The sequence below is a fragment of the Amphibalanus amphitrite genome, unplaced genomic scaffold, assembly GCF_019059575.1.
Source record: "Amphibalanus amphitrite isolate SeventyFive unplaced genomic scaffold, NRLGWU_Aamphi_draft 000888F_arrow, whole genome shotgun sequence".
NCBI classification, from domain to species: Eukaryota; Metazoa; Arthropoda; class Thecostraca; order Balanomorpha; family Balanidae; genus Amphibalanus; species Amphibalanus amphitrite.
In genome coordinates, this window is record NW_024882382.1 from 248915 (window position 1) to 307453 (window position 58539).

General features: G+C 47.6%; 1 protein-coding gene and 1 long non-coding RNA gene across 2 annotated transcripts; both read right to left on the reverse strand.

The window, feature by feature from the left end:
* Positions 1-21320: 21320 nt before the first annotated feature.
* On the reverse strand, positions 21321-22866 carry LOC122367679. The gene is made up of 2 exons (XR_006254105.1): positions 22720-22866; positions 21321-22589 (listed from the first exon to the last, which is right to left on the reverse strand). It is a non-coding gene; the product is annotated as an uncharacterized LOC122367679 (long non-coding RNA).
* Positions 22867-45104: 22238 nt separating this feature from the next.
* Positions 45105-50752, reverse strand: LOC122367686 (galactose-3-O-sulfotransferase 2-like; the record flags this gene model as incomplete). Its single annotated transcript, XM_043341022.1, has 4 exons — positions 45105-45819; positions 46711-46979; positions 49830-50085; positions 50624-50752. Coding segments are annotated over 4 exons (1297 nt in total), but the record flags the coding sequence as incomplete, so codon positions are not given.
* Positions 50753-58539: the final 7787 nt, after the last annotated feature.

Below are 58539 nucleotides of genomic sequence, written 5' to 3' on the forward strand. Positions count from 1 at the left end.
ATACCGGAACAGAGCACCGCCGGCCAGGAGGAGACGCCAAATTTATTCTGGCCATAACTTGGCCGCTACTGGGCCGATTTTATTGAAACTTGATTTATTACGCTGCGCGTAATGCTGGACACCTAGTTTACATATATAAAAATCAAAATGTCCGTATGTATGTATGTAACGCGTCAGTCACGCTTGGCGGGCTATTGCTCCGGAACGGTGCGGGCTACGGGGGTGAAATTTTCGACGCAAGTCGGACGCGTGCATCTGTTTGTCGTATTAAATTTTGGTGGGGGTGGGTTCGGTGGCTTGCACGTGGCGGGCGCATCTTTGCGGGATTTTGGGCCGCGGCCGGCGCCGATCAGAGAGCACGTGCCCTAGGCTCAGATTGTTCGCTGCAAAACTGAGGGAAATCAGAGCCGGCAGGTCACTGACCTTTGGCAATGAATACCGGAACAGAGCACCGCCGGCCAGGAGGAGACGCCAAATTTATTCTGGCCATAACTCGGCCGCTACTGGGTCGATTTTAATGAAAATTGATTTATTACGCTGCGCGTAATGCTGTCCCTCTTTACGCTGCGCGTAATGCTGTTCCTCTAGTTTAACTAAAAATTTCATTCGAACAGAAAATAATATCATTCATCTTATTTCGTGGAGCATGATTGAGTTTACCAAAATACTTGTGTGCCTAAGTGACCTCCATGAAGTAAGCTGTTGGCTGCTTATGCGGTGGCTCTAAGAGAGATCAAGGTAGATACCAGCTACGAGTATTGTTCTCATTGTCGAGAAAAGAATATGAAACATAGCACCGGCCCATACCTCCCGGTGTATTTTGATGGATCGAAAAAGCGCATTATTTATTGAAAGTTATCTCGAGACAAAATCGTTGGTCCCAGATGCCTAATATCAGGCACACTTTGCAGGCGAAAAGCAATTTCACGTACACAGAGTGAAAAACCGGGTCTAGCTACTGCCCACTGGAAGAAAATTGCCTTTACACAAAACCGGCCCATACCTCCCGGGTCTCCCCTATTCCAGAACCGCGCCGCTGACGAGCTCCTACCTCCACATGACCGATCAGTCTGTGACGCAGCCTGCACTTTGATCATTGGCTGTTACCGAATGGCCGGCATCGCTAGGTCACCTGGCTAGGCAAGTCGCGGTAGGAGTCGGACGTTGAGACAGATTCTTGATCGCATGCTTACCCCGGACCACGGGCCATGGGACAATACAGTTCAGTTCGTTCAGTTCTGTTCTGTGCGGCGGCGGTGGTGACTGGTGTTAGTGTGTGACACAAAAAAAAAAATCAAAATCGCAAAATGCCCCCCGGAACTGCCCCTCCTCTGGATCCGCTGGTAATCGTCACATTGAATGTTTCATCCATGAATGTGACCACCCGTCCTACTCTTATGTTTAGTGTCACCCGTTAGAAATACACAGCTTTGTTTTAACAACCGTTGTTAAAATTTACGTAAAAGTTGAATATAACCGACAAATAGAGCCACTGCCTCGTCGATTTCGCATTACAACTAGTTCCGTTGCAACACACCTAGTTCCGTTGCAAAGTAACTAGGTAGTTTGCATCCTAACTAGTTAGTTTGCAAACTAACTGGACGGTCAGTTAGTTTGCAACGGAACTAGTTTCGTTGCAAACTACCTGGCCGGTCAGGTAGTTTGCAACGAAACTAGTTGCGTTGCAAACCAACGGATTTCGCATACTAACTGTAACATACCGATGACGATGCCGTTTTCTGGTGCCAAGCCAGCTAGAACCTCTTTGTCAAACTACCCGACCAGGTGTTTGCTGCTGAGGTCATTTCAGGTCAAGTAAGGTCAGGTCAATTATATGTGTTTGTATGTCTGTGTGTGTCTGTGTGTATACTGATGTGTGCACCGATTGTTTATGTGTCCATATTACATGAAATCATGATCTGAGAAGCTTTTACCAAAAATGCAGTCAAAAAAATTCACGAAAAGTAAAGTCCGCTTGCCTCAGGGCGTATTTTAACATGTTAACTGGGTCGGCAATTGCCGACCCAGTCACGGAGAATGCCGACCCAGTGACAGCCGTTTGCCGACCCAGTTGCCGCCCCCTCTAGGATGCAGCACGCACATGCAGGCTAGGTGCCGTCATTCATAGTGAGGCTGCTGCCCTCCGAAATGATAATGCCGCCTCTTAAAGTGAAGCAGCCGTCTATAGAAAGTGATGATCCCGCAACTCAATGTGACAGTGCCGCCCCTGAATCTGTTAGTAGCCCCACTCAATGTACCAAATGGTGCCGCCCTTCTAAGCATCTGTGGAGCCCCGCAATGTGATGATACCGCCCCTCAAGAAGATGATGCGCCCCTTTCAGTATCGGTGGCGCCCCTCAATGTGATGGTGCCGCCCTCAAAGTGCCGGTGGCGCCCCTGAATTGATGGTGCTGCCCGCCAACGAGTCGGTGGCGCCCCTCAAAATGATGCTGCCGCCCCTTACAGTGTCAGTGACGCCTTTCGAAGTGTCGGAGGAACCCACCAATATAATGGTGCCGCCCCTCTAGGTATCCACATAGCCCCTCATTGTGATGGAGCCGCCCCTCAAGCAGACGATGCCGCCCATCAAGAAGATGATGCCGCCCCTGAATGTGATGGTGCTGCCCGCCAACGAGTCGGTGGCGCCCCTCAAAATGATGCTGCCGCCCCTTAAAGTGTTAGTGCCGCCCCTCATAGTGTCAGTGACGCTCTTCGGAGTGTCAGAGGAACCCACCAATATAATGGTGCCGCCCCTCTAGGTATCCACATAGCCCCTCATTGTGATGGAGCCGCCCCTCAAGCAGATGATGCCGCCCCTCAAGAAGATGATGCCGCCCCTTTCAGCATCGGTGGCGCCCCTCAATGTGATGGTGCCTCCCTCAAAGTGCCAGTGACGCCCCTAAATGTGATGGTGTCTCCTGTCAACGAGTCGGTGGCGGCCTTCAAAATGATGCTGCCGCCCCTAAAAGTGCTGGTGCCGCCCCTTACAGTGTCAGTGGCGCCCTTCAAAGTTTTGGAGGAACTCATCAATACAATGTTGCCGCCCTCTAACTTTCTGTAGCGTCCCTCCATATACATAATGGTGCCGCTTCTCAAACCATCCGTGGCGCCCCTCAAAGTGATGGTGATGATTACAGTGTCGGTGGTGTCTCCTCAAAAGTCAAGGTGCCGCCTCTCAAAGAAATGCTGGTGTCCCTCGAAGTGTCGGAGGCGCTCCTCAATGTCATGTTGCCGCCCCTCAAACCTTCCGTAACGCCCCTCAACGTCATGCTGCCCCCCCCCCAATGTGCTCACGGCGCCCTTAAATGTCATAGAAGCGCCGGTCAAAGTGATGACTGTGCTCCTGGCAGTGTCGGTGGCGCCCCGAACAGTATCGGTGGTGCCCCTCAAAGTGATGATGTCACCCTCAAACAAACGGTGGCGCCCTTCGAAGTATCGGAGTCCCTAAATATCATACCTATTGCCGCCCATTAACGATCTGTAGCGCCCCTCCATATGATGGAGCCGCCCCTTAACCCGCGCCCTGCTGGGGGTCCTGGATTTCCACGCCCTGCTGGGGGGGTGTTTGAACACCCCCCCTTGTAACTCGGCTCCTGGGCCACGTAGCGATACGCAGAAGGCGGCGTTCGAAAGAACGTAAAAAATAATGACGAAATCACTTCGGTCAATTTTTTGGTCAGGTCAAAGGTCAGGTCACCAGAGGTCATTGAAGGCAAAATTTCGCCGATTTCCAGGTCGAATGTCGAAAATTTCCAAGAAGCCAACGCATAACTCGGGAACCAATAGAGCTACAGCGCCGCAGAAAAGCGCATTCGATAGCCCTATTAACGCCCTTTCTGAATAATTCTCTCAGATTTGACCTAACGTCAACGGTTTTGCCTGCAGGGGGCAAAAACTGCAAAAATAACCGATTTTTTCGAAAACAGTTTTTCTGCGATAACTTTTGACCCAAGCCTTGTACGAGCTTACTTTTACCGGCATCGTGTTCCTCTCGTCAAGACGCATCGAATGAACTATAACTTGACCTTGAAAGGTCAACTTGAAAATTTGACCTCAGGTCAAGGTCATGACCTGACCGGAAAGGGTCATGTTGCATATCAGTCGATCCGTATCGTCGAGCTGAACACATCTAAGGCATTTTCATCGCTCTAGCATGCCTCTATCAAAAGTTATTTGCGAAAAACTGTTAGATACCATTCGTGACCTAAGATGACCTCAGGGCATAAACAAGGGTCACGGACACCATTTTCAAGTTCAGTGTGTCTAACCCACTTGTAATTCGGTGTTTGGGAGTGTTTATAATGTCTTTCATCCAAAAGAGGCGCATTTCAATTTTCTCCCATTGACTTATAATGGGGAGGTCGCAAAATTGACCTGACCTTAGGTCATCGATATCAAAATTCTGAGATATACATTTTGTACATGCTATTGCTCTTAGCAATCGCTGAAAGTTTCAAAGCGATCGGTCACTCGGTGTAGCTATGATAGACATTGAAAGTTTTTATGAGGTGAGGTCACTTCAAGTGACCTGGTGACCTGACCTTGAATGACCTTGGTCTGAAATTTTTACAACATGTGTAGAATTGATGTATGATAAGGTGTACCAAAAACGGCGGCGCTCCGCGCCGCCGTTTTCGAGATATTCGCGAAAAACCACAAGGGGGGGGGGTGTTCAAACACCCCCCCCCCCCAGCAGGGCGCGGGTTAAAGTATCCGCGGCGGTCCTTAAAGTTACAGTGCCGCCCCTTACAATGGGGTGGCGTCCTCAAAATAAAGGTGATGTTGCCCCCCCCCCCCCCCGAGTAATGTTGGCGTCTCTTCTAAGTATCGGAGGCGCTCCTCATTGTCAGTTTGCCCCACATCACTGCGCACATGGCGCCCTCCAATATAATGGTGCCACCCCCAACGCTCAAAGAGATAATTGCGCTTCTCACAGTGTCGGTGGTGCCCCTCAAAGTGGTTTAAGTGCCCTAAAAAAGTTGGTGGCGCGCCTCAAAATGATGCTGTCGTCCCTTAGCATATCTGCAGCGCCTCCAAAATGATAGTGCCTTCCCTTAACCCTCGCCCTGGCAGGGGGGGGGGGGTCGATGCGACCCCCCCCTAAGGTTTTTCGAAGATAGCGTAAAAACGGCGGCGCGCAGCGCCGCCAAATTTGGCACAGCTTATGGGGCAACCTTTTTACATATGACCTGAAAATTTCAGGTCCCTGTGACCTTGGGTCAGGTCACCAGGTCAGAAAAACCGGTACAAGGTCATGGTCAAATTTCAATTTTCTTTTTGCACCTGTCCAACTCACAGTTTTCGACTGATTTCCTTCAAACTTTCAGGATGTGCTAAGTTCACCGAGTTGTATAACATGTAGTTCGGGTTTTTTGAGGTCACTGACCTGAGGTCAGTTAGAGGTCATTACGTCGTAATGTTAAGCCTATGGGAAAATACTAAATTCGGAAAATACTGGAGATATCCGCTTCGTTCTATCACTTTTGTGCTTTGAAACCACAGTTCTTAACAGCAGGTCACTTGGTGCTTCTTTGTTTGGCGTACTTATCCATGGGTCAGGTCAAATGAGGTCAACTGAGGTCAAATGACGTTTTTGCCAATAACTTGGCACATAATGACGCTAGAGCTTAAAAATGGTGTCATTGTGTTCCTGGTGATCAGCCGAATCGAATGATATGCGATATGATGCAATTTGGTTAACTTGAACTTAATTCATTATTTTAAGTTTACTTAAAATTTAAGAAAAACTTTAAGTATATTTAAGCAAGCTAAAAAGTATATCATTCGACGCGCCTTGACGTGCTGAGTTCACTGGTGCTTTTCTTTTTGCTCTATCTTAATTAGATCAAAAGTTATAAGCGAAAAACTTTTCACCTGTTTTTAGCGAAATTTTTACATTTATACCCCCCAAAACCCCCCTAAATATTGACATAGAGCAACCAAATTTGCACAGGGGCGAGAACTCCGGGGGGCCCACCTACCTACCAAATTTGGTGTTTCCAGGTGCCATAGGAGCCAATCGCGAGGGGGGGGTCGCATCGACCCCCCCCCCCCCTGCCAGGCCGTGTTATGAAAAAGGCCCTGCCAGGGCGAGGGTTAACCCGGCGGCCGCTGGGCCTCCGCGCCACCCGCCGGCCGCTGGGGGGGGGGGGGCATAAAGTTGCCCCCCCTTTACTTCTGCGACGATATCGTCGCAACGCGAAGAGATAGAGAAGCGAAACTTTGCACACATCTTCCTGAATACCTAGCCGAGGTTGTGTCCAAATTTGGTGTCGATCCCATTTGAAATGACGTCACAGTGACGTCATAAGTGAAATTATAGATTTGCGACTCTCATATTCCTCACGATACATCACATATATGGGACCGAATATAAAGGGCCGATTATTGGTCAGAAACTAGATGGAAGTGTAGTAAGATGTTTTAGGATGACAGCAGGTGCTGTCTAGTTCATTTACAGTCGAGTTTCATGCTCAGCGTCATCAGAAACGGTCCATATCGGAAAACGACAAAACTTTATGACGTCACTGTGACGTCATCTTAGGTGCTACAACCACCAAACTTTCCTCAAACATTGCCTAGGTATTCATTTGAAGCTATGCCAAGTTTCACGTTCGTAGCTCATCATGTTTCGGAGATATTTCACAAAACGTAAAGGGGGGCAACTTTATGCCCCCCCCCCCCCAGCGGCTCGTGGGTTAAAGGGAGGTAATGACCTTTTTCCACAAAATCTGAGTTAGGACCATTTTCTGGCAAAACACAACAAGTTATAATGTAAATTAAAACCATTTTGCTCAATTCGGTACCTTGCCGCAAATATCTCAACTTGAAGTCACGTTAGCGGGGAGCGCTGAAAATGACCGTTGAATAAGTACTTACATCACTTTTTGGTACTTGCATGTAATTTTGTAAAATGAGCGTATTCCTTACATTTGATCTTCATCACATCTAGTTAGTTAATGGTCGTCTATAGTACCTTCAAAAGATATTCATGTTTTGGGGGTGGTTTATGTCTAAATTTACGCAACTATTTTTCCTGTTCATCATCTGACGCCATATGCTGCTATTTTAGTAGCAACGACTCAATTTTGAATCGGTCCCGCCGACTGCACAATAAAAGAAGATAGATACAACACTTTTGCGGCATCACTGAAAAACTTATGCAGTACTGTTATCAAAATTCTCATAACACCGTTCGACAAACCTGAAGTCTTTTTGAAATAAATATGCTTGTATTTTTCGCTTCAGGCTCTGACGCCAAAATAATGAATTTCGTAGTCGCAATCGCAAGATTTGGCTGCGTTTCTGGCGCATGCCGTTCATTTGTGGCGCTTGGAAACAAAGAAGAGTAGGCACTATGTACCCCCGAATTAGAATCTAATTAATTCTAAACCGAATTAACTCTAATTCAAATTAGAATCCTTACAACCAAGCAACGACAAGGCGATAACATAAACAAAAACCCAAGCGTCGCTGTTTGAAACAAAAGCGCCATATACTGCGACTTTTTTATAGAGAAGGACAACGCATTTCGGTGGGTGTTACAAGTACTGCAAGTACTGCTTCTTTTTTGCAAAAATAAAAACCTTTTTCACATACGAAAATGTGCTAGGAAATTTTCATATTTTATAGAAACTACAGTAGAAATAGTATAGATGTCGAGTAATTTTTATTTAAGAAAAAGGAAAGCTCATTATCTCCCTTTAACCGGCGCCGGGCTGAGGTTTGAACCCCCCTCCCGACCCCTATAACTTGGCTACTGGGCCACGTAGCGACACGCGGTAAGCGGCATTCGAAAGAGTGTCAAAAACTACTTGGGTTAGTTGGTTAACCGTACTTTGGTTAGGTCAAGTCAAATGTCAAATATCAGGTGACCAGAGGTCATCAAAGGTGAAATGTTGTCTGTTTCAACATTTATTGACAAACTGGCGATAACTCGGGGAAGAATAGAACTACAGCACCGCGAAAAAAGCGCATTCGATTGCTCTTCAACGTTCCTATATGTAAAGTCCTCAGACTTGACCTAACATCAACGGCTTAACCTCCAGAGCACAACTAGTTTAACCCGTGCCGGGCCGGGGAGGGTTGGAGTGGACAGTGGACCCCCCTCCGCCCCTCTACTGAGCTGTTTTAATGAAGAACCTTTTTACTGTAATAATTATTGACTCACGAAAGTTATGACATTGTTTTTTCAGTACTGTGCTCCTCTCGTCGAGATGCGTCGAATGAACTATAATTTGACATTCAAATGTCATTTGGGAAATTTGAGCTCATGTCCAGGTCATGACCTGACTGGTAAAGGTCACGTTGCATATCAGTCGATTTGTATCGTCAAACTGATATCATCTAAGGTGTTTTCATCGCTCAGGCATGTCGCATGTCTCTATCAGAAGTTATTGAAAAAACTGATGGAGGCCTTCCATGACCTGACATGACCTCAAGGACATAACGAGGGGTCGTGGGTTGCAATTTTCCGATTAAGTGTTTCATTTTTAATTGTTTTAAGATGTTTAAATTCGTTAACTTTGACATTTGTCTACCTAAAAAAAGAGGCATGCATGCCCTGATTTTCTCCCACTTCCTTATACCTAATGGAAGGGTCGCAAAATTGTCCTTACCTTTGGTCAAAGACATAGCAATTTCGAGACTTACATTTTATATATACAATTACACACTGTTTGTCTTATCAATCGCTGAAGTTATAAAGGGATCGTTCAGTCGGTGTATCTATGGTGAGCATTCGCCTGTTCCGTAGCTCAGTTGGTAGAGCACCGGACTCCCCGCATTGTCTTCGCTTGCGTTTTGTCCGCCGGCCGATCCGGAGAGAAAGTTACCGAGTGAAGGTCATTCAAATTTCAAAAACTCAATGAAAATGTCACTGGGGTCACGAAAATATTTGAGTAGGTAGGTATACCATTCATTAACTTGGGGGGGGGGATGAACGTATCGTTACAAATCAATACGCTGTTCATTACGCGAGTAACTAATGAATAAAAAATGTATGACTTCATCCTTACTCCACCCGCTCTCCCTCTCCATAAGAAGAGAGTTAATTGTGTTGCATTTTATTTAGATGCAGAAAAATAGAGGCGTCAAAGGATATGGCCGAATATCAGCGACCCTTGCTGTGTAAGCAATGGGGCTTGCAATGGGGTATGACAAGTGGGGGTAATGGCCCCGTCCAGCGCCCATAAAGTGGGCACCACTCGTGCGACCTGCCGACCACTGTTCTAGAGCCATAAAACTTCGTGAATGTTTTAAGCTTGACGATACGGATCGACTGGTATGCAACATGTTTTATTTATGGTGAGTTCATGAACTTGACCTCAGGTAAAATTTTTAAATTAATTTTTGTAAAGTCAAATTATAGTTCATTTGTCGCATTATGACACGAGAAATACTAAATATATCCCGGAAAAATAGACGTAATACCGCTGAGGTTAGGTAGGTTGAATCTATAATCATTACTTAGAAAGAGTTATAAAAGAGCCGTCGAACGTGTCTTTTTTTGTCATTAAATATCAGTAGGTATGGCGCCCCCCTCAGATGCCAAGTGCCGCCCCTATGAGTGCAAAATGCCGCCCCTAAATGTGATTGCCGACCCAGTGAAAATCCCTTAAAATACGCCCTGGCTTGCCTAAAACGCAATTATCTTAGATGACCTAGGTTGACCTTGAACTTGACATCTGTACATCGTCGAACAACATGTTCCATGATAGGTGGGAGGTGAGACTGGCAAAAAAGTCCGAAATCAAGGTGTCAAAAGCTCACAAGGCCCATAGCCAACGCAAGATGCTGAGAATTGGCCATTTGGGTCATCACATGACCTGAAAAACAAGGTCATATCTCCGAAACCAAAAACCACAGAAACTTGAAATTGTCAGTGGACATCAAGAAAGGATAGAGAAGCAGCTATATAAAAATCAGCCATCTAGCTATAAAAATGTTGAGTGCAGAGCAGAAAGACTACCGGGGGAGGGGGGGTGGCAACCACCCCACCCCCATGTGCGGGCAAGGGTTTTATCATGCGTCGGTCGTTTTATGGTCCATTTAGGCCATATATTTCAAATTTGATGTCATTTGTGCAATTTGAGGTCATTTTGAGTTGAATTTAGCTTAGGTCAGTTCACTTCCAGGTCAAAAAAGGTCAAATTTTGCAGTTAAAATTTTTCAACAAACAAGATGTCTATCGGATGCAGTTTGACCTTAGGAACACGATGGTGCCATTTATATTGGTGTACGATGTAAATTACGTACTGAAAAATTGATTTGATAAATTTACAATTGTGATTTTTACAACAATGCGTATAACTTTGCCATTTTTCAAGATATTTAGCTAAAACTTGCTAGAGTAAGTCATAAGTGTAGGGCCGGGGTGCCGAGCTCTGCGTCACGACTGCTGCCTCCCATCGACAACACGGTGCTTATGCTTTCGTAAGTTATATTGTGATGCGGAGTTCAAATATCAAATCCCAAATATCAGAGGCATCAGCTTGAGCTCCGCTATCAACTCGCTATGAGCTCCACAGACTAGCTCCACAATTAGCTCCACAAACTAGCTCGCCATTAGCTCGCCATTAGCTCGCGTCCTGCAACAGATTAAAATTAACTTAACAACGCACAAATGCAGACAACGATGAAAATAACCACTAAGCAAAGTAAAGTTAACAACAAATAAGGGTTTCCAACAATTCGTAGTAACAAAAAAGCAAATCTTACCGTTCACGCAGACGCACACGTCACGAACCACACAGAACCAGTGCACGAATGGCGGGGTCACCGCCGCGCGGCCCGGACGGCCGACCCGCCGGCCAATCGTGGCGCGCAGCGATTGGCGGCTCTCGACCCGCGGGAGTCACATGACCTGAGTCACATGACCTGATTTTCCCGCAACCGGCGTAGAGCCGCCGGATCGCTGCGCGGCACACCGCCTATACTCTTCCCCCTTAACGAGCATACAGTCCTCTCAACGTCAGCTTAAAGGGACCATCCCACCTTAACATTAGTTTTGAGTTGAGATAGCCAAGTTTGCGGCCAGGCTCAGAAATCACCATTTATCCTGGTCGCAACCCCCGCAGCTTTATGGTGTTCAAGAAATTTCTTCCCTTTACTTGCAGGGTGGGACCAGCTTAGTCCCTATCTCTTAACCATTAGCGGTTTTTTGATGACGTCAGCAGTCATTTCAACGCCCGCCATTCCTTGAACCCGAGTTTTGCTGACCTTGAGCTCCCTTTTTATCAACGTGAAATCCGTCGTCGGCGCTGAGAAAGCCTATTGGTTTTCATTTTAATTTGAATATTAGAAGATACCCACCACTGGAACTTGGACTGATATCATACCAAGGCCGAAGATGATTCATCAAGCTGCCTGCTATATCTGGAGCTTGGTGTTCAACTTCAACATGGATTAAAAAACAAAATATCAAAGCAAACTGGATATGGTACTGCAAGTTGAAGTCCAAAGAAATTTGAAGAGCTGACAATTGACATTAATTCTTTTCCTGCAAGGTTTCCATATGGAGATCACACCATGAAGAAATATTTTTTTATGTTAACAGTTGAAAGGGGATTGATCTTCCAGTTTTGACGAAAGACGCTGCTGACTGTCTTTGGAAAAGGATGTCGGCATGAGGTGCAATTGTGCTTGTGAAGTGGTTATAACTGGTCTTTTCACAGTATTAAATTAAATGTGCCATTGCAGCCAAGTGTGTTATCATGTAAGGTAAAATCAAAACTGCAATGATGGTTTTACGAGCATTGAGAAGGCTGGTAGGTAACACCTGGGCGGTGTTTCACGGGACGCTGCTACCACGCTGCTATCAAATTGCGCGAGCTGACGTCACACTTGCGGTAGTGTTGGAGCAATGGGCCTGTAGATGTTTCCATGGAAACCCAATTTGACACGTGTAAAAGCAGCGTGCTGCTATCACCGGTGAAACAGGGCCCCGCCTGTGCTCGTAAATCATGCTGCCAAAGTATTCTAAATTAATTTTATCATACACTTTTGTTGTCCAGGATGGTTGCACTATTGTTTGGTATCATATTATTCCATGTAAATATGGTAGTGTAAAGTCCGACCAACATGTGTTACCAGATTTGAAGCTGTTACATTACCTAAGTACCTGTTTTTTACTGGCATGGTGAATGTCACCTGGATTTTGTTTTGAGGTGCAGACCTAGTAACTCTGACTACATGGGTTTGAAGCTATTATCTATACTGTTTTACTGGCCTGGTGAATGGCGACTGATGTTGTCCGTGGATGGCACTGAAACAAATTTTGAGTGTCATGTACAGTGTTTTAACCCTCGCCCCGTTGGGGGGGGGCCATTTTGGCCCCCCCCCCCTGTGGTTTTTCCTGAATAGCAAGAAAACGGCGGCGCGCAGCGCCGCCAAATTTTCAGTACCTTCCCGGGCATCAATTTGACACCTTAACACCAAATTTCAAGTCTTAGGTCACCTTAGGTCAGGAGTTATTGAGGTCAAACTGAGGTCATGTTCGAGCAAAAATGAGCAAAAAACATGCAATCTTGAAACGCTCACCAAATCTACAGTTATCAAGCAATTTCAAAGTTCTTTATATGGTCTAGTAGACAAAAAGCGGCGCTACAAAACTGCTATCTCGGATTTTCAAAATTTTTGGTTTTTGACCCAAAAAAATTCAAAAAATTAATTTTTTTAGAAAAACTTTGAAAAAATCCAAAATATTTCCGAATTTCGAAAAAACCGGAATATATGTGATAGTCCCAGCGCTCTTCTATATACATACCAAATTTCAGATCGATATCTCGTTTTTTGGCCAAGTTATAGCGAAAAAACTGTTCAAAAATGATGACGTCAAATTTTTGAACTCAATTTTTAGCAATTCCAGACCTCGTACGGCAAAACAAAGACCACCATTGAACTCCCCGTGACGAGCTGCATCGATTCGATACCCATTTTATGCAAAAATATCAACTTTGAAATTTGACCTAATTTGACCTGACCTTGACCTGACCTTGACCTGACCTTGACCAAAACGTGATCTAAGCTGGCCCCAAAGGCTGCCTGACCCATATAATCGCATTTGTCATGTAAAATGGACCATAAAACATGTATCACACGACACTTTCATATTGTGACCCCCCCGTGACCTGACCTCTATGACCTGACCTGGTATCAGTGACCTTAAATAGCAAAATATGTGTTTGAAGAACATTTCCCCATCGATGATTTTCAATGAAATGCATTTTACTCGATTTTACAACGCATTTCTTGAAGTGTCTGTAAACGGTGAAAATTGGACCTTTGACCTGACCTGTGACGTCATCGGTTTGACCTAGGTCAATAAAATTGGGTCACAAGGTAGTTCCCCGTTGGGGCTATCCAACGCCGTTTACCGCTTGTCGCTATGTTGCGTGGTTCTCGAGATCTTAGGGGGGGGCCAAAATGGCCCCCCCCCCCAACCGGGCGCGTTGCTCGGCAGAGCCCAACGGGGCGCGGGTTAATACAATGCTGAGGGCTGAAAGTTGTCTTGTTTAGAGTGGTGAATGTTCAGGATATGCCAGCCACCATGGTGGGTCAGAGTTAATGTGTTGCAGTCAGTTCGGCTTCGGCAAGCACACGGATGGGCATACGCATCAAGACCTGCTCTGCCATACTTTCAGCCAATTTTACCTAGGTAAGTCTTCTTTTTTTTCTGCCAAAAGCTATGACATTGTGAATTTCAGTGCTGTGGCCTGTGTGTAGCTTTCAGGAAAGCAATTCTAAATAAAGCTCTGATAAAGTGCAAAATCAGAAATGCAGCCCTCTATTACATTTTCTACAACATCTTACTTGTTCCTTGCATGGAGAGAAAAATGCAATGCTATGAATTCGTTTATTCACAAAATTTGACAAGCATGCAGTTACCTGCTACTATCACTGCACAAAACAGAGCAGAAAACATCAGTTGATCAAACACAAGACACAACAGAAGTTTACAACATAGGGCTGCCAAACCTGCTTCTCCCCACCACAGTTGATGCCATTTCCTAGCCTGGCTTGATGTGAGCACTGAATAGCTGCTTTGTCTAATTACAGCTCACTACCATTCAACTTAAGCTTCTCTCTTTAAAGTAAGAGTGAGAGCATTCAGTGTTCATAGCAGCTCGACAGACGACAGACAACAAACATCTTGACAAACCAACCAGTATTTGATTTGGCTAATGATTTATGTGCTTGTTGTATCATGGCCAAACTACTTTAACAGCAATAATCCCTGTTTCATCTTGATCTTGCTTTTATTTCCATTTGAACTCAGATCTTGAAACAATCATCTGAAGTGATATCAGATACTGGCTTCTGTTTCTCTTGAAAGCAAGTTAAAACAACAATGATAAACAATGATAAAAACAACAATAGATAAAGGCAGGAGATGTGAGTTGTGGCAGTAGATTTTTGATTCAACATATGTCAACCTTATATTGCTTGAGACCTCTGTGACAGACAAACAAATATTTATAGTTTTTTGATAGTTTGGATTCTTGGCTTGATTTAGCAGATCAGCTGTGAACCTTGACTTTGAAATCACATAAATGTCATGGTACCCGAACGAATCCTCGCATGACATTTCTTCGTAGCACAATTTTTCGTCCGCATTTCTTCGTCTACAAATCTTCGTCGGTGCATTTATTTGTCCCTCAATGCTTACTCTTGCATATATTTGCGTTGAAGAAGAAATGCGAGCCGATTTTCATATACCCTGATGCGAGACAAAGTAATGCGATACGAAAAAATGCCCTGACGAAGATTTGCAGACGAAGAATTGCGATACGAAGAAATGCCATAAGAAGAATTGTCCTGGAATCCTTTATTGGCCATCATATATTGACCTTGATAAGACAAACGCATCATTCGCGCAATATTTGTCGCACTTTGATACCAAACTATTGCTTCCAAATGCCGACGTAAAGAAAACCTTTATGTGACGTCATAGAAACAGCGGAGTTCCCAAAAAGTAAACAAAAATAAAAGTCTTATATCTCGAAAACGGGTGAATATTTTCCGGTAAAATTTGGTAGATGTTCATTTTCGCTCTTTGTGATTCACGCTACATCACTTTTATGCCAATTTATTAACTTTTTTGAAGGTGGGAGGGTCCCCTTAACACCGGCCGGAACAGCGGCAGCACAATTCAGGAATCAATCACACACGCGCCGGACAATTGACACCATCGATGAGCACATTATAACACTGCACAAATTCCAGCTAAATCCCTCTGAATCTGCAGCAATAATCGAATGAGTCTCCATTCAACCCACTATAGACATAACAAAGGAAGGAGTCGGGGCCCTCAACCCAACATTGTCCGCTCTACTTTTATTTTCACCACAGAGACTCGGGCTAGAACTTTCACATGACAATGCTCAGTGCTCACGGCTCAACGGCAGCTACCAAACAAAATTACCCATAAGTCAACCGCTCAGGAGCCACACCTTTGTTGCTCCGCGCAGAGCGTCTCAGAGGCGCATCGCCTAATGCGGTGGTCTCCGAACCCTCCGTCTGCCCTTCGCGATTACCAGCGGGACTCAGTCTGTCACCCGCGCCTAGGTCAGGTCTCTCATCTCCCGAATCACCGGGGACACCGCTGGTCAAGAGCGGCACAGTGGGACTCAAATTCAGTGCCGGATGCGAAATACATGGGACATACGACTGATCAGGGGCAATACGAGTGAGTACAGCTGGCTCATCAGCATGGCCATTCCACTGAGACTCCCCCACCACCTCCCGAGACCAGTCACCCACACGTCCCCTCCCCCTGTGGGGTGCACAGGATCAGTCGCGGGATCGGTCGCGACACCGCTCCGCGACTGGTCCGGATCCTGTCCAGCTCGTGGCTTGAGCCTGTTGTGGTGCACAAGTAGTGTCGCTTTGGCACCATCTAACCTTATCCTATAGTTCATATCTCCGACTTTGGCTATAACCCGCGAGTTGCTGGGGGGGGGGGCGTTAAACGCCCCCACTTTTTTCGCCGGGCCATAGCATAAAAACGGCGCGCCGCAGGCGCGCCAAATTTTGGGTACCTGTAGAGAATTGATTGAAGTTTATTGTGACAAAGTTTCAAAAAAATCGGTCGGAAAATTTTTGAGATATCGAGGTTTTAGTGACGTCATGATTTCTGATTTTTCGACCAAAAACGGCATATGTTCAAAAAATCATATAAAATCACAGAATAGACATACAGACATGCCGTAAACGACATTCGACTGCCAATATCATGATCAATCAAATGGCTATCTTCAATTATTGATTATCGTTCCGCATTTTCCCAAATCTTGAACTGAATCTTGGCAATTTTTCGTGACCATGATACATGAATTTCTTAAATTGAACTTTTTGAGCCAAACACGTACACATATGATAAAATGAATGTCACCATCGTGTTCTACGCCCCAAATTACCTATAAAACATGTGTCACAGGCTGCGAATATCAGTTTTGATTTTCGGGGATATGTGCCTACCCGGTTGACCTGACCTTGACCCTGACCTATGCTTGACTGACCCCTATATGGGGCTGACACTCTTGTAGGCCTTATAAGATGGATTGTGCACCGTTTTGACAGAGTTTATGGCGAGAGGCGCCCATTGCGAAGTCCTGAAGTCCATGCTACTGAAAGCCCGATTTCAGGTGTTTGACCTGACCTTGACCCGACCTGTGACCTCAAAATTCAACTTTAAATTTACTCATCTGAAGCGTCTCGTCGCGCTCTTTCGTTTGCCGCCTCGTGCGTTTCGCTGCGCCTATTGGTTCTCGAGTTATCGGCTGGGGGCGTTTAACGCCCCCCCCCCCCCCAGCAAACGGTGGGTGGCGAAATACCCCAGCAACTGCCGGGATAACAACCGCGGGCTTCCACGGTCGGAGGAACTTATAATATGATCCCTTTGGGACCACTCCCTTGTGCAAATAAACACGGTCACCTGGGGCAAACTTAAAGTCATTTATCTTCCGATCATAAACCGCCTTGTTCCGTCGATGACTGAGCCTTGCATTGTCAAATGCGAGACGATGAAGTGCCTGCAAATTTGATCGCAGTTCATCAAGATATTCCGTGATGGGTCGGGTTCGGCCCTTCAGAGGGGTGTCGAGCTCCAGCTGAATCGGTAGCCGGGGCTCTCTTCCAAACATGACACAATAGGGTGACACACCTAAAGATCGATGCACTTGAGCTCGCAACCCAAGCAAAAGTAACGGGAGATTACTATCCCACTCAGCGTGCTCATGCTGTTCAAGGAATTTTGCAAACATGTTAATCAGAGTTCGGTTGGTGCGTTCTACGATAGAATTGGACATGGGATGGAACGCGGTAGTCTTGGATTGAGCGATACCCAGAAGCTCGCAAGTCTTTTTCAAGACTTCACCCGTGAAGTTAGCACCGCGGTCTGAATGAATCCGGCGCGGACAGCCGAATCGGGAAACAAACTCGCGAACGAACACTGTAGCAACTTCAGTTGCTTCTTGACTCTTCAACGGATACGCTTCTACCCAGCGTGAAAAGTGATCTACTACAACGAGAAGATTCTTGTGACCACTTGGAGTCTCTGGCAATGATGACAGAATGTCCAGACCCACTACCTCGAGTGGTTCTGTTGCTGAGAGCTCACCAAGCGAAGCCAGGGGCGCGGGAACTACTTTCCGACTGGGGGGGCACACCATAATAGAGATCAACCTAGGGTACCCCCAAATCTAGTTTTCTCACCGGTTTTAGGCCACTTATTTTTCACCCCTCGGCTTTTTCAACAAAAAAAGAAAACATTTGCAAAAAAAGTGTGATATTCCGTCTCAAAGCTGTGGGGGCACCGCCCCCACGGCCCCAGAGTTGGGGGGGGCAAGCTGCCCCCACTGCCCCCCCGGCTCCCGCGCCTATGAGCGAAGCCCTCGGAGCCGGAATTGGGGCGTTGCGTGAACCACACTGGGGACATTTTTTACAAAAGGACTCTATCTCGGTGAACATCTGTGGCCACCAGAACCGGAGTCTGGCCTGTTCGAACAGCTTGTCAGCTGCGAAGTGGCCACCGGAAGGCCCAGCGTGCAGTGACGCCAGGGCACTGGAAATGAGAGCCCTGGGCAACACAATCTGGAGCTGATCAGAGTCAAACGGTCTCCTTCGATACAGACGAAAAAGTACCCCATTCACAAGTCGTAGTCGGTGCCACTGCGACAGAAACCGACCTGCTGCCGCAGACAATTCCTTCTTCTTCGGTTTGCGACCTGCAGACAGGTGTCTGCTGATCTCAGACAAGTCTGGATCCTGGTCCTGTTCAGCGCGAATGTAGCTTACTGACCAGTCAGAAGCATTGACACGAAACACGGGAGCAGAAAGACCTTCAGTCTGACAGGCCTTGTCGTCCACATCTGGAGGTCTGCGGCTGAGAGCGTCAGGCACGACGTGCTCTGACCCTGGACGGTGCTCGATGACGAACTGAAATTGGCGAAGAATCTCATACCACCGGGCCAATATACCAGATGGATTTTTGAAATTTAGCAACCATCGCAGGCTGGCATGATCAGTCCGGATTAAAAACTGCCGACCAAGCAAATACGGAGAGAATTTATCAACAAATAAAACCACTGCAAGTAACTCACGTTTAGTCACGCTGTAATTGGATTGCGCCTTTGAAAACTTGTGACTGCCATACGCAATGACTTTCTCATCATCGCCGACCCGCTGCTTCAGGACAGCACCCGCTGACTCCTGTGACGCGTCAGTCTCCAGGATGAACACACCAGCATTGGGACTGAAATCCGGCACGGTGAGAACCGGAGCCTCGCACAGGGCTGTGCGTAGCCTATCGAACGAGTTCTGAGCTTCGTCTGTCCACGCGAAACGAACGTCCTTGTGCAGCAGGCGCTGCAATGGGGCTGCAATGCTAGCAAAGTCTCTGACATGTTTACGCATAAAGCTGGCCATGCCAAGAAATGAAGCGAGTTGCTTGGCGGTTCGAGGAACTGGCCAGTTGCGGACTTTTTCGACCTTCTCAGGGTCGACTGCGACACCGTCGGCAGAAATGACGTGCCCAAGGAATTTCACAGACCTTTGGAACAGGGAGCATTTGCTCAGATTGATTGTCAAGCCTGCGGCACGTAGCCTCTGTAAAACCAACTCGAGTTTGCTCATGACATCATCAAAATCTTTTCCACCTATCAAAATATCATCAAAGTATGCTACAGCAGTATCTGGAGGCACATCACGGAGCACTAAATCCAGAAGTCGAGCGCATGTCATTGGGGCGCCATTAATTTATAGTGGAATTATAGTGGAATGGAATTATAGTGGAAGCCGCCTGTGCTTATATGAACCAAATGGAGTGACTATGGTAGTCTTGTCGCAGTCCTCAGGCGCTACTCCGATCTGGTAATAGCACTGCTTAAGATCGAGTACACAAAACATGGAATGACCCGCAAGAGAGTCAAGAATGGTATCGATTCGAGGAATGCCATATGCAGGAATCCGGGTCACTGCATTGACCTTGCGCAGGTCAGCGCAGATCCGAACACTGCCGTCCTTCTTGGTAACGACACAGATTGGAGAACCCCAACTACTCCCAAAGTTCTCCTCGAGAATACCAGCCTCAACCATACGATCGAGCTCAGCCTTTACCTTCTCCTGGAGGAAAGGGGGAACCCGACGAGCAGCACACCTGACAGGAGGGGCGTCTCCTGTGTCTATGTGATGCTGGACGAGAGACGTGAATCCAAGGCGACCATCAAGCATATCCTCGTACCGAGCGAGCAGAGAAGTGAGCGCGGTACGCTGTTGGTCGGAAAGGTCACTACTGGACAGGTCGAGCCGATCACGCCAATCCCGCTCAGCGGTCTGATCGCCCGACAGCGGACACTCTGCGATACCGACCTCCAGCCGGCCGACCTCTGAACGCTTTGGAATCGTCACCGGCTGGGTTGTCACATTTCTAACCACACACGGAACCGACTGACCAGATACAGACAATTGAGGGGACAAACTCAAGGCCCTCAATATCAGCGCACGGCTCCATCATAGCCGGGCCACGGTAGTCTGAATTCGGGACAAAACCAGAGAAAACTAACTCATGTCCCGGAGGAACAGACAGGTCATTCTGGAGAATCACCCGTCCCACAGAAATGACGGAAGCTGAAACTGAACGAACCGCTCGCGATGGCGTCAGAACCAGTTGGCCAGCAGACATGTCAATTACGCATGGGCACGCAGCCAAAAACTCTAAACCTAACATGACAGGCACATCAATACACTCTGAAACAAAGAAAGGCACAACTGTGGTCTGACCTCCCAACTTCAGAGACACCTTTACCCTCCCCAGCAGCGGCAGAGGATCCTGTGTGGCTGTGCTCGCCACAGCAGACGTCTTCATCAGTGGAGGACGATTCGGCAAAACATCAAAGACAGACTTACTGAGCAAGTTAATACTGCTACCGGTGTCAAGTAGCAGGGAGCACCGAACACCGCCCACCACGCCATCGAAAGTCATATCACGCCTCAGCAGGACGACGCGGTCGACGTCCTCGGTTGACCCGCTGAGTCCGGAGCCGGATTCAGCCGTACGAACCGCTGATGCATCGAGGGACCCATCCCCGGTGGATGCAGAGCTGCGTCCGCCTGCAGCGGTACCGGCGGCAGCCACTGAGCGCTGCCTGGTGCCGGAGCACCCCTGGTCCCCCTCTGCGGGTACGGAGCCCGACCCGGTGGGGCGGAACCGGCGGCCCCACTCGTGTTTTCCGGAGCCCTAAGTCCACAGACTCGAGCCAAGTGACCCTTGATGCCGCAGAGATAGCAGACAGAGTTCCTGTTACGACAGTTTCTACGGACATGGCCCTCACCACCACAACAAAAACAAACAGCCGGTAGCCTTGGAACCTCCGGTTCCCTTCAGACGAGCTAACTCCTTCTCCAACTCCTCGACCCTCTGACGGAGCACGTCGCTCTCAGACTGGACCTGCCGGACCGGCGCAGGCTGACTCACGTTCAGCCGTGTCGCGCAACACATGTTGCGGACTGCGACCAGTGCGGCGTCAAACGACGCAATGCCGTCAGAAATCAAACGGGACTGATACTGCATGGGTAGCGCCTGCATAAAGTAGTTGAACAGCAGACAATCAGCCTCACTGTCTGGGAACGCAGCGCAAACAAGTCCCCTCAGTCGGATGACAAATGAGTCCAGGTCAGACCTTGGGTCAAACCTCAAGCCCCTCAGCTGCACCTGAGCCTCGATCACGCCATGGGAAGGGAAGGCCTGGCGGAGACCACCAAAAGCCAAAGTAATCGACTTTTTGGATGCCTCCGGGAGACAGTCATACGCATCACAAGCGATACCGGTAAGGCACAAAGGGAGTAGGCTAGCCTGCTTAGCGTTATCCCAGTTTTGAAAAGCCGCGTACGTCGTAAAGTCAGAAATAAACCTAGAAACTGAACCAGTGTTACCCCCAAATGACGGTAATCCCAGTGTAACCAAAGTCTGATGAGCCATGTTAAATGGTAATAACGTGAACGGAACGATTGCAGGTAAATTAGCAAGGGATTCGAGAGATCAGAGACCAAATACTCAGGCAGGTAATTTCTGTCCCAGAGGCACAGTGAAATCCTAGCTCCAGGCGCCTAATCTCGAAAATCGATAGAAAAAAATAACCCGAATTTTTCACAATCATCTAACTAAACAACGAACGTTGCACAGAAGTCAGTTAAAGTCACAAATGTATGAGGACCCCACAACGAATTAAGTAACGAACGCACAAAGTAAAGTACAATATACAGTAACAATAATACAAGGTAACACAGTTCAACACTCACCCCATGAAGTCCATAACTCTCGCTCCACCCGTGCGCCACGTACGCACGCGTCAGGTCACGGAGACAGTTGGCAGCCCGCCAGCCGCGTCAGCTGGTCAGCTGGTCCGCCGCGCAGAGCCACTCCCCACGCGGTACCGCCAGGCGCTCGCCGCGCCCACCAACCGTCCGCACGGCCGGCCGTCCGCCCGTCCGACCGTCCGCCAATCACAGCACCGAGTCACCGACCGGCCCTCGGGGCCCAGACGCCCGGTCGCCCGCCCGGCCGAGGCAGCTGGGTCCAGTCCGGAGCCTCGCCGCGGGTCCCAGCGGGGAGGCCGCCCGCGCGCCAGGCGCAGTCAGCTGTGCCGCACCGGAGCCTCGACACAGGCCCGAATAGCGAGCCGCTCAGCGGGGCCCGCAAGCAGCGCCCGTGCACGCCACAGCCGGATGCAGGCAGCCGAACAGGAAGCGATGCTCCATGATCCACGTACCACGTGCCAACAAGCGAGCACCCGAGTGGAGGGCAGCAAGACGCAGCTCAGACTCGGCCACGTGGGTGCGAAGAACGCACACCGCTGCCACCAGATGTAGGGCCGGGGTGCCGAGCTCTGCGTCACGACTGCTGCCTCCCATCGACAACACGGTGCTTATGCTTTCGTAAGTTATATTGTGATGCGGAGTTCAAATATCAAATCCCAAATATCAGAGGCATCAGCTTGAGCTCCGCTATCAACTCGCTATGAGCTCCACAGACTAGCTCCATAATTAGCTCCACAAACTAGCTCGCCATTAGCTCGCCATTAGCTCGCGTCCTGCAACAGATTAAAATTAACTTAACAACGCACAAATGCAGACAACGATGAAAATAACCACTAAGCAAAGTAAAGTTAACAACAAATAAGGGTTTCCAACAATTCGTAGTAACAAAAAAGCAAATCTTACCGTTCACGCAGACGCACACGTCACGAACCACACAGAACCAGTGCACGAATGGCGGGGTCACCGCCGCGCGGCCCGGACGGCCGACCCGCCGGCCAATCGTGGCGCGCAGCGATTGGCGGCTCTCGACCCGCGGGAGTCACATGACCTGAGTCACATGACCTGATTTTCCCGCAACCGGCGTAGAGCCGCCGGATCGCTGCGCGGCACACCGCCTATATAAGCATGTGTTCTATCACAAATATTCAATTTTTTCGAAAAGTCAAAAAGTTTTTGAAAAAAATATAAAAATATAAATTTTTGTTTTTTTATAATTCTCATAATTTTCAAATTTTTGAAAATCCGAGATAGCAGTCTGATAGCGCAGTCTATTCTGAGTCCTGTGATGCAAGGAAATCGGATCTAGCCACGCGCACCGACGGGGGTCTGCGCCAACTACGTACCGAACGGGGGGCGGATGACCGCCCCCCCCCCTAAGATCTTGAGAACGAAGCAAGATAGCGACAAGCGGTAAACGGCATGGGATACACATTGACAAGGTCTACAATTTTTATAAAAGTCATTTTCAGGTCAGGTCAAAGATGACGTCACAGGGTAAAAAAGTCGAAAATGGCGGCGCTAGATATGGAGAGTTTTTCTCGAATAACTTGCGAAATAGTCCAGATAGGAACAATCTAAGGGCATCATCGTGATCCTCTCGTCAATCCGCATCGAATGATATCTATGTTGACCTCAAAAGGTCAAGGTCAAAGGTTGACCTCAGGTCACGTGACCTCGAGGTCATCATGTATATCATTCGATGCGTCTTGACGAGCTGAACACAATGAGACCATCCGCGCGGCTGTATGTTGTTCCTGTACGGAGTTATTGGCAACGAACCTTTGGTGACCTTTGATGACGTCACATGACTTTACAGCTGCCCAACAGCAAAACAGACCTCAAGGTAGTGAAGGTTGATCGTATATGAAGTCATGTATGGTATATGGGGCCATTCCGACCCGTTTTAGTGGTAAAAACAGGGAGCTGATTTTTCCCCCATTGACTTATAATGGGGAGGTCGAGAAATTGACCTGACCTTAGGCCACCGATATCGAAATTCCGAGATTAACAAATTGTAGTCACTAATGACCTTATAACATCCTGCGACTTTCAAAGGCCTCCGACATCTACTGTAGCTCTGGCACGGTGACAAAGTTGCAAAAAAGTGACTTGAGGTTGGGTCATTCAATGTGACCTGGTGAGCTGACCTTTAACGTTAGGAGGTTTAAACTTGCACACCATGTGTAAAATTGATGAGAGAATAGTCGTACCAAATTTTGCGCCGCTAGCGCCGCGGTTTTCCCGCTATTCGCGAAAAACCTAAGGGGGGCGAATATCCGCCCCCCCCCCCCCCCGTCGGTGCGCGTGTTAAAAACTGAGCTCTTGGGAGCGATTGCCGTGGTTCAATGTTTTGCGTCGAAATCGGCCGAACATGACGTGAAGCTGACGTCATATCCAGCCGACCTATGATAGCTACGAAGTTCATGTTTTTACTAGGTGTCAAATTGATGCAGGTGAAGGTACTGAAATTTTGGCGTCGATACGTCAAGCGGTTTGGAAGAAATTGCAGAAAAACGTGAGGGGGGCTATGAATAGCCCCCCCCCCCCAGTGGGTCGCGGGTTAAACGCCCCCAGCCGATAGCTCGATAACCAATAGGCGCAGCGAAACACACGAGGCGGCAAACGAAAGAACGCGACGAGACGCTTCAGATGAGTACTTTAAAAATAATTTTGAGGTCACAGGTCGGGTCAAGGTCAGGTTAAACACCTGAAATCGGGCTCTCGGTAGCATGAACTTCAGGACTTCGCAATGGGCGCCTCTCGTCATAAACTCTGTCAAAACGGTGCACAATCCTTCACATAAGGCCTACAAGAGTGTCAGCTCTATGTAGGGGTCAGTCAAGCATAGGTCAGGATCAAGGTCAGGTCAACCGGGTAGGCACATCATCATCATCATCATTTATTTCTTAAAGACTTCCACTCGCCGTGGCTCTTACGTCTTTGCGTCAGTACACAGGTAATACAGGCGATTGAACTATGTGTAGTTAAAACGTGGTCAAGTTAAACAAAGCGACATTAAAAACTCTAAAAAAAATTATACACCTTAAAAGAGCGCTATCACATATCATGCTCACCATCTAATCGGTTCTAGTAAAATGATCTCTTGCCATTCTGCGACACTTTGCGGCGGTGCTAGCTTCCCTTATTTCTGCGGGCGCGCTGTTCCACTGTGCCGCGGCTCGGGAGTTGAAAAACTGCAGCTGACCGGCATCGGTCGCTCTCGTGTCTCGCACTGACACAGTGTCGCGTCCGACCCCCACCCCCCCCCCTCGCCCTGGTGGAGCTAGCGCGTCGCAGTAAAGAACAAGCGTGTGCGCCGTTACGAAACGCAGAGATTGGTACCCGATTTTAAGGTCCTAGGTCAACCGGTGACCTCTGAGGTCAGGTCAAGTGCCCCAAGGAGGTACGGTTCAGTTTTTGGTAAATAACTTCGGAAAAACGGCCGCAGAGACGCGATTTTGGCAGCATCGTGTTCGCCTCGCTCAGGCGCGTCGAATGATATACATTTTGTTCGGGTCAGGTCAACCTTTGGTGTTGACCTCAGGTCAAGGTCAGGTCAGCACCCCCAGGTCACGAAGTTGGTCGTAAGAGGTCATGTCTCATATCATTCGATTCGGCATGTCCTCCTGAGTCTATCGGTGGCTTCCTAGACTCGCTAGCTCAATTTGATCAAGAGTTATTGACGAAAAACTAATATGAACTTGATGACGTCATAAATGACGTCACGCAAGGTCAACATTGCAAAAGTGAGGCATCTAACCTTGCAAGGAGTGCATCAAATCACGATTTTGTGTGCTTGAGTTAGTTGGAGATCGTTCCCGGCGCCAGAATAGCAGTTTTCATTTTTCCCCATTGACTTATAATGGTGAGGTGACGAAAATGACCTGACCTCATACGACCTTTAGGAAAAGTCCGAGATATACAAGTTGTGAGACTCATAATGGATAATAGATCCTGCAAGTTTCATTTCCCTGTGACATTTCTAGCAGTGAGGGCGTTGCGAAGTTGCGACATCTGAAGACCGTGCAAAGGTTCACTTATGACGTTATAGGTCAGTGACCTGACGTGACCCAAAAATGCGGTTGTTGAGAAAATATCCGGCTTGAATCAAAGGTCAGGTATGCCAAGTTTCTGCTCTCCATCGCCAGCGTGTTCGGAGCTATCGCGAAAAACCCCTATGGGGGGCCGCCCCCCCCCCCCCCTCGGCCGGCGAGGGTTAACCCGGCAGGCGGCGGGCCTCCCAGCCACCTTCCGCGCGGTGGGGGGGGGGCATTTTTTGCCCCCCCCCTATCTCCGAAACTACTGGACGGATCCGGAAAATTCAAACGGCGTTCGATAGCCCTGTCAAATTTGTCGAGGGAAACCAAATTTCATTGACCTCGGGGTCACCGATGACGTCAGAGGTCAGGTCAAAGATAAAATGTTTCACCGTTCACTTCACCGTTCTAGGGAAAGCGCTATAACACCGAGTAAAACGCATTTTGTCGAAAATCAGCGGTAGGGCGTCAGTTGTCTAGTGCATATGTTGCTATTAGAGGTCACTGGTCATACCAGGTCAGGTCACAGGTCAGGTCACCAAAGGTCACCAAGGGTCACCACATGAGCCTAACTTTACTAAGGTTATGCGATGCATGTTTTATGGCCAGTTTTTCATTTCCAACTCAATGGTGTTGGTTATAAGACCATCAGGTACGGTTTAGGTCACTTTCTGGTGGAGGTCAGGTCAAGGTCAGGTAAAAAAAAGGTCAAATTTCAAAGTTGATATTTTTGCATTATATGGGTGTTGATTCGATGCAGCTCGTCACGGGAGTCTAATGGTGGTCTTTTTTTGTGTTGCGCAAAAAAATTGCCTCTGGTCTGGAATTGCTAAAAATTGAGTTTAAAAATTTGACGTCATCAATTTTGAACAGTTTTTTCGCTATAACTTGGCCAAAAAAAGAGGTATCGATCTCAAATTTGGTATGTAGATAGAAGGCGGTAGGGACTATCACATATATTCCTGTTTTTTCGACATTAAAGAAAATTGGATTTTTTGGCTATTATATTCAAAAAAGCTATTTATTGATTTTTAGGGGTCAAAATCCAAAAAAAAATCGAATAACCGAAATAGCAGTTTTGTAGCCCTTTTGATTCTACACCTTTTATGTCGATAACATTTTGCTCTATCTCTAAAGCTGTAGGCCTGATAGCTCTTCCCGCGAAACCTTTTTTTGGGTCGAAAATGGCAAAAATGACGTCACTCTGACGTCATTAGCGGCCAACCTATCATAGCCTTTGGAAAAAAATTGGTTACCATGTGCGCTAGCTGCTCCCGGGAGGGTACTGAAAGTTTGGTGACGATCGGCGCAGCGTTTCTCGAGATATATTGAAAAAACTAAAGGGGGGCAAAAAATGCCCCCCCCCCCGCCTGGAAGGTTAACCCTCGTCCGTATTGGTGTTTTGCTAGCCGCAAATGTAGGTCGGGTCAGGTCAGGCCAGGCCAACCGGTAGTCCTGCCGAGTATTCATAATTAACCCTCGCCCCGTTGGGGGGGGGGGGCAATTTGGCCCACCCCTGTGGTTTTTCCTGAATAGCAAGAAAACGGCGGCGCGCAACACCGCCACTTTTCATTACCTTCCCGGGCATCAATTTGACACCTTCACACCAAAGTCCAAGTTTAAGGTCACCTTAGGTCAGGAGTTATTGAGGTCAAACTGAGGTCATGTTCGAGCAAAAATGAGCAAAAAACATGCAATCTTGAAACGCTCACCAAAGCTACGTTACCAAGTAATTTCAAAGTTCTTTATATTTTCTAGTAGACAAAAAGCGGTGCTACAAAACTACGATCTCGGATTTTCAATATTTTGGGTTTTTGACCCCAAAAAAAAAATAAAAAAATTGTTTTTTTTAGAAAAAAAAAATCAAAAATACAAAAACTTTCCGAATTTCGAAAAAAACGAAATATTTGAGATAGTCCCTGCGCTCTTCTATAAACATACCAAATTTCAGATAGATATCTCGTTTTTTGGCCAAGTTATAGCGACAAAACTGTTCGAAAATGATGTCAAATTTTTGAACTCAATTTTTAGCGATTCTAGACAACGTAGGGCAAAACAGAGACCACCATTGAACTCCCCTTGACGAGCTGCATCGAATCGATATCCAATTTATGCAAAAATATGAACTTTGAAATTTGACCTAATTTGACCTGACCTTGACCTGACATTGACCTGACCTTCACCAGAACATAATCTTAACTGACCCCAAAGGCTGCCTGACCCACATAATCGTATTTGACATATAAATTGGACCATAATGCATGCATCCACAGATAACAGTAGTACTACTGTTATCTGTGATGCATCACATGATATTTTCATATTGTGACCCTCAGTGACCTGAACTCTGTGACCTGACCTGGTATCGTATCAGTGACCTCAAATGGCAAAATATGTGTTTGAAGAACATTTCCCCATCGATGATTCTCAATGAAATGCATTTTACTCGATTATACAACGCATTTCTTGAAATGCCTGTAAAGGGCGAAAATTCGACCTTTGACCTGACCTGTGACGTCATCGGTTTGACCTAGGTCTATAAAATTGGATCACAAGGTAGTTGCCTGATAGGTCTATCCAACACCGTTTGCCGCTTGTCGCTATAGGTTGCGTGGTTCTCGAGATCTTAGGGGGGCCAAATTGCCCCCCCCCCCCAACAGGGTGCGCTGGTCAGCAGAGCCCAACGGGGCGCGGGTTATATAAGTCAATGGGAGAAAATTGAAAAGCGTCTGTTTTGCACGAACGCTATTCTAGACACTCTTAAACATCGAGATGTAAGTAAATATGACACACTGAACCGGAAAATGGCAACTGTGACCCCTCGTTATGTCCCCGAGGTCATCTCGGTCACGAACAGAATCAACAGTTTTTCGCTAATAACTTCTGATAGAGGCGTGCTAGAGCGCTGAAAACGCCTTAGATTTGTTCGGCTTGACGTTGCGGATCGACTGATATGCAACATGACCTTTTCCGGTCAGGTCATGACCTTGACCTGAGGTCAAATTTTCATGTTGACCTTTCAAGGTCAAATTATAGTTCATTCGACGCGTCTCGACGAGAGGAACACGATTCTGGCAAAAGTACGATAGGCGTTATCACAAGTGTATTCGCGGCCATTGGGGCGACGTAAGAAAAGAAGAAAACAACTGGCCCCAAGAACTTTAAATTATCAGTTAGCATGCACCTTTTCCTTGATATGTAGAGAATTTACCATTAATTGTTAGAGAAAATTGCATTTAAAATCTTCCATTTATGCTTTTTTTCATCGTTTGCACAGTATGTTCTTTTACTAAGCTAGAAACACTAATTAGAAATAGTTCCCGCATCATCAAGAACAATAGGGAAGGCTTGAAGTGAATACAATAATCTAAACGGTTTTGTAATCCATGTGAAGACACTTCTAAAATTGCCTGTAGAAATATTAAAGGCAAAAGTTCAACTTTTTCACAAGACGGATGGCTATAAACCTATTCAACGTGTGACAACTCAGCCGGTATTTCGTCGCCTACAGCCCAGCTTTCCCTAGTGACCGATAGAGGCGCTGCTATCGATGTCCGCCCGTGCCGCCTAACGAATGTCATGGCTCTTTTGAGTCAAAAGTTGTTGCCGAAAAAAAAAAACATTTTTCGTAAAAACGGCTATTTTTGGAGTTTTTACCTCTGGAGGCTAAACCGTTGGGTGTTGACTTGAGGTCAAATCTGCGAACAATGCTCAGAAAGGTCTGTAAAAAGGGCTATCGAATGCGCTTTTCCGCGGCGCTGTAGCTCTAAGGGTTCCCGAGATAGCCGTCTGCAGTTTCCAAAGTGTTGAAATAGTCGACATTTTACCCTTGGTGACCTCTGGAGTCTGGACTCTGGTGACCTGACCTTTGACCTGACCCAAAAAAATGACCTAATTGTTTTCGTCCTAATTTTGGACGTTCTTTCGATTGCCGCTTACCGCGTGTCGCTACGTGGCCTAGGAGCCGAATTAGAAGGGGGTGTTCAGACCCCCCCCCCCCTCCCCGCCCGGCGCGGAATCTCGGAGCACCGGCCCGGCGCGGGTTAACGCTTGTTCGGAACAAACGCTTGTGACCACTGGCGGTCGCAGGGGGGGGCCACGGGGCCATGGCCCCCCCTTTGGTGCTGAAAGGTGGGGCCATACTATCTTTTGGCCCCACCTTTCAGATCGAACAAAAGTCATAGAAAAGCTTTTCGTATGTTTCATTTTCTTTCTTGCGCCATCAAGGACGTAAATTTCACTCATGAGTGGGCTCAGTTTCGCATTCTGTCAATTTGGCGGTCAGCGTCGCTGGCACCGGTTCACGAGTATGGCCGGATCTTATATCCCTCGCCCGCACATGGGGGGGGGGGGGTGGTTGCCACCCCCCCCCCCCAGGTAGTCTTTCTGCTCTGCACTCAACATTTTTAGAGCTAGAAGGCTGATTTTTGGTATAGCTGCTCCTCTATCCTTTCTTGATGTCCACTGAAAATTTCAAGTTTCTGTGATTTTTGGTTTCGGAGATATGACCTTGTTTTTCAGGTCATGTCATGACCCAAATGGCCAATTCTCAACATCTTGCGTTTGCCATGGGCCTTATGAGCTTTTGACACCCTGATTTCGGCCTTTTTTGCCAGTCTTACCTCCTACCTATCATGGAACATGTTGTTCGACGATGTACAGGGGTCAAGGTCAGGGTCAAGGTCAACCTAGGTCACCTAAGATAATTGCGTTTTAGGCAAGCTGAATTTACTTTTTTTTAAGTTTTTTTGACTGCATTTTTGGTAAAAGCTTCTCAGATCATGATTTCATGTAATATGGACCCAAAAACAATCGGTGCACACATCAGTATACACACAGACACACACAGACATACAAACACATATAATTGACCTTGACCTAACTTGACCTGAAATGACCTCAGCAGCAAAATTCTGGTCGGGTAGTGTGACAAAGAGGTTCTAGCTGGCTTGGCACCAGAAAACAGCATCGTCATCGGTATTTGATAAGCAGCACACTTGATATCCAACGGTGACCCAAAACAGCAACATTTTTTAGTTTGACCTGACCTGGAAGGTCAATGACTGACCTGAGAAGGTAAAACTGGGTATCATTGGATTCGTCTCTTCCCAAAGAATCTTTTTGGTCTTTACTGCTAAGCTCTATCTCCAACAGGAACGAAATGGCGCGGGGGGGTGGCAACCACCCCCCCCCCCCCCATGTGCGTTCTAGGATGGGAAAATGGCATGTGCGGGCGAGGGTTATGGAATATCAGCGTGGGTTTACTTGAGGCTCTCGTAGGCCCAGCATTCAGCAATGGCTGGCATGAGACCCTCTTCGGCAGTGGCCCTGCTAAAGGAGATTGGCTCCAAGACACTAAAGTAAGACCTCATGGGTTGGTGCTGTTGCACCTCAGAAGCCCGGTGGTGACGCCGTATGCCGGCTTGGTTTCTTAAGGATTAGCGTGGGACCTCCGGGGCCTGCATAGAGTTTGCATGAGCTAGTATGTAATCTCAGAGGCATGTGTGTAATGTGTACACAGTGGCGGTCGCGGGGGGCCGGGGGAGGGGCATCAGGGCCATGCCCCTAAAGGTCAATAAAGGGGGCCATCATATAATTTGCCCCCCCCCCTCAAACAACCAATGGGCCCCCATATAGGTGTATGGGGCCCTGGCAATTATTCGATCGTCACGAGGCTAAAAAAAAACCACGCCCAGCTATTAATATAGCTCCCACACCGGTCTTTGAGCGTCCTACACTGACCTCTGAGGGAACTTCAGTGGTGGTCAAGCGCCCACGTTGACCGCTAAGAGCCTACATCAACCTCTGAGGCCCCACATCTGGCCTATGAGGGCCCCTAACCGGCCTCAGGGGTCTCAACCGGCGTCTGAGGGTCTCACACCGGTCTCTGGTGGCCTTATTTCTGTCTCTGGTGTCCCAAGACGAACCTTTAGGTGCCAATAACTATAAGGGCCCCGCACTGGCTGCTGAAGACCCGATGCCGGCCTCCAAGGGTCTGCATTGGCCTCTGAGGAGGGCCCATCTTGGCCTTTGATGGCCCTCTGCTGGCCTCTGGGGTCCAACGACGGCTCATGCCGGTCTTTTAGGGCCCCACGCTGACCTCTGAGGGCCCATGTTGGCCTGTAATGAGTAAGGACCCATATTAGCCTCTGAGAGCCCAAATCGGTCTCTGATGGTCTCAAACTACTGGCCTTTGTAGTTTGCAGGCCCTGTACTGGTTTCTGAGGGCCCTAAACTGGCCTCTACATGAAAGCATACATGGGTGGGTTTCTGAAGTTCAGAGGGCTCACGCAGTCTCCGGCACAGCCTTACGTTGGTCCTGATCGAGATTGCTTTACGTCCTGATGGTCCCGCGCTGATTCCCTCATATTTCGACGTCGGGACCCCATGAGCCGGTGTGGGTCCTGGGGCTGGCAGAGACTGATGAAGTCCTTAGGGCTCAGGGCCAGTCTTTTTAGCAGTAGGACCAGGCAGGTTGAGTGAGCCCCAACAGAGCCGTTGCGAAGCCCCGCAGGAGTCGCGCGCGGCCCTCAGATGCCAATTCTGAAAGCTCGGAACCTGTGGGGGTCTCCAGAGGTCGGTGTACCTACTCTCTCCCGCCGCCACACAACTATAGGTATACCTATACATATATGGGTAAATGCCATAGTCTAAAAATGCTCTCTGGGTTTCACATGCTTGTTCAAAGCAAGAGGTATCTGTACTTTTTAGCAAGAGGTATCTGTACTTTTCCGAATTGTTTTATAGTGGTAAGGGCATGAATACGCGTGCCTGACCTCCCAGTATACCTATGCTACACCGATCCGTCGTCATGGTGCAGCGGCCCGACCGGTGGGCACACCGTGAGACAGTAAATGGAACTGGTGATTTTGCCTTAAATTGAGCTCAAAGATTTCACGCAAGAATGAGATGGATGAAACATAAGTAATGCCAACTGTGCGGCGCCTCGTGGACGTAAAAAATTAGCCGATCATCCCCCCCCCCTCCCGGTGACGGATAAATGTTACGTCCCGCGAGTGTGACTTTGGCTCCCCTTTTGCTAGCGGCTGCGACCGCCAGTGCTTGTGACGGTCAGCCACTCGCAGCTTCAGCACCGACCATAAGTTTTAAATGGTGGTAATGAATGCTGGCGGTGGTAGCTCAATTAGTTTGCAATCAGTGCATTTATGAATCAAATGCACCGTAATTGAATACTGTCGCTGAGCAGTGAGCCGTGATAAGCGCCCTAGTTTGCAAAATGTCCTAAGCTCGCGGAGACTCCCGTGGTCCCGACCGCGACTGTCGCGTCATCTATACCACCCATAGTCACAGCGCTAGCGCCAGAGACTGACTGTGGCATTACACAGTAGTAGTACACTCGGGGGCAGATTGATGTTCCACCACTCCCAGCCCATCGGGCTCCCATGGCTCAGCACTTGCTGCTGCCAGTGTTGCCTGCCCTCAGCACTGCTCAGCACTGCGTGCCAGTGCCAGTACTGCCAGTGCTGCCACTGGCAGCAGCCAGTGCTGAGCCATGGGAGCCCGATGGGTAGGGAGTGGTGGAACATCAATCTGCCCCCGAGTGTACCTACACAGTACTACCTACATGTTCCGTTAGTTACTGCAGCGACATCTGTGGCCAGGAACCTAAGACACCGTTCCGTGCTTCTATCCTCAGGATACTGAAATCCTTCTCCTCCACGCCGCAACCCCCCTCCGGGCTGGACAGGCAACTTTATCTCATGCGGGCTGCTCCCTTGGAGTGGCACCGCTGCTCCCGAGGGAGCGCACCCCGTAGCCGGGTACAGTGAGTGCCTTGGGGCTGGGTGGCCTGTCCTCTGGACGGGCTCAGCCCCGGCGACTCACTAGGGTGCCTGCCCAGACCAATGTCTCTCCCTATATCCTATCATCCTCCCGGCTCTGAAATGGTCTAATTGGACCGAAAGGGCCTAACCCAACAAAACAAACAAACAAACAAACAGGAACCTAAGACACAACTGATAGAATCGAATGCAACATGAACGTCAACAAACTTCTTTACATGGCCGAGTTTGACCTGACTTTGATGTGACATTCACAGTTCACACCTAAGCTAACCTCTTTTCAAAAAGAAGCTTTACGAAGCCCTTTCGCTGATTTTCGATAAAATGCGCTTTACTCGATGCTCATTGCGCTTAAAATGCGCTTTACTCGATGCGCATTCCCTAGAAGATCCGTGAACGGCAAAACATGTTGAAATGGCAAAATCAAGAGAGGCATGGTGCCCCAGTACCCCCCCCCCCCCCGTTCCGCCGGCTATGGCCAACTGTTGAGGTTGGATTAGTGTGTCACCTGTGGAACATATAGTAACACATAGTATATCGGTCGCCAACGGTCCCCTTTTCACCCTTGCCTACGCTAAAAACTGTTCTTGATTCTGATTGTCGAGCGATTTAGTTGCAGCATGCAGATCATTGACAAAGAGCCCTTCTCATTAGGTTGTGTCATTAACCCGCGTCCCGCAGGGGGGAGCGAATCCCCCCCCCCCCCACCCCTGTCCTTTTCAGTTGATATCTCCTAAACGACTGCAGTCTGCAGATATCGCCACCAAACTTTAAGGCTCCCTCCGGGCACCAATTTTACACATTGTAAGTTGTAACAAAAAAAAATCTAGAGGCTATGATAGGTTGGCCGCAAATGACGTCAGGATGACGTCACATTCTGCGGAGATGCCCGGCCCGGCCCTCCGATTGGCCGGCGCTACAGCGAGCGCGGGGCGGCGGGGCGCCTACCAACGCCATGCAAAGCACATAAGCAACACAGCCTCGTAATAAGCGACACGGTAACAACAAACACAACAATCTTTAACAACATAAATACACTTTTCACTCGCCGGCACACACTAAAATCCCGTCAGGACAGTCCCAGAAGGGGAGGGGAGGGAGGGGAGAACGCCGCCGCTGCCCGGCACTGACCGCTGCGCCAGAGCTGCCAGTTTTTCTCCGGGGGACTCCACACCTTGAATGTTGAGGCGATGCGTTGGCGGAACCGGTAGCAGTCCAAAGGTCAAGGTACAATCCACCGCAGAATAATGTGCGGCTCCAGTCGTGGTTTTGTTGCTTTGCATCTGTATTCTAGGAACGATTTGCCAGGCTACAATGAAACTAAGGATGTAGCTTACACATGTGTCGTCATTCTTGTAGCTGTCAAGTTATCTCTTGCTGCCTACTCCTGCATCACTCCGTATTAAAAATCGTCAGTCAAAGCCATCAGTTGAGATTGGTAAACCGCACATTTCATTAGCGGTGGGCTGTATATCTTGCTTAAATTTCAGAACATGGCTTTAGCCCTCCCTCGCCCCCACCACCACCAAGATATGTACCTAAGCTTGGGTATTGTTTCCCACCGAGCTACCCGGTCAACAACCTCCGTCAAGTGGCTATAACTATTGGCCTCCACTGTTTTGTTCATAAAGATTAGCTGCCGGTCAAAATTCATCGCCAGACTTCCTGTCCATGGGCTTTGCAAGTTATTTGGTATGTGCCCCCCCCCCCCCCGCCCCCGACAAACACACCTCACGGCCTAGGCTAGAACCGCTCCTGAGGTAACGTGTTGGACGTTACTTGTCACGCGGTGCATAACGTAGGGGAGAGCGGGGCCAGTTGAACCACTTTTTATATATTGACATGCACAGCGAGATCTAGTTGTCATATCGAAAAATGCACAATGCCATGAAAAAATATGCTCTTTTGGCTTTATTTTAAGATATGTAAAATTACGTTTCAAACATATTTTGCTGCCAAACGCATGCTTATAAAACAGCTCTACGCCCGTTTCAAATGACCCCGATGCGAGGGTCAATTGAACCAGCCCATGGGGTCAATTGCACCTATCCTTAACAATGGGATATTTTCCTCTTTAAGGCCACTTTCTTAAGGAGATATTTTGTCCGGTTCACTTTTCCCAATGCTACATTCAATAGGTCGTTGGAAAGCTAAAAGTGCAAAGTTCCTCATAATAGGTGACATAAAGTACATAGACTATGGTAAAATGGGCGGATGAGGAAAATGAGAAATATCTCAGGCTATAGTGTGCTTTCAAGCAAAAGGCTGGAGAAAAAGGGGTCAAAAATTGACCTCTATGAAACTACTATTTCAGTTTAAAAGCTCATTTCAAAGGTGGACTATTTCCTTTAATGTTTACAGCCCCTGAACAATAACCATTGCAAAGGTCACCGGGGTCCATTGAAACGGCCTGTGGCCCTGTTTCAACTGACCCTCAGAGAAGCGTTTCAATTGACCCCATCCGCTCCCGCCATCTCGCACGCGCCGTAAAGCACATGCCAAACGAGCTGGAGGGACTGCATCATGCTGAATGAAGGGCCAAATAAGGTGTTATTCCGGAGCCAGGAGTTCTTCTTTCAGCAAACAAAGGTATATGAGATATCACAAAATATTCATAAAAACGATTTGTAGATATAAAACTTTATCGGAATTCACTGGGATTGTATTGCGTATGCAAGTCCAAATATTTCGGCCAATATTGTTTGGCCTTGGTCACTGGACAACTACAATAACCCTATAAGCAGTGGCGCAGCCAGGGGGGGTGAAAGGGGTGAGATCTCACCCCCGTCTCTCATCCTAGGGGCCCACCGTCGATTCGAACTGTAACGTTATGCAGCCTGACAATTTTTTATCACTAATGTCAAGGTCCGTCATAGGACTGAAAAACAGTCTTCAGGCATGATAGCCCCCCCCCCCTTAGGATTTATAGTCCCATTTTATGATTTAAGGGGGTACATCCAAGGCCCGATTGAACTAATCCAAGGCCTAGGAGGGCCCGTTCCATGGCATGAGAGGGCCATTTCAGGCCTGAGTGGGCCCATTTCAGGTCTGTGAGGGACCATTTCAGGCCTGAAGGGGCCCAGTTGAAGCTTGAGAGGGCCCATTTCAGGCCCTAGAGGGCCTGTTTGAGGCTTGAGAGGGGCCCATTTCAGGTCTAAGAGGGCCCATTTGATGCCTGTGAGGGCCCATTTCAGGCTTGAGGGGGTCCATTTCAGGCCCTAGAGGGCATGTTTGAGGCCTGATAGGGCCCATTTCAGGTCTCAGAGGGGCCATTTCAGGCCTGAGGGGGCCCATTTCAAGCTTGAGAGGGCCCATTTCATGCCCTAGAGGGCCTGTTTGAGGCCAGAGAGGGCCCGTTTGAGGCCAGAGAGGGCCCGTTTGAGGCCTGAGAGGGGCCCATTTCAGGCATAAGAGGCACCATTTCAGACCTGAGAGGGCCCAGTTACGGTATGAGGGAGCCCTTTTTCGACATGATAGGGACCATTTCCGGGCTGAGGGGGCCCATTTCAGGTCAGAGAGGGCTAATGTCAGGCCTGAGAGGACCCATTTCAGGTCCTTGAGGTCCTAGTTGAGGCCTGAGAGGGGCCCACTTCAGGTCTGAGAGGGCTAATGTTAGGCCTGAGAGGGCCCATTTCAGGCCCTAGAGGACCTAGTTGAGGTCCGAGAGGGTCCACTTCAGGCCTGAGAGGGGCCCATTTCAGGTCTGAGAGGGCCCAGTTCAGGCCTGAGAAGACTCATCCCAGGAATGAAAGGATCATCCTATCCTATGTGTGGGAGGGTCCACACCGGTCCACACCGGTCCATGATGGCTCCAAACTGACACCTGTGACCTGAGGCTCCTGCACCGGCTTTTGAGGGGCCCACCGACCTCTGATAGCCACCACGCAGGTCTCAAAAGACCATGTCGATTGTTGATATCTAAACCTCCAAGTCTTGGAAGGTCTGTGCTCTATGCAGATTCTTGATGGCTTTACGTGGGCTTGTAAACATCCCGAACTGGCTCTAGACTAGCTCGACAGCGCCCCGCAGAGCAGCGCCCCAGGTTTTCCAGTTTTACGCCCCTGAGGGGTGTTTGAATATTCCCTTCTAACCTGACTCCAGGGTCACGTAGCGACAAGTGCGGCGGTAGGCGGCTTTCTAAAGAGCGTCGAAAATCATGGAGAAATTACTTCAGTCATGTTGCAGTTCAGACCAAAGCCCACGTCATCATGTTCATCGAAGGAGAAGTTTCGCCTATTTCGACACTCGAGGACATATGCTAAAGCGCTGAAAGTGGGTTCGATAGCTCTCTAACGCGTGCAATCAGCCATGGGGGGGGGGGGGCGGCGTATCGGCCAAACCCGATCATAATTTAAGAAGGCTAGAAAGACGAGAAAAGCAACAGATAGCTCTAGGATGTTTCAGAATCGTAGAGCCAGAGGTCATTTTTCGATTATTTCATCGCTGAGGTCATTAAAGATGAAATTATGATGAAATTATGATAAACACAAAGACAAGATTACGACGAAAAAAATCATTTTTTATATTTTCACAAATAATCGTATAACTCGTGAACCAAAGAGCTAAGAGCTTCGCGGAACAACTCATTCGATGGGCCTTTCAAAACGCTTTCGCTTTTAAGATTTGACCTCAATGCCTCATGCCAATGGTTTGGCAACAGAGCAGAGGGCAAAACCATCTAAATAGTCGCATTTTACCAAAATAGTTTTGCTAAGAATTTTTGCAAGAACTTTGGTGAGAAAAAATATGAGACAGTTACTTTGTCATCATTCTCTTGTTAACATGCATCGAATGTTAACCTATAATTTCACATAAAAAGTTCAACTTCTAAATGTGACCGCAGATCGTTAGGTTAGGTTAGGTTAGGTTAGGTTAGGTTAGGTTAGGTTATTGACAAGTTCATGATGGTCATCAACTGATCCGTATAGATGATTAACACCTTCAAAACAATTTCATTACTCTACCTCGTCTCCTATATCAAAAGTAATCGTCGAAAAACTGATGTTGAGCTCTTTTAAAAGCTTTTTGACCTAGCCCGACCATTTGAGTGGCCGCTGGCCATCAATTGCACGCTATCCATCAAATATGGGTAGAATGGTCGTGTTTCTGTAAATATGCTGTTGTTTTTTACGTGCCTCTTCAGATCAAGAGATATTTGTCCTTTTCCCCGATTTGGCTGGTAATGATCAGGACAATGATCTGACCTTTCGTTGTTGGTAAGGGGCCCCCATTAGGTTGAGGGGGGCCCACTTTGCTGGGGGGCCCATCACGAACGTCTCTCACCCCCGTCGCCAGAGTTCTGGCTGCGCCACTGCCTATAAGTATAGCTCACATTGCAGCGATACCCAAAATTCTAAATTAAATTCACAGACAAAAAAAATTCAAATCCCCGTGCGCTATCAACCATGTAGGAGATTCCAAGTTAAGAATATCTAGATACACTCACTATTTCCTATCAAAGTATGCTGTAAATTTAACTATAAAATACATACAAACATATTATAGTTAAATTTACAGCATACTTTGATAGGAAATAGTGAGTGTATCTAGATATTCTTAACTTGGAATCTCCTACATGGTTGATAGCGCGCGGGGATTTGAATTTTTTTGTCTGTGAATTTAATTTAGAATTTTGGGTATCGCTGCAATGTGAGCTATACTTATAGGGTTATTGTAGTTGTCCAGTGACCAAGGCCAAACAATATTGGCCGAAATATTTGGACTTGCATACGCAACACAATCCCAGTGAATTCCGATAAAGTTTTATATCTACAAACATAAACCTGGGAAAAATATGACTCTTAACCCGCGCCCTGCTGGGGGGGTGTTTGAACACCCCCCCTTGTGGTTTTTCGCGAATATCTCAAAAACGGCGGCGCGGAGCGCCGCCGTTTTTGGTACACCTTATCATACATCAATTCTACACATGTTGTGAAAATTTCAGACCAAGGTCATTCAAGGTCAGGTCACCAGGTCACTTGAAGTGACCTCACCTCATAAAAAGTTTCAATGTCTGTCATAGCTACACCGAGTGACCGATCGCTTTGAAACTTTCAGCGATTGCTAAGAGCAATAGCATGTACAAAATGTATATCTCAGAATTTTGATATCGATGACCTAAGGTCAGGTCAATTTTGCGACCTCCCCATTATAAGTCAATGGGAGAAAATTGAAATGCGCCTCTTTTGGACGAAAGACATTATAAACACTCCCAAACACCGAATTACAAGTGGTTTAGACACACTGAACATGAAAATGGTGTCCGTGACCCTTGTTTGTGCCCTGAGGTCATCTTAGGTCACGAATGGTATCTAACAGTTTTTCGCAGATAACTTTTGATAGAGGCATGCTAGAGCGATGAAAACGCCTTATATGTGTTCAGCTCGACGATACGGATCGACTGATATGCAACATGACCCTTTCCGGTCAGGTCATGACCTTGACCTGAGGTCAAATTTTCAAGTTGACCTTTCAAGGTCAAGTTATAGTTCATTCGATGCGTCTTGACGAGAGGAACACGATGCCGGTAAAAGTAAGCTCGTACAAGGCTTGGGTCAAAAGTTATTGCAGAAAAACTGTTTCCGAAAAAATCGGCTATTTTTGCAGTTTTTGCCCCCTGCAGGCAAAACCGTTGACGCTAGGTCAAATCTGAGAGAATTACTCAGAAAGGTCGTTAATAGGGCTATCGAATGCGCTTTTCCGCGGCGCTGTAGCTCTATTGGTTCCCGAGTTATGCGTTGGCTTCTTGGAAATTTTCGACATTCGACCTGGAAATCGGCGAAATTTTGCCTTCAATGACCTCTGGTGACCTGACCTTTGACGTGACCAAAAAATTGACCGAAGTGATTTCGTCATTATTTTTTACGCTCTTTCGAACGCCGCCTTCCGCGTATCGCTACGTGGCCCAGGAGCCGAGTTACAAGGGGGGGTGTTCAAACACCCCCCCCCCCCCCCCCAGCAGGGCGTGGAAATCCAGGACCCCCAGCCGGGCGCGGGTTAAACAGCACAAAAACGATTTCTCCCAAACGCCCCTCAAAAACACAAAAACAAGTGTCAAATCAAAATTACCGTCCGTTTGCCGCCCAAACGCCGTTGACAAAGGAAGTGGTCGAGCGCGGATGCGCAGTGGTGTCGGCAACGCCATATGTTGCATACTGTTGAAAATAAAGCCATGTTTCATCTGACCCCGTGTTTCAACTGGCCCCGCTCTCCCCTATTCGCACTCGTTTTCGATATCCGATTGTAGTATGATGTGACCTGATTTCATTAATGCACCTAGTTGCTGTCCTAGTCCCACATAATCATTTGACGCTTCCAATCTCATGCACACGACACATCTTAGAAACAGCATTTGTGAGCCAAAAATAGTGAAGCATCACTGAGACTTGAGAGCCCAATACACCATTAGTCGCCGATCGTCAGCTTCTTTCCAAGTTTGGAACACATCCTCGACGTATGAGGCGACTTCAGATACCGCCGTGTCTAATCCTCTCGCGGCGACCGAGCCAGCTATCCGGCTATCCCTTTACGTTCACGACCCGGTGCTCTATCGTTGTGTGGACGGGATAGGCGCCAAGCCACTGATCGTACTGAGAGAAGGAAAGTACATCTGAGGCATTCGTGACCGACGCACAAATTCAGCTAAGTCAACAGCATCAAAAACGTTCTGCGCAGCCTGTAGTTGCTACAACACTGAGTTCATGTGCCTTTGTGAGTTTTAGCGTGCTCTCTGACACATCGGACTCACAGGTGTAAGTACGTTTCCAGCATTACTACTGTTCCATATCAAGTTTGCAGTCGGAGTTTCTTCGGCAGATCGCTCCTCCGCTCAAGAATTTACGTAAAATGAGAGCTATACTGAGAGCTATATATACAGAAATCATGCACTGCTTTCAACAGGGCACTTCGGCTGCAAGCTTGAAACGGAACAGAGTATACCAGCGCAGAATTTGTAAGGCCCAATAAGAGCGATAATGAGCCGACGAGTGTGGATTTCGGTTTGGTTGAGCTTTCCAATTTGTTTGAAAGCGGTACCTACCTGACTGATCACCGAATCATTTCTAAACACACATCTGAGAGAATCTGAAAATAAAAACCGAATCGAGCCACGGGTGGTGGGCTCCTATCTCATCCAAGGAGCCGGCCGCGAAGGAATAGGCCGTAAAGCTCGTGACGTGACAGCTGATTCAGTTACCACCGAGAAGCAGAGGCACGGCCCTGTATCTGTAGCCACCTCATATATAGGGACAAAGAGTACCATCGTTTGAGAGATGTTGACAATTGGCGACCAGTGGTATATCTGACTTTATTGGATGAGTCAGTGCCGAGGTGGTGATGCAATTGCTTAGCTCGCAAATGCTGCTCCTGACCTATGTCGTGTGCGTCAGGAGTTTGTTGAATAAATATCTCATATTGCCAATTATCCGAAACATCAGTGGGTGTTACTGTTCACTATTATGAGACAGAAAACAAACCGATTAATTCAGGGCACACTTGCCCACAATCGAATACAGATGCACAAGGACGAGTTTAAGCGTCATGCACCGTGTGGCAAGTACCGGTCAACACGTTATCTCAGGGGCGGATCTTAGCGTATTATGTGTGTGTGTGTGTGGGGGGGGGGGCAGGAGGCACATAACCAATAACCTGCAAAGTCGGACCCGGACGCGTGGACAGGGGACTGGCGATGGACGTTGACCAGCAGCAGTAACGTTCTTATGAACGGGACTGGAGCCCGATAGGTAGTCACTTGACGGAGGTTGTTGATCGAGCAGGTCGGTCGATTGTCTGAGCCCTGATCTGAGCCTATATGTTTTTGGTATTAGTGGTTTGTGTGTGTATGTATGTGGGGGAGGGGTAAATCATGCAACGCTCTAGCAAGAATGTGCCTAGACACCTACCGGGTCCACCATCTCATTGCCTCAGCATTCCAGGGTTGCAGCTCAATGTATCTTTATGTGGTGTTAGCTACTTACTTCTACTTACTGTAGATGCATGCATTTGGAACTATGTCGATTTTGGATATTTTCTCACCAAAAATGTACAAAATAATCAATGCAATCCCTCTCGGGTGGGCCATAGAATACTCCCTTGCGTAGACAACTGGCCAGCGAAGGCATTCATATCGCAAAAATGGAGTAGGAATCGGGCTGTATGTGGAGACTTGAACGCCAAAAACTGATTTTGATCGAAACTTTGACATGACAGAGGAGGATCAGCTTTTATTTTTCGGAAGTGTTTCTCATACAGCTGGCCTTCTATCGTGCAGAAGCAAAATAAAATCATAGGACCACCGCGATTTGAAAGAAAAGGTTGATTACGACACACCCCATTTCTTAGTCGTGCTCATCTCATTCATATTCTCTGAAAGTGGTCAGTGATGATAGGCGATGTTTCCGGTACTCACGAAATGCGTTACAATCGAAACCAAACGGAACTTATTGCCCATTAAAACAATTTGTTTACCCGTGTTTGTGTCGGATAAATGCATATCATTTACTTCACTATTCACAGCAAAATAAGTGCCAAATATGATGTTCATGTTTGCTATATTTTCGTTTAGAAATTTGGCATCATTTATTTTTAGTTTGCGTTTATCCACTTCGTTTCTAATCATTAGCAGATGCGTACTGAATGCAGATAAGCCAGATATCAATCATTCAGTTCACAGACCAAGGAACCAAGACAAACGGCTCATTGGAAAATCAATTACTGCACATCGTATATATCGTGTTACGTACCATGTGTGAGTGAACACGGGTTTTCCGACCGGTTACAGCATTATCCGGTCTACGAGCGCCAGAAGCCATAATGCATCCATTTGTAGCTCTTGAAACGTTTACCGTTACACAGTGTGTGCCTTTTTCGCACGGCATTCGCAGTAATCACCGTTTTAAACCGGCGTTCGCTGTGAGTACCGCTTTTGCACGATGTCATTTGTTTACAGGGGTAATTACTAGACAGTACCATGACATTACTTCATGTACATAGTTGCACGTTCCGTTACTGTTCACTACTTACCACTCGTTTTCCTGAAACAGCGTTTCGTGCATATTGATGCATAATGTCTATAACCAATGCAGTAAAGCATGAAAAGAGACGACATAGATATCATAAGGGTACAGTATCCCAACTGACGAATTACATATTGGCGAACATTACACAAATACAATACAAATATATCGCAAACGCGTATATTCGTCGCAGTCACGCAGTTTTCCGGCGAAATAAGACAAAACTCCAACTTCGCATGACATTTTTGGCTCCTTCCGTCAATGTTTTCGTGAACATAGAAAACGAAGAGCATCGGATCGATGAGCTGCTAGACGGGTAAAAACAACAGCATATGCATATGCTGAATATATATAAGATAAAATGACTTTAAAGTCCCACTTAACAGCATATGCAGTTATACCCTCTTCAAATTCATTTTGGTTCCAACCACTGAACTAAAATGAATTTTAGTTCAGTATGAACTGAACTCTAATATATACTGGAAGGACCATTGGTGGCTTGTTTTTGTCTATCGATTTCCGCCATGTTGTGTATACCAGAAATATAAATTGCATTACGGTAGCAGAGGTGCAGTTCAGTGAGAGGTACACTTCTCAAAAGTGCTGCTGCTTCATGCTTGCAGTTTGATTGCAGCGATCAACTTTTCAAGACTTTGGTATACACAACATGGCCGAAATCGTTAGACATTCTGGCCCATATACGGCCAAGGCGAGTGCTCCCCCCTGGTTCCAACTCGTTTGTGTTTCGGTCGCAAATTCCATACATTCACAGCCACACTTAGATAAACATAACACAGATTTGTAGCTTTGCACAAATTAAAAACAAACAAACAATTAAACAAACAAAAACAAACAAACAACAAATTATAAATAAAACAAATAGAAATATACAGAAGCACACAGACGACGCTTGCCTTTTGCCCAGCCAGTGGGAGACCCCTAAGTTTTTCAGCGCAAGTTATAACTATCTTGAGTGCGCGGCGAGGCCTCACCACTCACTTCAGCCTGGCTATTTCTAACAGTGCCCTCATTGCACTTTGCACATCATTCAGCGATTGAGTAATTGGTAGCTTTGTCTCTGGCCGTCAGACTGACCATTTCTAATCCGACCAGCACAACAACCGCTCACTCACTCACTCACTAGCTTACTCACTCACTCACTCACTCACTCACTCACTCACTCACTCACTCACTCACTCACTCATTTACCAATCCACCCTCCAACTCGTTCACTCAGTCGCTGACATATCAATTCATTCATTCATTCATTCATTCATTCATTCATTCATTCATTTACTCACTCGCTAAATCAATCAATCAATCAATCAATTAATCAATCAATCAATCGATCAATCACTCATTCACTCACTCACTCACTCACTGGCCAGAGAGTCTAATAATGTTTCGGTTGATTTACCCATCAACAAGCGCCCAACAACAACTCAAATAGACTGTATCAACGTTTCGCAATCACCACCTGTTACACTGTCGCTCGGGACCGTGCGCTCCTATCGCTGATTGGCCGGCGTTTCTGTGACGTCATTGACCTGAAGTAGGTCATTGACACGCCCCCACACGGCTAGTCGCTGACGCTGAGCGTCTCGCACCAAGTCTGTATAGCCGAGCTCCGCCATGCCCAGTCGAGAGCACATCCAATCGCTAGAATCACTGAGTCGATAGCCCTGCACGATACCAGTAATCTCATGTTGTTCACCCTTCAAATCCTTACCGCTTACCGTGCCGAGTACACAACGGTGGCGCCAAAACAGACGCCGCGATACTAGTGTCTCCGCCTGCGCCATGAACGCCTCTAGGGGTATGGCAGCTATCTGATCGGCTAGCCGACGTCGGAAGTGCTGGTAAAGAGTGACATCCAGCGAGAGGAACTCCTCGAGTGCCGCGCGCTGTTCGGCACTCAGCTGAGTGCGCCTCGACTCAAATCTTGCGTTCTTGGGTAGGGACACCACGTCATCGGTAGACCAGCACATGAGGCGACGCAGCAGTACCAGAGACTCATCCATCAGTTCGGTGATCATGACTAAGTCGAAGGCGTTCTCGACGTCTTTCAGCATGGCCTTCACCAACCGGGGTTCAGCGGCAATGGCAGGGTCGTAGCCAAGGTCAAAGGCCATCTGGTTGGGTCCAAGGCGCCTGGCGGACAAAGCACATATAGAATTAGCGTGAGACGTATCCATACAGTAGTTGTAGCGTGCACGCCAATAGTTAGGCCTGGTGCATGAGGAGGGAGGGAGGGCGGAGAGAGAGAGAGAGAGAGAGAGAGAGAGAGAGAGAGAGAGAGAGAGAGAGAGAGAGAGAGAGAGAGAGAGAGAGAGAGAGTAACAGAGAGAAAGTTTCAGGTCCCCGCGTACTGTCGGGATTTCTGACCTGATAGGCAGCATTCATTATAAGTCTCGTTAGTCGGACGGCGAAGAGTCGGGGAAAATACCATTCAGAGCGGCAAACACCAAAGATATATAGTTGAGGGAGAAAAAAAATCCCAGAAAGCGGATCACAAGAAAGGTATCTGTGTTCGATTACAACCGGTACCTACAGTAAGTAGATAATGATTCGTAGACTGAGGTTCATGACTCTAGACAAGCCCGCATGGTGTGGCGCTTTTGGAGCGCACTTCCACCAATGAGAAATACCCCAGCACGAGAGCATAAATATCCTGATTGCCGCGCTCGTTTAGGCGCGATCAACTATGATACTAGGAAGTAGGAAAGAGCCCATAGTCGTGCCGTGCTCTCACCGATTTGGGGCTCGTTGGTCCTCAGACCTACTTAGAGCAATAGTTACGGTGTGCTACTTCCTTGCATACTTCAATTTCCAATGCAGCCTCATAGCCAAAAACAATGAGGCGAGGCCGCAGCACTCGGCGGTTATTGAACTCGGCCTCAGGCGGAAAGCCATTCGGTCCATGCTGGGACTGGCTAACCGAACATTACTTTCCTCCGTACTCATCTACCATCAACAGTCAACACGGCTTTGGCCCGCGGCGCGGCGGCGATATCTGATTCATTCGTGATGTGCGCCACTTGCCTTCCAGCCCGGGGCAGCGAGCGTTTCTGGCTCAGAGGCAGGGCGATGAACTCCTCTAGTGTCTTGTTCCAGAAGCGCTGGAAGCCGCTGTAGTCGTAGGCCGACTCGAATTGAGTGACCGGGTCGCGTAGAATCGTCACCCAGGCGGCGTCCGGGTCCATAACTCGCTGCGTCTCGGGTACGTTGAGTCGTGTATGGTGGGTAAAAATGTGGTAATAGCCGGAGCGAGGACGGAGGCTCTGCGGGATCCACCGCGCCTGGAACGGCTCCTGGAAAACACGGGGAGGGTGGGTGAGGATTGGTGCACAAGCACATAATCACAGGGGTGAGAGCTGGTGCGCATGTGTAATTGCAATAGCAGAGGTAGAGAAATGCTAATGAAATTTGTTCGAAGAAGATGATATCCCTCATGGAGATAGGGAACCGTAAACATGCTCGTAAAGCGTCCTACGGTTTACGAGCCTGTCCCGTAGCTCAGTTGGTAGAGCATTATTCCCAGTAGTGAGAGCCCGGGTTCGAGACGATCCGGCGCTCGATATTTGAGACTCCTGACGGGGATGGTCTGCGGTTGGTGGGAGCAGCCGCAGCCAGTTGAAGTCAGTTGAGTGGGACAGGCCGTGTCTGGCTTTAAAGGGCACGTTAAATTTTGGCATCTAAATTCTCCCGATACCAGGAAATGCGCGATCGGACGGTGGGGTCGGGGTCTACGCAACAAGCTCTGCTTAGCGTGGGCTCCGGCTCTGTCAATCCGTCCATTCAAACATTCGAACTAAATTTATAAAAAAAAGCGGATGTTGAATAGCAAACGTCATCTATGAGAGCAGCAAGAGACTGAAGATTCGTTCTCGAATTTGATTGTAATTGTGGCATCCCAGCATATTCCGGGTCAATTATCACAGCTCAATACGTTTACACGTAGCCAGAGTACTAACCGTTAAGATTTACAAACAGGAAGGAACCCACATTTACGACACGGACGCGGACTGAGACACATAACATAATGGAAACACAAACATACCTATGTAAAAACATAATAATATACACTGTCTCGCACCCTACCTATATGTATGGTCTAATGCTTCCCTGTGAAAGTGACAACCTTATCTGGTATGAGACGTTGCATGCGGCTGTTTCCGCCTTATCTGAGCTAAGCTAAGCTGAACGTAAAGCAAGTGGCTACACTGGGTGGTTTGGGAAATACAAACAGTCCGCGCCCATATCATCATGCTCACTTTTCAGTTTGTCTTGTCAGTCAGAGCGAATAAGCACCCGTTGCGACACTAGAGCTATCACGTGGCACCCCCGCTTCGTCAAGCATGCGATAGCACATGAGGAATAAAACTATCCAACTGAGACGGGATTTAGATCATATCTAATCCACATATATTTGGCACATGGCATGGGGTAACTTATCTGATGACAGGAACCAACAGACCGATACTATCAGGGCGATTAAAGGTTGTGGTGTGTTGTCGCACTTTTTCACTTTTTGTGTACTAACTACGGTGGGCAAGGCTCAATTGCCCGCATCCCTTCCTCCCTCTCTCACATAAAGATCTTATCCGGTACGATAAGCTATACGAACGTTTTAGGCCCACCCTGCACGAGTGCGTTTTTGATGCGGTGCAGTTGCGGTGCGCATGATGCGGCGCTTCATGTTGTGACGCGGCACGTTGTATTACGGTGAGGAGCGGCGGGATGCGGCGCGGGTGCGAATGCCGCAAGCCTGACCTGACGCACATGGCACATTCATTGGGGGTCACCCATATGCATCGAGATTCGAGAGTAGTCCGATGTTTGGCAGACGGGACAAAGCTACCCTACAAAGAAAAAAAAACACCGCGAGTCGGTCTGTCTAGCGATGGCACTGAACAACACCCTACTAACCGGCCCTGTATAGCAATATACCTAATGTGAGGGTAATGGGCCCAGCTGTTCTGGAGATTTAGAACTAGCACCCTGCACGTGCGCACGTGCAGTAGCACCCCAACCATGATGCATGAAAATGAATCGCCCGTGTGTACCTACTACCCACCAGCGGGAAGGATGGGTCAAATATTGTTGGCGGGCTACAGATGTGACGGAAGTGAGTGTGGACACAGTGGGCTGACAGTTTGCGGCGAGCTGCGGAAAGTATGAATCAGTTCTACTTTCCGCAGCGCAACGCACGGCACCGTGGACAGCATCTCACATATTGGCATATTTCACCTGCAATGGCAGGTAACTTTCGCCATTTGGGTTTGGCTAGAATCAATCTACCCAGGACAGAAGATTTAAAAGCATCATTAGTTTAATTTTGCGTATTTGGTGGCATTTACACCTCATTTTCCTGTCATCTGCGACTCATGGCACGAAACTGCACCGAGCCGCATGATGCCGCTCGGTAACCGCAAGATGCCGCACGATAGCCGCATGGTGGGCAAGCGGCAGCTGCGGCAGGCGGCAGTTGCACTGCAACCGCACCGCATAAAAACGCACTCGTGTGGAGCAAAACTTCTGCTGTGATAAAAAACAGCAGGACATGTGACAAAAGCGTGCATTCGGCATCTGGAAAATGAGGGATAAATTCCCGGGATCAGCGGGATCATTGGGCTTAGTAGGCTGACACCTTGCATGACGGACATGACGAGTAACAGAACCATTATTGAAACAATAACTATTTAAAAGCGTGACTAATCTCAGCTAACATTACTCAGATATTCAGCAATACCGAATAATTACCGATGATCCCGGAAATTGATCCATTATTTTCCGGATGGGATGCCGAACATGCACGCCTAGTCGGCGTCTCCACAGTGAGCAAAGAACATATAAAATCATGAGATCTTGCCGACAGCACATCGTAGCCAACAAAACGGGCTTCAGGCAACACGGACAAAACGGGCTTCAGACAACACGGACAAAACGGGCTTCAGACAACACGGACAAAACGGGCTTCAGGTAACACGGACAAAACGGGCTTCAGGCAACACGGACAAAACGGGCTTCAGGCAACACGGACAAAACGGGCTTCAGACAACACGGACAAAACGGGCTTCAGGCAGCACGGACAAAACGGGCTTCAGGTAACACGGACAAAACGGGCTTCAGGCAGCACGGACAAAACGGTCTCCTCTTACCGGTGATCCGATGTAATTTCCCTGGCCGGGTAGCACAAAATCCAGCGCGTGTCGCTCGCCATGTCTCAGCAGAATGTTCTGCACGGTTGAGCTGCCGCACTTGTGCGTCTTCAGGAAGAAAATAGAGCGCCGTGGCTTGCAGTGACCCCCGCTGCCTAGTCGAGCCGGGAGGTCGTCATAGGCCAGCGGTGAGCTCAGGTCCGGTAGGTGAGTGGCTGATGGTGAGAACGATGCCAGATGGGACAGTCGCCACACCCTGTGAGCAGACACGGGCACGGGGGTGAGATGAGAACCTCGGTCTTCTGATGATGCATCAACGCGGTACACGATAAGGAGCACGGGTCATAAAGACGCTGGCGGATTCAGGAAGGCGGTTTTTGGTGCTGCGGACAGCATACTTTATATATAAACAAAAGTTCTTCAATTTCCGAAAATTTATCTGGCATTGTCTCCTTATGCGCTGATGTAAAATTTCAGTCGAACTTTTTCCATTACAAATTGTCCAGTCTTCTTCTTTGCAAGGAAAATAACAAAATAACAGGCACATAAATATCTAAAAACTCATTTTGGGATAGGCTTGCATCATGTACCCATGCCAAAGATATCGAGTGAATCACCAAATAAGTTTCCCTATCACCCATCGAGCTTATGTTGTTAAGTCCTCTGTAAATAGATTCCTTCAAAACGTGCTGCGCCGTGTGCCAATTTAGTCCAAAACTGTAATGAACTAGCGACGCCGACAACCGCTTGTCTTTTATCCTGTTTTAATCGGTTTCTTCCAGTTATTTTCTTACGCGTTGTTATCAGAGTCCTCTTGAAGAAGTGAGACGAAAAGAAGAGCGGTGGCCAGCAGCACAAGTCCGGCTAGAGCCCGGCGAGTGAGCACGAACAGAACGCCCTTCTGAAACACGGAGCACACCCTTCTGAAACATGGAGCACACCATTCTGAAACAAGAACACACTCTTCTGAAACACGGACCCTTCTGAAACAGGAACACACCCTTCTGAAATATGGAGCACATTCTTCTGAAACACGAAGCACACCCTTCTGAAACACAGAACACACCCTTCTGAAACACGGAACACAGTGAAGGTGCAATGTGGAGCACGATGGAGCTCAGCTCAACTGAAAAGATAGAATAACACCGGTTAGAACTTTGTGCACAGGGAACAGGCCCCGAGCAATCAGCGCAATTAGAGTGAAAAAAAGGAGCATGTGGTGTTTCTCTGACTGTTTCCCTGTTTCTTTGTTTGTTCGTTTTTATGCGCTTTTATTTTGCATTTAAATCTCTTTTTGATTACGGAGCGAGCGAAGCGAGCGTAGTCTTTCCTTAGATTAACGGAAATTTCTGAGTATGAGCGGCCGGCCGGCCGGCCGGCCGTGGTCACGCTTTTGCGAGGCTTATATCTCAGCAACCACTTGACCGATTTACACGCGGTAATTTTTGTAGGGTAGCTTCATTCCTTCTACCAAGTATTGGACTATTCCCGATGCATGTGGGTGACCCCTTATGCACGTGCCACGTGCAAAACGAAGAGGTGTCAGTTTTGTAATTGTTGCAATATCTCGGTAACTCGTTAGGCGGCACGGGCGGACATCGATAGCAGCGCCTCTATCGGTCACTAGGGAAAGCTGGGCTGTAGGCGACGAAATACCGGCTGAGTTGTCACACGTTGAATAGGTTTATAGACATCAGTCTTGTGAAAAAGTTGAACTTTTGCCTTCAATATTTCTACAGGCAATTTTAGAAGTGTCTTCACATTGATTACAAAACCGTTTAGATTATTGTATTAACTTTAAGCCTTCTCTATTGTTCTTGATGATGCGGGAACTATTTCTAATTAGTGTTTCTAGCTTAGTAAAAGAACATATTGTGCAAACGATGATAAAAGCATAAATGGAAGATTTTAAACGCAATTTTCTCTAACAATTAATGGTAAATTCTCTACACATCAAGGAAAAGGTGCATGCTAACTGATAATTTAAAGTTCTTGGGGCCAGTTGTTTTCTTCTTTTCTTACGTCGCCCCAATGGCCGCGAATACACTTGTGATAACACCTATCGTACTTGGCCGATTGCGCTGAAAGTTGGCATGTAGGTAGGCACCCACTAGGCACTGCATATACATGTGCCAGAGTTGGGGTGCTGCTGCACGTGCGCACGTGCAGGGGTCGTTTCCAGATCTCGGGAACGGCTGGACCGATTGCGCTCAAATTTGGTACACGGTTAGGGACCGGTTAGTAGGGTGCCGTGCACAAGTCAGTTGGGACCCATTTTGCACGTGCGCACGTGCAGGGTGCCGCTTCCAGATCTCGAGAACGGCTGGGCCGATTGTGCCCAAATTTGGCACATCGCTAGAGACCAGTTAGTAGGGTGCCGTGCACAAGTTAGTTGGAGGTACCCCCTCGCAATTTCGCACGTGCAAGGCCCACCCTCTCGCTCGCTCCGTTAGTCGCCGCAAAAGGCGTTATACTGGTTGTATCGAGTTAAGAACACTTCAGGGCCATGGCCAGTGGAAATTAAAAAAAAAGAACAGGTCATTCGACCTACTTATTGATGTGCTGCAGCTCAGGAAAGGATGAGAGTGATTCTGGCCATCCGTTAGGAAGATACACGCAGCCTTAGTGGAACATTTCTCCTCAGTTGCCTGTGTGGGGTGATGATCACCAGTCCGAAACGGCAATAACAGCTGTGATCACTGATTAATATAGATAAGCCCAGTATGCCCAGTATAGCCCAGATAAGCCCACTATGCATTTGGCCTCGGCACACAGCGTAGCCGGGGTTCTATTGAAATGCACAGTGGAATGGAAACATGGAATACAGTGGAAACGAAAACGGGAGCAGTAGACACACTTCATTTTGAAAATTAGGAGCACTGATCACCTACATGCCTACTCGGCACTCGCAATACATGGGTTCGCACTGAAGGAATACAAATATCCTGACCACTCGTGTTGATTATGTCTTTCTAGATTCCTTAACCCGCGCCTCGTAGGGGGCCGAAAGCCCGAAACGCCCCCCCCCCTGTACTTTTCCGTCGATATCTCCTAAACGGCTGAAGATATCGCCACCAAACTTTTAGGACCCCTCCGGGCATCAATTTTACACATTATGACCAAAAACTTTCCAGAGGCTATGATGGGTTGGCCACAAATGACGTCAGAATGACGTCATGTTCTGCCATTTTCGACCGAAAAAAGACCTTCGCGAGAAGAGCTGTTAGGCCTACAGCTTTGAAGAAACAAAAAAATGATCAATATATAAAAGGTGTAGAATTGACAGAACTACAAAACTATTATCTCGGATTTTTGAAATTTTTGAGTTTTCACCCCCAAAAATTAAAAATGCATTTTTTGGATATATTAGCCAACAAATCCAAAAAAGTTTTTTGAGTTTCGTAAAAACTGGAATATATGTGATAGTACCTACCGTCTTCTATCTACATACCAAATTTCAGATCGATATCTCGATGTTTGGCCAAGTTATAGCGAAAAAACTGTTCAAAAATGATGACATCAAATTTTCAAACTCAATTTTTGGCAATTCTAGACCATGTAGGTCAAAACCAAGACCACCATGGGACTCCCCGTGACGAGCTGCATCGAATCGAAACCTATTGTATGCAAAAATATTAACTTTGAAATTTGACCTAATATGATCTGACCTTGACCTGACCTTCACCAAAACGTGACCTTAGCTGGCCCCAAAGGCTGCCTGACCCACATAATCGCATTTGTCATGTAAAATGGACCATAAAACATGTATCACACGACACTTTCATATTGTGACCCCCCAGTGACCTGACCTCTGTGACCTGACCTGGTATCAGTGACCTCAGATAGCGAAGTATGTGTTTGACGAACAATGTACCATCGACGGTTTTCAATAACTTACCAATTTACTCCATTTCACAACACATTTCTTGAAATACCTGTGAACGGTGAAAATCCGACCATTGACCTGACCTGTGACGCCATCGGTTTGACCTAGGTCAATGAACTTTGGTCACAAGGTAGGTTCCGGGTGAGGCTATCGAACACCGTTTGAATTTTGAAAATCAGCCGGTAAATTTATCTTGGGGGAAACGCCCCCCCCCCCCCCTACGGGTGGTAGGGTCCGCCGGTAGCCCCACGGGGCGCGGGTTAAAGGGACTATCCCACCTTCTAAAATGTTGTTAAACCCAGTTAACCCTCGCCGGCCGAGGGGGGGCGGGTGCCGCCCCCCCCCCCAAAGGGTTTTTTTCGCGATAGCTCCGAACACGCTGGAGATAGAGAGCTGAAACTTGACATACCTGACCTTTGATCCAAGCCGCATCTTTTGACACCAACCGCATTTTTGGGTCAGGTCAGGTCACTGACCTATGACGTCATAAGTGAACCTCTGCACGGTCTTCAGATGTCGCAACTTCGCAACGCCCTCACTGCCAGAGGAGATGTCACAGGGAAATGAAACTTGCAGGATCTAGTATCCATTAGGAGTCTCACAACTTGTATATCTCGGATTTTTCCTAAAGGTCATATGAGGTCAGGTCATTTTCGTGACCTCACCATTATAAGTCAATGGGGAAAAATGAAAACTGCTATTCTGGCGCCGGGAACGATCTCCAACTATCTCAAGCACACAGAATCGTGATTTGATGCACTCCTTGCAAGGTTAGATGCGTCACTTTTGCAATGTTGACCTTCCATGACGTCATTTATGACGTCATCAAGGTCATATTAGTTTTTCGTCAAAAACTCCCGATCAAATTGAGGTAGCGAGTCGAGAAAGCCACCAATGGACTCAGGAAGACCTGCCGAATCGAATGATATGCGACATGACCTCTTCCGACCAACTTCGTGACCTGGGGGTGCTGACCTGACCTTGACCTGAGGTCAACACCCCAAGTTGACCTGACCCGAACAAAAAGTATATCGTTCGACGCGCCTGAGCGAGGCGAACACGATGCTGCCAAAATCGCGGCTCTGCGGCCGTTTTTTGCGAAGTTATTCACCAAAAACTGAACCGTACCCTGGGGCACTTGACCTGACCTCAGAGGTCACCGGTTGACCTAGGACCTTAAAATCGGGTACCAATCTCTGCGTCTCGTAACGGCGCACACGCTCGTTTTTTCCGCGACGCGCTAGCTCCACCAGGGGCGAAACGGCGAGGGGGGGTCGTACCCGCCCCCCCCCCCCCTCGGCCGGCGCGTATGTAGAAAACCAATAGGTCCGGCGAGGGTTAAATTGTGCCCGAATTTATAGATTGGATTACCAGGAACACGGTTCTGGCATTTATTTTTCATTAAACATCTTAGGCTTCCCATATTCCAAACACAAACTTTCAAATATGTGACGTCACAGCCCAAAATTACCTCCTTCCCCAGGCCACATTACTGTGATAAAGCTGATTCTTTTTACTCTGTAGGCACCACAACAAAGTTCAGACCAAGTTTTAAGCGATTTTTCAACGAACAAACCCATTTAAATCAGAATGACTAAACGAGTTGACGTCACACTAACGGTCGCTCCATGTTGAAGATAGGGCCTTGTACAAGGCCCATTTTCAAATGAAGGGAACGAATTTCTTCAACACCAAGAGGCCGCGGGGGTTGCAACCTAGATAGATAGTGGTTTCTGAACCTCGCCGCAAACTTGGCTATCTCAACTCAAACCCCATGTTAAAGGTGGGATAGTCCCTTTAATTGATAAATTGGAGCTGGGCAGAGAGACGACCTAAGTTTGGGGAGCTGCCTGTGTCGAGACAGGACTATGCTGGCCCCACCATTTACGCATCTACCCACGATGTTCACCTACACCTCGAACGTCTGATTGGTACCTAACCATTTCAACTACCGGTGAACCGTCGCTGAGAAAGGTCGACTCAGAATTGCAAAACCGGACAGACCGGTAAGGTTGGGATGTTGAGAGCCCGGAGAGACTGAAAGGAGCCATAAATCATACACTTAGAGGCATTTGGTCATGAACAGCAACAAGCAATTATCGAAGAATATCAATGAAAATAAACATTAAATCATTTCCGACTTGCAGGCTAGATTTTCATCTTACCGGCCAGATTAGTCTGTCTTTTCCATCACCGTTTAAAAAAAAAAAACAATTAACCCATTTACGCCCTTCGTTGCGTTTTCGCAACGCAAGCAAGCGTCGACGTGATCGAAGCTTGAGAAGTGTGTAAAAGAGACTAACCGATGAGACAAGTTTCAGCGTGTGTAGCATGGTTGTGCGCATGATACTACGCAGTTACAAGTCTGTGCGGCCGGTAAGTTACTGCCTAGAGCTCCCAGAGGGAAGTCGAAGGTTTTGTGAGTGATGACGTCACGAAAACCAAGATAAGTAGGCTAAGTGCTTAATAATATCGTAATGAAAATTGTGTAAACATATTCTGCAGAGTCCCTACAATAGCGTAGATATGCATTTTGTTAAGAAACAATGCTACAAAAAGGGTTTGTGACTATTTTCAAATATGACTACGGTCGCGTTGCGGGAACGCAACGAAGGGCACATCGGAAAGACAGCGGTGTTGCGAAAACGCAACGATGGGCACATTGGCAGGGTAGCGGAAGTATGAATATCAACAGTAGACTTCACTCGTGATACGCTGTGGGTTCTCTCTTTCTCTCCCCCATCTTCCTCCCTCTCCTCCTCGTTCCCCAACTCTCTCCCCCCCTCTCTCTCTCTCTCTCTTTCTCTCTCTCTTTCTTTCTCTCTCTCATTTTGTAGCCATGAGGCTGTAGCGGCGGAACATCTTCAATTAAGGGGGGGGGAGCACTGCTGACTTTTGGTCTCATTCTTTCCATTTCCATTTCCATGCAACGCCTATCGGGATAATGTTAAAATGGCAAAATCAAGGGGGGCACGGTGCCCCGGTGCCCCCTCCCCCCGCTCCGCCGCCTATGCCATGAGGGACGTATATAGGTATGTTTAGTGCAAGGTGTGTTCGCACGTAAAATGTTGCGACACATTTCATATTTGCCGGCTCAAACAGCCACAAACACTCCTTTCTTTTTCTCTCGCAGATTTTCGGCCTCGGGCTGTTCGTTCACTAAGCAATGTGTTCCCATGCATCTGAAAATCGCATGGTAGGAAAAGGACCCATGCATCAAACGGTCGGCGATGCTAACGGAGCTGAGAGATAATTAGGTCCTTTGGAAATTGGATCTACTATGTACATTGCGCATAAATAATGAATAACGGGGATGTATTCTGGTATCAGGCGACAGATAGGTATCGCCATTCTCTGGATAGAATCTGCTGACTACCAGCATTTACGTTAGAAAAGGTAACTGAGGGTCGGCAAATAGTGGGATAGGCCCCCTCCGAGGGTAGCTGAGCCCTTCGGCAGGGGTAATGAGGGCGGACCCATGGGAAAATAATAATTTTTAGGATTCATAACTCGCATAGATTCATAAGCTGCTTGATGTGGAGTATACGCCTGTTTTCTTACTTTGATAGGCTTTTTATCTAATCAGACCATTTTCAGAGCTAGCAGGATTATTGGAATTAGGGGAGACATTTGTCTGACCGGACACGGTCAATCGTAGACTGGAGACTGAGCCCAGCCAGTGGGCAGCCGCCACCCATGACCCACCCCCTTCCCCCCTCCCAAGCACTCACTGCACCCGGCTACAGGCGCGCTCCTATGTGAGCTGCCCGATTGCGATATACGTTGCCGGTCCAGCCCGGAACAGGGGGATGAGGCGTGGAGGAGGATTCAACTATCCTGAAGATGGAAAGGACGGATTGACGTCGAATCACCATTCTGTCCTGGCATTGTCTCGAGAAAGAGGTTACACGTGAAGGTCGCTGAGAGTGGGGCCATGAAAATTTTGGATTAGGTGTAAACATGATAAACTGGGAGTCGATTTGTTGTGATGCGCTACGCCTTACGCGGGTAATTTGTTAGAGCCGGAACCCTTTTTGCTGAGAGTGGGTACGACTAACCTGCAATGGAATTTAACTTTACTCCTAGGAGGGTGGTTAAAAATGCTTGCGGATATACGCGCATACGAGAGTTACTGGTTTACTCCCAATCCTCCGTTTAATTGTATTCAGTGTGCACTGTGCAGGGTCTGATAGGTGGGGGTAATGGATCTGTCTAGCTTCCAAAAAGAAAGCATCATCCTGGATACGTGTCGACCACAACTTTAAATGAACAGCAATGGACAACGTAAATGGTTGATAATGACCGTGTCCGTGTTGCCATCTCCCCGTTCGCGAATCATGAAGTTATGCTTCCTCACTGAGGCTCTTAGGCGGGTCATAGAGCATGACGGATGTGGGTTCCGCATTTTCAAGCAATAGTTGTCAACAGTTGATTGATGTTTTGTCAAAACATATTAGCATATACGGCAGTTCAGTGTACTTTATGTCCGTCTGATGTGCCCGTCGTTGCGTTTTCGCAACGCTGATGGCGCCCGGTGTGCCCTTCGTTGCGATTTCGCAACGCATGTTTTTTACGTTTTTCTCGAGAAACTTTTGCTGCAGGCAAAAAATTATTTTCGATTCCATACAAGGCCCTGGTAGGAGCATAACATATTCTGATTTCGTCGATTTTCATGATGGTCAATATTCCTGGGCATAAATGGGTTAAGCAGGTTGTACCACTCTGAATCGTAAATGCGTTCGTTTCACCCGGGGACGATACAGATGGTTTGTTTTGTATGGATCTTTTCATCGAATTTTTGTGATCATGAATCGTAAATTTCGA